Source organism: Mobula hypostoma, chromosome 5 (genome assembly GCF_963921235.1).
Source record: "Mobula hypostoma chromosome 5, sMobHyp1.1, whole genome shotgun sequence".
Lineage (NCBI taxonomy): Eukaryota > Metazoa > Chordata > Chondrichthyes > Myliobatiformes > Myliobatidae > Mobula > Mobula hypostoma.
This window is the reverse complement of record NC_086101.1, coordinates 153,260,234-153,332,322: the sequence shown is the minus strand read 5'-3', so window position 1 is coordinate 153,332,322 and position 72,089 is coordinate 153,260,234.

Below are 72,089 nucleotides of genomic sequence, written 5' to 3'. Positions count from 1 at the left end.
TGCTTAATTAGTTTAGGTGAGATCAAGAGACTTTATGAAGAAGTTCATGAGCTTAGGGCCAAGAGAGCTTATCTGCCAAACGTAGAATGATTAAAAATGGAGACTTTTAGGGGGTTACCACTGGATGAATGCAAAAACCTTGGAGGGTTTCAGGGCATGATACAGAGATACAGAGGGGTGAGACCAAGCAGAGAGAGATGAGTAAGGAAATGGATCTTAAAGTAGAGAACACATTTAACAAGTGCCACTGTATGTTTATGAGAATAGTGGTACTATGTGCAGGGTTCTCAGTATGTTAGGACACAGGTTTTGTTATTAGTCAAGCTAACTGAGGTTAGAGGCAATGAAAGCAGCATGAATTGCACTAGAGTAGTCAACTCTGGAGGCAACAAAGACATCGATAACGGATGGTCAGACAATAAGCTTTTTCAGTGATTTTATATATACTTGGGAGAGTCTAATCTCAGGATTACATACACCACTGTCTCGTTTGGTTTCAGACAGCTACCAAGCAGAGAGATGGAGACAATATCTGGGAAATGGATATTAGCATATAGGCTGAAACCAATGGCTTTGGTCTTCCCAATATTTAGTTAAAGGCTATGTCTGCTCAAATAGTACTGGTTGTCAGCCAAGCATTCTGACAGATAGCTTGAGAATGCTCGATATAAAGCAGTGCTGGGGGTTTTCGGAGTATATATGTATATTTGTGATATGTTTTCACATGATGTCACTAAGAGACAACACAGAGATAAAAAATAGGAAGGACAGGAATAGATTCTTGAGAAATAGATTCAAGAGTTAATTTTGCAGGTGAAAGAAGAGAGGGTCAACGGCTGATTTAAGGTTGAGTCCATTACCATATTGGCCTATGTCCACCTTATGGAGGAAGATGAGGGATGTGGTAGTCATAGGGGATTCCATAGTGAGGGGAACATTCAGGAAGTTCTGTCAGCCTGATAGAGATACCCGCATGGTGTGTTGCCTCCTAGGTGCCAGGGTACGGAATGTCTCAGACTGGGTGCAGAGTATTCTGAAGGGAGAGGGTGAACAGCCAGAACTCTTGGTACACGTTGGTACCAATGACATAGGTAGAAAAAGGGAGGAGGTTCTGAAGGGAGAATTCAGGGAGTCGGGTAGGAAACTGTAAAGCAGGACCTCCAGGGTAGTAATCTCAGGATTGCAGCATGTGCCACTTGCTGACTAGCGCAAGAATAGCATGATCAGGCATATTAATGCATAGCTGAGAGACTGGTGTAGGGGGCAGGGCTTCGGGTTCCTGGATCATTGCGGCCTCTTCTGGGAGAGGTACGACCTGTACAAAAAGGACGGGTGACACCTGAACCCAAAGGGGTCCAATATCCTAGAAACATAAAAACCCTACAGCACAATACAGGCCTTTCGGTCCACAAAGCTGTACCGAACATGTTCTCACCTTAGAAATTACCTAGGGTTACCCATAGTCCTCTATTTTTCTAAACTCCATATACTTGTCCAGGAGTCTCTTAAAAGACCCTATCATACGTGCCATCTCCACCATCACTGGCAGCCTATTCCACGCACTCAGCCCTCTTTGCGTAAAAAACTTATCCCTGACATCTCCTCTGTACCTACTTCCAAGCACCTTAAAACTATGCCCTCTCATGTTAGCCATCTCAGCCCTGGGAAAAGGCCTCTGACTATCCGCACGATCGATGCCTCTCATCATCTTATATACTTCTATCAGGTCACCTCTCATCCTCCTTCGCTCCAAGGAAAAAAGGCCACGTTCACTCAACCTATTCTCATAAGGCATGCTCTCCATTCCAGGCAACATCCTTGTAAATCTCCTCTGCACCCTTTCTACAGTTTCCACATCCTTCCTATAGTGAGGCGACCAGAACTGAGCACAGTACTCCAAGTGGGTTCTGACCAGGATCCTATATAGCCTGTAACATTACGTCTTGGCTCTTAAACTCAATCCCACGGTTGATGAAGGCCAATGCACCGAATGCTTTGTCAACCACAGAGTCAACCTGTGCAGCAGCTTTGAGTGTCCTATGGACTCGGACCCCAAGATGCCTTTAATCCTCCACACTACCAAGAGTCTTACCATTAATACTATATTCTGTGATCATATTTGACCTATCAAAATGAACCACCTGACACTTATCAGGGTTAAGCTCCATCTGCCACTTCGCAGCCCAGTTTTGCAACCTATCAATGTCCCGCTGTAACCTCTGACAGCCCTCCACACTATCCACAACACGTCCAACCTCTGTCATCAGCAAACTTACTAACCCATCCCTCACTTCTTCATCCAGGTAATTTATAAAAATCATGAAGCGTAGGTGTCCCAGAACAGATCTCTGAGGCACACCACTGGTGAATGACCTCCATGCAGAATATGACCCATCTACAACCACTCTTTGCCTTCTGTGGGCAAGCCAGTTTTGGATCCACAAAGCAATGTTTCCTTGGAATACATGGCTCCTTACTTTCTCAATAAGCCTTACATAGGGTACTTTGTCAAAGGCCTTGCTGGAATCCATATACACTACATCTACTGCTCTACCTTCATCAATGTGTTTAGTCACATGCTCAAAAAATTCAATCAGGCTCGTAAGACACGACTTATCTTTGACGAAGCCATGCTGACTATTGCTAATCATATTATGCCTCTCCAAATGTTCATAAATCCTGTCTCGCAGGATCTTCTCCATCAACCTGCCAACCAGTGAAGTAAGACTCACTGGTCTATAAGTTCCTGGGCTATTCTACTCCCTCTCTTGAATAAGGGAACAACATCTACAACCCTCCAATCCTCTGGAACCTCTCCTGTCCCCATTGATAATGGAAAGATCTGTCATAAGGTGGTGTTGGTGTCAGACCCGAATGCAAGACAAAGACACTGAAGTACTAGGAACTGGACTATGTTTATTAAGAATGCCAGGGAAGCCAAGGAGCGAGGATAACATGAACATAGACGTAGAGTGACAAACCGGAAAACCTGGACTTGGACTTGGCACTTGAACTTGACAGGGAACTCAGGTCATGACCTGGAACTCAGGTCTTGGCAGGGACTTGGTACCTGGGTCTAGACTTGGCTTTTGTCTAGAACTCGGACATGACTTGGCTTGGACATGGACTTGATTGGGAACTCAGGTCATGACTCGGAACTTGGGTCTTATCAGGGATTGGTACCTGGTTTTTGACTTGGCTCTTGACTAGAGACTTGGACCGGGCTTGGACTTGGAACTCGGGACTCAGGACCCAGACTGGGAACTTGGAACTCGGAACTCGGAGCCTGGACTCTTCTTGGATACAAGACACAGAGCTGGGACTCTTCTTGGACACAGGATATGGAAGACAGAGCCGAGACTCTTCTTGGACACAAGGCACAGAGCCAGAACTCTTCCTGGACACAGGTCACAGGGCCAGAAACCTTCTTGGACACAGGGCCGGGACACTTCCTCAACACAGGGCCGGGACCCTTCTTCGACACAGGGCCGGGACACTTCCTCAACACAGGGCCGGGACCCTTCTTCGACACAGGTCCGGGACCCTTCTTGGACACAGTGCCGGGATCCTTCTTGGACTCAGGGCCAGGATTAATTCTGGAAGGGATTGGAGAGTATGGCCAAGTGCAATAGGAATCGATGTGAAAGGTGAGGAGAGTAAAAGTATTACTTTAAAGGGATTAAAAGTATTATATATGAATGCATGGAGTATAAGAGATAAAGTGGATGAGCTTGAGGCTCAGTTGGAAATTGGCAAGTATGATGTTGTGGGAATAACAGAGACATGGCTGCAAGAGGACCAGGGCTGGGAAATGAATATTCAGGGATATACATCCTATCGAAAGGACAGACAGGTTGGCAGAGGGGGTGGGGTGGCTCTGTTGGTGAGGAGTGAAATTCAGTCACTTGCGAGGGGGGACATAGAATCAGGAGAGGTCGAGTCGGTATGGATAGAAGTGAGAAACTGTAAGGGCAAAAAGACCCTGATGGGAGTTATCTACAGGCCCCCAAGCAGTAGCCTGGATATAGGGTGCAAGTTAAATCAAGAGTTAAAATTGGCATGTCGCAAAGATAATTCTATGGTTGTTATGGGGGATTTTAACATGCAGGTAGACTGGGAAAATCAGGTTGGTACTGGACCCCAAGAAAGGGAGCTTGTGGAATGCCTCAGGGATGGATTCTTAGAGCAGCTTGCATTAGAGACTACCAGGGAGAAGGCAATTCTGGATTTAGTGTTGTGTAATGAGCCAGATTTGATAAGGGAACTCGAAGTAAAGGAGCCATTAGGAGGTAGTGACCATAATATGATAAGTTTTAATCTACAATTTGAGAGGGAGAACGGAAGATCGGAAGTGTCAGCATTACAGTTGAACAAAGGGGACTATGGACCCATGAGGGAGGAGCTGGCCGAAGTTGACTGGAAAGATACCCTAGCAGGGATGACAGTGGAACAACAATGGCAGGTATTTCTGGGAATAATACAGAAGGTGCAGGATCAGTTCATTCCAAAGAGGAAGAAAGATTCTAAGGGGAGTAAGGGGCAACCGTGGATGACAAGGGAAGTCAAGGACAGTATAAAAATAAAAGAGAGGAAGTATAACATAGCAAGGATGAGCGGGAAGCCAGAGGATTGGGAAATTTTTAAGGAGCAACAGAAGATAACTAAAAAGGCAATACGGGGGGAAAAGATGAGGTATGAAGGTAAGCTAGCCAAGAATATAAAGGAGGATAGTAAAAGCTTCTTTAGGTATGTGAAGAGGAAAATATTAGTTGAGACCAAAGTTGGGCCCTTGAAGACAGAAACAGGTGAAATTATTATGGGAAACAAGGAAATGGCAGATGAGCTGAACAGGTACTTTGGATCTGTCTTCACTAGGGAAGACACAAACAATCTCCCAGTTGTAATAGTGGCCAGAGGACCTAGGATAACAGAGGAAGTGAAGGAAATTTACATCAGGCAGAAAATGGTGTTGGGTAAACTGATGGGACTGAAGGCTGTTAAATCCCCAGGGCCTGATGGTCTGCATCCCAGGGTTCTTAGGGAGGTGGCTCTAGAAAACATGGACGCATTGGTAATCATTTTCCAATGTTCTATAGATTCAGGATCAGTTCCTGCGGATTGGAGGGCAGCTAATGTTATCCCATTTTTTAAGAAAGGACGGAGAGAGAAAACAGGAAATTATAGACCAGTTAGTCTGACATCAGTGGTGGGGAAGATGCTGGAATCAATTATAAAAGATGAATTAGCAATAGCAGGATAGGTCCGAGTCAGCATGGATTTACGAAGGGGAAATCATGCTTGACTAATCTTCTGGAATTTTTTGAGAATGTAACTATGAAAATGGACAAGGGAAAGCCAGTGGATGTAGTGTACCTGGACTTTCAGAAAGCCTTTGATAAGGTCCCACATAGGAGGTCAGTGGGCAAAATTAGAGCAAATGGTATTGAGGGTAGGGTACTGACATGGATAGAAAATTGGTTGACAGACAGAAAACAAAGTGTCGGGATTAATGGGTTCCTTTCAGAACGGCAGGCAGTGACTACTGGGGTACCGCAAGGCTTGGTGCTGGGACCGCAGCTATTTACAATATACATTAATGATTTAGATGAAGGGATTAAAAGTAACGTTAGCAAATTTGCAGATGATACAAAGCTGGGTGGCAGTGTGAAATGTGAGGAGGGTGTTATGAGAATGCAGAGTGACTTGGTCAGGTTGGGTGAGTGGGCAGATGCATGGCAGATGCAGTTTAATGTGGATAAATGTGAGGTTATCCACTTTGGTGGCAGGAACAGGAAGGCAAATTACTATCTGAATGATGTCAAGTTAGGAAAAGGGGAAGTACAATGAGATCTTGGTGTCCTTGTTCATCAGTCACTGAAAGTAAGCATGCAGGTACAGCAGGCAGTGAAGAAAGCTAATGACATGTTGGCCTTCATAACAAGGAGAGTTGAGTATAGGAGCAAAGAGGTCCTTCTGCAGTTGTACAGGGCCCTGGTGAGACTACACCTGGAGTATTGTGTACAGTTATGGTCTCCAAATTTGAGGAAGGACATTCTAGCTATTGAGGTAGTGCAGCATAGGTTCACATGGTTAATTCCCGGGATAGTGGGACTATCACATATTGAAAGATTGGAGTGACTAGGCTTGTATACACTGGAATTTAGAAGGATGAGAGGGGATCTGATTGAAACATAAGATTATTAAGGGATTGGACATGCTAGAGGCAGGAAACATGTTCCCGATGTTGGGGGGGTCCAGAACCAGAGGCCACAGTTTAAGAATAAGGGGTAGACCATTTAGAACAGAGTTGAGGAAAAACTTTTTCACACAGGGGGCTGTGGTTCTGCGGAATGCTCTGCCTCAGAAGGCAGTGGAGGCCAATTCTCTGGATTCTTTCAAGAAAGAGTTAAGTAGAGCTTTTAAAGATAGTGGAGTTGAAGGATATGGGGAGAAGGCAGGAAAAGGGTACTGATTGTGGATGATCAGCCATGATCACAATGAATGGTGGTGCTGGCTCGAAGGGCTGAATGGCCTACTCCTGCACCTATTGTCTATTGTCTATTGTCTATTGACCCTTCTTGGACACGGCTGGTAATAAGCTTCTTGATGTAGGTCTCTGATGCCGAGACTCTAGGTATGGGTTCCTGCCGGTGATTCTGATGGGGTTACTGATGAGGACAGGCTAGCAAGGAATCACTGGACCCCAGAGCTATTTATAATGCCAGCCTGAAACGAGGATCAGGTGCCTCAGTAAAGGTGCCCAACGGAACAAGGGAAAAAAGCAATAGCCGGAATACGGAATCCACAGACCGGACCATGAACCTGAATGCAGACTTCACGGACCGGACTGTGACAAGATCATCTCCAGAGGCTCAGCAATCTCCACCCTTGCACCCGACAGTAGCCTGGGGTACATCTCGTCCAGTCCTGGTGACTTATCCAGCTTGATGCTTTCCAAAAACCCTCGCACGTCCTCTTTCTAAATATCTACTTGCTCAAGCTTCTCAATCTGCTGTAAGTCATCTCTAAAATTGCCAAGATTGCCAAGTGAATACTGGAGCAAAGTACTCATTAAGTATCTCTGCCCCCTCCTCCGGTTCCATGCACACTTTTCCACTGCCACACTTGATTGATCATATTCTCTCACGTCTTATCCTCTTGCTCTTCACATGCTTGTAGAATGCCTTAGGGTTTTCCCTAATCCTGTCTGCCAACCCCTTCCAGCTCTCTTAATTGCTCTCTTAAGCTCCCTCCTGCTAGCCTTATAATCTTCTAGATCTCTATCATTACCTAGTTTCTTGAACCTTTCTTAAGCTCTTCTTTTCTTCCTGACTAGATTTACAACAGACTTTGTACACCATGGTTCCTGTACCCTACCATCCTTCCCCTGTCTCATTGGAATGTACCTGTGCAGAACTCCATGCAAATATCCCCAGAACATTTGCCACAGTTCTTCCGTACATTTCTCTTGTGGTGATATCACATGTCATGTGTAAGAATATGATTGGACAGAGTCGGGAGCATGCACAGAAATGACAGAATGATCTAGAGAACATGGCTGTAAGAAACATTCTTGCTGTTTGCTGTTGTAAATAAAAGTTCTAGTTTTAATTCATAGTAACCTATGGTACGTGTAAAGAACAAAACATGGTGCAGAAGTCGGTCTGGAAGAATAATTTGTTTTGCTAACACGGGATAAGTGAGAATAATAGAAAAAAGAGCGCAAACTTTTTCGTTGTTTGCTAACAGCTTTAAAAATGAAAGTTTTGCAACCCTCATCAACGCATCAGCTGACTGGAAACGTAGCTGAAAACTGGAAAAGATTTAAGCAGTGTTTCAAAATTTATTTATCGACGATTGGAGGAGAAAATAAAATGGAAAAAATGAAAGCAGCGATCCTACTCCATGTAATAAGGGATGACACAATTGAGGTACATAATAATTTTACTTTTGAAAATGGAGATAATTTGAACCTAAAAGAGATAATCGACAAATTTGAAGCATTTTGCATACCGAAGTGTAATGTGACATATGAACGCTACAAGTTTTTCAAATGTTGTCAGAGACCTGGTCAAACGATTGATCAATTTGTTACGGAGTTGAGAAACCACAGTAAAAGATGGGAGTTTTCAGAGCTTACAGACTCTCTCATTAAAGACAGAATTATTTGAGGCATTCTGGATAATGGTCTGAGAGGAAGACTATTAAAACAAGATTTGAATTTGAAAAAAAAACTGTGGCACTCTGCAAAGCTTCTGAGACTGTGACATCACAGGCTTAAGAGCTTATTATTGAGAACTGGAACGTACACACTGTGCGCGAACGTATTAGAAAACATAATAAAATGGCAATGGAACTGACAGAGAACAAGACATCCTCTGAAAGAAAAAAACTTTGTGATTGCTGTGGGCGGGAGCATCAACCTAAAAAGTGTCCAGCGCATCGGAAAATGTGCAACAACTGTGGTAAGAGCAATCATTTTTCATGCTGTTGCAGAAGTAGAAAGGAAATAGAACACGTAAATGCAGTGCTTGAAAATGAATGCGAGGAGTTTTATATAGATGTGCTTTGTGAAAACAAACAAAGTAAGAATGACTGGACTATGCCATTGCAAGTGAAGCAAAACATTATTCAGTGTAAATTGGATACTGGAGCACAAGTAAATGTTCTCGCAGAATCTGAGTTGAATGCATTAAAGCGAAGACTAAAGTTACATCAGACAAATATAAAAGTGACTGGGTATTCAGGTACAGACATTCCAGTTAAAGGAACATGTGTGGCAAAAGTATCACACAAAAATATTGTGCACACGCTTTCATTTATGGCGGTGCCGATGAATGTACAGTCAATACTGGGTCTATCTGCCTGTGAGAGACTGAATTTGGTGAAAAGAGTTTTAATCTTGGATAGTGACACAAGGTCAGAATACGTGACTTGATGGAAGAGTATGAAGATTTGTTCAAAGGGCCTGGTTGTCTTCCAGGAGAGCGCATGATTAAAATTGACAACACAGTGCAACCTGTAGTACATCCATGTAGAAAAGTACCTTTTGCACTACATGATCAACTGTAAACAGAGCTTGACAGAATGGAACGGTTAGGGGTCATACAAAAACTTGATGAACCGACTGAATGGGTCAATTCGCTTGTTACTGTTGATAAGAAAAATGGAAAACTGAGGATTTGCTTAGATCCAAGAGTCTTGAATCGAAGCATTAAAAGACAGCATTTCAAATTGCCTACTCATGAAGAAATTATATCACATTTTCCTATGCAAAGTATTTTAGTAAATTAGATGTATCCTCTGGATTCTGGCAACTTAAACTAGATGAACCGAGTTCGAAGTTGTGTACCTTTAACACTCCTTTTGCCAGATACCGTTTTCTTAGGCTTCCATTTGGAATTGCATCAGCTCCTGAGGTGTATCATAAAACTATTCACATGCCATATGAGCACATTGAGGGCATAGATACTTCCATGGATGATATTATCCATGGATCATCTAAACAAGAGCATGACGCCAGACTTAGACAAGTCTTAGAGGCAACACGCAAGGCAAACCTGAAGTTGAATAAAGACAAATGTCAGCTCGGAGTGACTGAACTTACCTTTGCGGGTGATATCATCAGCAAAGACGGTGTGCACTCTGATCCATTGAAGGGTTCTGCTATTCAGAACATGCCAAGACCGCAATGTAAAAAGGATGTTCAAAAGTTTATGGGAATGGTCAACTATATGGGAAAATTCATACCCAATCTTTCGGAACAGCTTGCTCCATTGAGGCAGCTAGCAGAAAAGAAAAATAAATGGAGCTGGAATCAGGAAAAGGAGAAGGCATGGCAAAACCTCAAGAAAGAGCTCACCAAAGAACCTGTGTTGAAATTCTGTGATGCTGAGAGACCCACCAAAATCTCATGTGATGCATCTCAAGCAGGCTTAGGGACAGTATTACTCCAGAAACATCATCAGGAATGGCTACCAGTGGCGTATGCATCTCGTGCATTATCCGATCCAGAAACAAGGTATGCCCAAATTGAAAAAGAATTGCTCAGCATTATGTTTGTTTGTGAGAGATTTTATCAGTTTGTGTCAGGGCAATCCATTGATGTTGAAGCCTTTGATTGCATTGTTTAACAAACCATTAAGTGACCGCCCTTTGCGAATTCAGCAAATGATGATCAAATTGCAAAGATATGCATTGAATGTGTCATACACACCTGGAAAATTCATGTACCCGGTTGACACACTTTCCAGAGCTGTGGATCGAACAACAAAAGACAGTCACAGGAACATTATTGATGTTCAGGTATTTATTGATATGGTCATAGAAACTGTACCTGTTTCTCCCAAAAAGTTGGAACTGCTGCGTCTTGAGACAGAGAAGGACAAAATTCTCAGTCAGGTTATGCAAGTGGTGATGGATGGATGGCCAGATAATAGGCATAACTGTACCTCAGAAGTACAAGAATATTGGACCCACAGATCAGAACTTTCTGTTGTGGATGGGATATTGTACAAAGGTAGCAGAATTGTGATTCCTGAAAGTCTCCGAAAAGAAATGCTTGGGAAAATTCATGAAGGCCACCTAGGTATTGAAAACTGTAAGGGAAGGGCGCAGGAAGTGATGTTTTGGCCCAGGGTGAATCAGGAAATTGCAGAATTGGTGACTTCTTGTCAAATATGCTTTAATTACCAAGCTAGCAACCCTAAGGAGCCACTGCGTCCACATCCTAGTCCTCAGAGACCTTATCAGAAGGTAGGCATTGATCTTTTTGTAACTGATAACAAAGATTATCTATTAATAACAGATTACTACTCATTGTATCCTGAAGTGTGTGGGTTGAACAGAACAACAGCAGAGAACATAATTACATGCATGAAGTCAATTTTTTCCAGACATCGTGTACCTGATGAAGTTTTCACAGACAATGGTCCACAATTTAATGGTGAATGTATGAGACATTTTGCTCATAAATGGGGCTTTGTTCATACAACAGTTAGTCCATTTTTCCCTCAGACCAATGGATTGGTTGAGAAGTCGGTAGGAATTATCAAGAAACTGATGCACAAAGCAAAAGGTAGTGGAGGTGATTTTTATAAAGCTTTGTTAGCCTACTGTAGTACTCCACTTGAATGTGGATTTTCACCTGCTCAGCTCTTGATGGGACGCCGTTTGAGATCCAATCTGCAAAGCAAAACAGAAAACATACTTTGACAGATGTTCTCATCCATTTCCTGAACTGCACCAAGGAGATGAAGTGAGGATACAAGACAAAATGAACACCTGGACACAGAAGGCTTCAGTACTTGAAGAAGTCCAACCCAGATCATACAAGGTCCAAACAGAAGAAGGAGCAGTGTTAAGAAGAAATCTCAAAGACCTCAAGAAAGAGCCAACTTCAGAGTTTCAGTTAACTGATGCAGACCAGACGAAACATAAAAATAACAATGAAACACAAGAACTGTCTGAACCACTTAGAAGGTCTACTCGTGTTCGTAAACCCCCAGAGAGACTGATAGGGACATGTTAAATCATGTATTTGTTCTGATCAATGTTGCTAATTGTTTTACTTTTTAAGGAAAGGAAGATGTGATATCATGTGTCACGTGTAAGAACGTGATTGGACAGAGTCAGGAGTGTGCGCAGAAATGACAGAATGATCTAGAAAGCATGGCTATAAGAAATGTGCTTGCTGTTTCCTGTTGTAAATAAAAGTTCTAGTTTTAATTCTTCCAGAATGTAGTTTGTTCTTCATAACCCACAGTACATGTAAAGAACACAACATCTCTGAGAACATCTGCTCCCAATTTATGCTTCCAAGTTCCTGCCTGATAGCCTCATAGTTCCCCTTACTCCAATTAAACGCTTTCCTAACTTGTCTGTTCATATCCCTCTCCAACGCTATGGTAAAGGAGATAGAATTGTGATCACTATCTCCAAAATGCTCACCCATTGAGAGATCTGACACCTGACCAGGTTCTTTTCCTAATACCAGATCAAGTACAGCCTCTTCTCTTATAGGTTTATCTACATATTGTGTCAAGAAACCTTCCTGAACACACCTAACAAACTCCACCCCATCTAAACTCCTCACTCTAGGGACATGACAATCGATATTTGGGAAATTAATATCTCCTACCAGGACAACCCTGTTATTATTACAGATTTCCAGAATCTGTCTCCCTATCTGCTCCTCAATGTCCCTGTTACTATTGGATGGTCTATAAAAACTCCCAGTAGAGTTATTGACCTCTTCCTGTTCCTAACTTCCACCCAGAGAGACTTTGTAGACAATCCCTGCGTGTCTTCCTCCTTTTCTGCAGCCATGACACTATCTCTGATCAGCAGTGCCATGCCCCCACCTCTTATGCCTCCCTCTCTGTCCTTTCTGAAACATCTAAAGCCTGGCACACTAAGTAACCATTCCTGCGCCTGAGCCATCCAAGTCTCTGTAATGGCCATGACATCATAGCTCCGTATACTGATCCACGCTCGAAGCTCATCCACTTTGTTCATAATACTCCTTGCATTAAAATAGACACATCTCAAACTATCAGTCTGAGTGCATCCTTTCTCTGTCATCCGCCTATCCTCCCTCTCGCACTGTCTCTAAGCTTTCTCCATTTGTGAGCCAACCGCCTCTTCCTCCATCTCTTCAGTTTGGTTCCCACCCCCCCCAGCAATTCTAGTTTAAACTCTCCCCAATAGCCTTAGCAAACCTCCCCACCAGGATATTGGTCCCCCTGGGATTCAAGTGCAACCTGTCCTTTTTGTATAGGTCACACCTGCCCCAGAAGAGGTCCCAATGATCCAGAAATCTTTATCCCTGTCCCCTGCTCCAATCCCTCAGCCATGCATTCATCCTCCACCTCACTCTATTCCTATACTCACCGTCACGTAGCACATGCAGTAACCCAGAGATGACTACCTTTGTGGTCCTGCTTCTCAACTTCCTTCCTAACTCCCTGTAGTCTGCTTTCAGGACCTCCTCCATTTCCTGCCTATGTTGTTGGTACCAATATGCACCATGACCTCTGGCTGTTCTCATTTCCACTTCAGGATATCGTGGATGCGAACTGAAACATCCCGGACCCTGGCACCTGGGAGGCAAATTACCATCCGTGCTTCTTTCCTGCATCCACAGAATCACCTATCTGACCCTTAACTATAGAGTCCTCTATCACTGCTGCCGTCCTCTTCCTTTCCCTACACTTCTGAGCCACAGGGCCAGACTCTGTGCCATAGGCGCAGCCACTGTTGCTTCCCCCAGGTAGGTTGTCTCCACCAATAGTACTCAAGCAGGAGTACTTACTGTCAAGGGGAACAGCCTAGTGGGCACATTTAATAGAGCTGTTAGGGAGGGTTTAAACTAATTTGGCAGGGGGATGGGAACCGGAGTGATAGAGTTGAGGAAGGGGAAAACAGAAATAAATCAAAGATAGCGCGCAACAGAGTTTAAAGAAAGAACAGGCAGGAGATGAAGCTTAATCACAGCCAGTGGCATGAGTTACAGGGCAACAGGTGGATGGTTCAGTTAAAACATAAAGCAATAAATACTGGACTGAAATTTTATATTTGAATGCATGAAGCATTAGGAATAAAAATGGACGATCTTGAAATTCAGCTACAGATTGGTAAGTATGACGTTGTGGCCATCTCTGAAACTTGGCTGCCATTGGGAGCTGAATGTCCAAGGATATATGGTGTATTGGAAAGATGGGTTAGTAGGCGGGGGGGGGGGGTGTGACTCTGTATATAAGAAAATAATATTAAATCATTAGAAAGAGATGACATAGGATTGCAAGGTGTAGTGTCTCTATGGGTTCAGTTAAGAAATGGCAAGGGTAAAAGGAACCTAATGGCAGTTGTATACAGGCCTCCAAACAATAGCTGGGATGTGGATTACAAATTACAGCAAAAGATAAAAACAGTGTGTCAGAAAGACAATGTCATGATAATCGTTGGGGATTTTAACATGAAAGTGGATTGGGAGAACTAGGTCCGGACTGGACCCCAAGAGAGCGAATTTGTAGGATGTCTAAGGGATGGCTTTTTAGAACAGCTTACTGTTGAGCCCACTAGGGGCTGTGCTAGATGGGGTGTTGTGCAATGATCCAGAGGTGATAAGAGAGTTTAAGTTTAAGGAACCCTTAGGGAACAGTGATCACAATATGATCGATTTCACATTGAAACTTGAGAGGGAATAAATAAAATGCAATGTGTTGGTATTTTAGTAGAATAAAGGAAATTACAATGGCATGAGAGGGAAAGTGGCCGAAGTTACCTGGAAAGGGACACTTGCTGGAAGGACCGCAGAGCAGCAATGACTGGAGTTCCTGTGAAAAATGAGGGAAGCACAAGACAGATATATTCTTTCTTTTTCAATCTTTTTATTAATTTCAAAATATAGAAACAAAACATAGCAATAATACAAATAGTAGGAGATATATTGTTACACTTAAGAAAAGAAATTGTAAAATCAAATAGTGTGAGTTAACAAAGCTCCCAATCATGTAGAACTGACAACGGATAATACAAATCAAAAAAAAAACTGAAAAAAAGTCATGAAAAATAAAAAAAAACAAACCCAAAAAAAAAACAAACCCCATTCCCAAAGAAAAACAAAATTAATCAACTAAACTAAAAGACTTGGGCAAAACTAACAACTTAAAAATGGAAAAGAAGAAAGCCTTAGTGTCGACAACTCCATTCCCCTCCAACAACAGTACAAAGAGATAAAGCAAGTTTGGAAATGATCAAATTACATCAAATGAAAATGCTGAATGAATGACCTTGTTTAGACAGATATATTCTAAACAAGAAGAAATTTTTAAGGGGAAGAAGGGCACTACTGTGGCTGACAAGTGAAGTCAGAATGAATCTTGTTTAGACAGATATATTCTAAACAAGAAGAAATTTTTAAGGGAAAGAAGGGCACTACTGTGGCTGACAAGTGAAGTCAGAGCCAAGGTAAAAGCAAAAGAGGGAGCATACAAGAAAGCCAAAGCTAGTGAGAAGATTGAGGATTGGGAAGATTTAAAAACTTGCAGAAGGAAACTAAGAAGGACATTAGGAAGGAAAAGATGAATTATGAAAGGAAGCTGGTGACTAATACCAAAGAAGATACTAAAAGCATTTTTAAGTATATAAAGGGTAAAAGAGAGTGGAGGGTAGATATAGGACCAATACAAATGACACTGGAGATATTTTGTAATGAGGGATGCAGAGATGCAGAGATGGTAGAGGAAGTGAATGCATATTTTGCATCAGTCTTCACAGTGGAAGACGTCGGCAATATATTGGACATTCAAGAGAGCTAGGGAAGTGAAGTTTGTGCACTGAGAAGTACGACTGAGAAGGTGATCAGGAAGCTTAATGGTGGATAAATCTCTTGTACCTGATGGAATGCACCCTTGGGTTCTGAGGGAAGTACCTGGAGAGATTGCAGAGGCATCTTTCAAGAATTGATAAATTCTGGCATTGTAGTGGATGACTGGAAAATTGCAAATGTTACTCTGCTATTTAAGAAAGGTGGGAGGCAGCAGAAAGGAAACTATAGACCTATTAGCCTGACATCAGTGGTTGGGAAGTAATTGGAATTGATTGTTAGGGATGATATTACAGAGTACCTGGAGGCACATGACAAGATAGGCCAAAGCCAGCATGGTTTCCTGAAAGGAAAATCCTGCCTAACAAATCTACTGCAATTCTTTGAGGAAATTACAAGCAGGATAGACAAAGGAGATGCAATAGACGTGGTGCACTTGGATTTTCAGAAGGCCTTTGACAAAGTGATGCACATGAGGCTGCTTAGCAAGATGAGAGCCCATGGAATTACAGGGAAGTTATTAGCATGGGTGAAGCATTGACTGGTTGGCAGAGAACAGAGAGTTGGAATAAAGGGATCCTATTCTGGCTGGTTACCAGTGGAGTTCCACAGGGTTCGGTGTTGGACTGCTACTTTTTACGATGTATGTCAATGACTTAGACTATGGTATTAATGGATTTGTGGCTAAATTTGCTGATGATACAAAGATGGGTGGAAGAGCATGTAGTGTTGAGGAAACAGGGAGCCTGCAGAGAGACTTAGATAGTTTAGAGGAATGGGCAAAGAAGTGGCAAATGAAATACAATGTTGGAAAGTGTATGGTAATGCACTTTGGTGGAAGAATTAAATGAGCAGACTATTATTCAGATGGGGAGAGAATTCAAAATGTAGAGGTGCAAAGGGACTTGGGAGTCCTTGTGCAAGATACCCTAAAGGTTAACCTCCAGGTTGTGTCAGTTGTGAAGAAGGCAATGCAATGTTGGCATTCATTTATTGAGGTATAGAATATAAGAGCTGGGGTACAATGTTGAGGCTCTATAAGGCACTCGTGAGACCACACTTGGAGTATTGTGTGCAGTTTCAGGCTCATTATTTTAGAAAGGATATACTGACATTGGAAAGGGTTCAGAGAAGATTCACGAGAATGATTCCAGGAATGAAGGGGTTACCATATGAGGAACATCTGGTAGCTCTTGGGCTGTATTCCCTGGATTTCAGGAGAATGGTGGGGGGGGGGGGGAGGGTCTCATAGAAACATTCCAAATGTTAAAAGGCCTGAACAGATTAGATATGGCAAAGTTATTTCCCACGGTAGGGGATTCTAGGAGAAGAGGGCACGACTTTGGGATTGAAGGACGTCCATTTAGAACTGAGATGCAGAGAAATTACTTTAGTCAGATGGTGGTAAATGTGTGAAATTTTTTGCCACGAGCAGCTGTGGAGGCCAAGTCATTGGGTGTATCTAAGGCAGAGAAGGATAGGTTCTTGATTAGCCAGGGCATCAAAGGGTATGTGGTGAAGGCAGGAGAGTGGGGATGACTGGAAAAATTGGATCTGTCCATGATTGAATGTTGGAGCAGACTTGATGGGCTGAATGACCTACTGCTTCCATATCTTATGATCTTATGGTATTAAGTCATGAAAAAAATTGAATTTGCACAGCTAGTAATTATATGTAGATCATATTCACTTTACCTTTCAACTTCGTGACTTATAAATCTCCACAGTGAAAGTAACAAAATCACAATTTTAGATATTTCTCCAGCTACTACCAGTTCTATTTATAATACCTGATTATTTTCAATTAAAATGAATTTAATTAAAACTTTAGATTTTTGTAGTGCAAAAATAATTTAAGGCCTTGATGCACTATAATTATTGTGTCAGCCTCATAGAAATACCATTTTACTTTCATTGGCACTTGTGATGAAAATTTCCTCTTTGCACTGCGTTTGACTGTAATTTTTTAAGTAACCACAATTTGCATTTTTGGAACTCGGCTGCTTGCAGATACTTTCTCTATTACCTGACAGAGAAACAAGTGATGTTGCAACTACTGTATACCCTGAATGGAAATGCAAGAAATTTCTGAAAGTGATGGTCACTTAACATCAAACCGCTTGGCAGCAACAAGAAGAAATACAAAATTATATTGATGGATTGGTTGAATTCACATCAGAAGGTAACAGAACATAGAACAGGAAAAGGCTCTTTAGCCCATGATGTTGTGCCAAACTAATTAAACTAGATAAATGTGGAAATAAACAAAAATGCTTCCTGGAAAGAAAAGATGTAATTGAATTTAGACCAAATTTTGGAGTTGACTGCATCTTGTGCGTCTTGCACAGTTTTCCAATTTGGTGGAAGTTTTGACAACAGAAGTATGGAATGGCCATGGGATCATCTCTATTTCCTGTACTATCATTTTTTATTTCTTGGGCAGCCTTGAAATAAAAGCCTTGGCTGCAACAACTAAAAGAAAAACAGATTTGTGGCTATGTTATGTAGAAACATGGTCAGAGAGTATGATAGACATTTTTAAACACATTTAAACAATCAGAACAGGGCAAAACAGTTTACCATGGAGGATGAAAGTGAGGATACTTTGCCATTTTTAGATGTCAGATTAAATGTCAGAATCAAGCTTATTATCACCGGCCTGTGAGGTGAAATTTTTTAACTTAGCAGCAGCAGTTCAATGCAATACATAATATAGCAGAGAGAAAAAAAAATAATAAATAAACAAGTAAATCAATTACGCATTTTGAATAGATTTTTAAAAACGTGCAAAAGCAGAAATACTGTACATTAAAAAAAAGTGAGGTCGTGCCCAAAGCTTCAATGTCCATTTAGGAATCAGATGGCAGAGGGGAAGGAGCGGTTCCTGCATCACTGAGTGTGTGCCTTCCGGCTTCTGTACCTCCTACCCGATGGTAATAGTGAGAAAAGGGCATGCCCTGAGTGCTGGAGGTCCTTATTAATGGACTCTGCCTTTCTGAGATGCCACTCCCTAAATATGTCCTGGGTACTTTGTAGGCTAGTGCCCAAGATGGAGCTGACTAGATTTACAACCTTCTGAAGCTTCTTTCGGTCCTGTGCTGTAGCCCCTCCATACCAGACAGTGATGCAGCCTGTCAGAATGCTCTCCACGGAAGAACTATAGAAGTTTTTGTGTGTATTTGTTGACATGCCAAATCTCATCAAACTCCTGATTAAAGTATAGCCGCTGTCTTGCCTTCTTTATAACTGAATCGATATGTTGGGACCAGGTTAGATCCTCAGAGATCTTGACACCCAGAAACTTGAAGCTGCTCACTCTCTACACTTCTGATCCCTCTATGAGGATTGGTATGTGTTCCTTCATCTTACCCTTCCTGAAGTCCACAATCAGCTCTTTCATCTTACTGATGTTGAGTGCCAGGTTGTTGCTGCGGCACCACTCCACTGGTTGGCATATCTCACTCCCGTACGCCCTCTCGTCACCACCTGAGACTCTACCAACAATGGTTGTACCGTCAGCAAATTTATAGATGGTATTTGAGCAATGCCTAGAGAATAGAGCAGTGGGCTAAGCACACACCCCTGAGGTGCGCCAGTGTTGATCGTAAGAGAGGAGGATATGTTATCACCAATCCACACAGACTGTGGTCTTCCGGTTAGGAAGACGAGGATCCAATTGCAGAGGGAGGTGCAGAGGCCTGAGTTCGGCAAGTTCTCAATCAGGATTGTGGGAATGATGGTGTTAAATTCTGAGCTATAGTCGATGAACAGATGAATAGTCAATGATGTTATTGTAAAATGGAAGGTAGACAAGCTGGAGCTGAGTGTTTACAGGAAGAAGGCTCATTCAGACCAGTACCTGAATTTCCAGCCAAGTTACCCAAAGTAGACAATGCTCGGTATTGCTCGAGGTATGGCGCTAAAAGCAAATACCTTGTGCACAGCTGGAGCTGCAAAGGAGGAAGGGTGCAAGATCAGAGAAGCATTCAAGAAAAATGGCTACCCTATGCACATAATTGAGAAAGGAATGGAGTGCAATGCAACAGCACAACAAAGAATAGTTATTGCACCATACAGTTGCAGCTTCACTGAAAAGCTAAGATGAATTTGGCAAAAATATGGTGTCCAGTTAATAGCAAAAAGTGAGGAAAAAATTAAAAGAAGGCTAAGCAAAGTGGCACCCAGAAGACCTAAAGAACTGTGTCGGGGAACTGTGTCCTCTATCACCATGCCAAAAGGTATGTACTTGTGAAACCAGAAGGCCACTGAAGACCAGGATAGCAGAACATAAGAGTGTCTTAAAATACTTGAGAGCAGAACAAAGTGGGATTGCTGAGCACTGCCCATCACACTCATGTAGACAACAGGAATTCTGCGGATGCTGGAAATTCAAGCAACACACATAAAAGTTGCTGGTGAACGCAGCAGGCCAGGCAGTATCTCTAGGAAGAGGTGCTGCCTGGCCTGCTGTGTTCACCAGCAACTTTTATACACTCATGTAGATATAGGTTTGATGAGGGCAACAGCCTTGGCAAGGAAGGGAATGCCTACAAGAGAAAGATCAGCGAATCACTGGAGGTGGAGCATGTGGGGGACCTAAATGTAGGTTCTAAGAGTGTAGGAATAGGTCCAGTTTGTCACCACACATTCCTAAAGAGGGTTCGGCCTAAAAATTGGCCAATCAAAACAAGACCAATTCAAGCTAACTAATCTGAAATAGGCAATTCAGATCCAGCCAATCAGGATTGAGCATTAAGCCTCACGTATGCCCTGCTCACTCAAGAGGGCATATAAGGAGGTGTTTCTAGGGGGACTGGCATTAGACTAACTTGTGTCTGAGGAAGATAGTTTAGTTTACCATTGATCAGTATTTGTTAGCTTGTGACTGTTAAGGCCAAAGGATAGGATGAATAGAATTAATGAAAGATCGCACTCAGCAGAGTTGACAAATAACCAATCAACAAAAGAAAACAAACTGTGCAAATACAAAAGAGAAAATAATAGTAATAATAAAAATAGAATAAATAAGTAAGCAATAACTATCGAGAACATGAGATGAAGTGTCCTTGAAAGTGAGCCCATAGGTTGTGGAAACAGTTCACTGATGGGGCAAGTAAAGTTATCATGTTTCGTTCTAGAGCCTGATGGTTGAGGTGTAATGACTGTTCCTGAACCTGGTGGTGTGATTCCTGAGGCTTTTGTACCTTCTTCCTAATGGCAGTAGCAAGGAGAGACCATGATTTGAGTGGTGGATGTCCTTTATGATGGATGCTGCTTTTCTGCTACAGTGATCTATGCAAATGCACTCAATGGAGGGGAGGGCTTTATCCATGATGGACTGTGCTGTATCTACTACATTTTGTAGGAGTTTCCATTTAAGGGCATTGGTGTTTCTATACCAGGCTGTGATACAACCAGTCAATATACTCTCCACCAGACACCTATAGAGGTTTGTCAAATTATTAGATGTTTTGCCGAAACTTCACAAACTTCTAAGGAAGTAGATGCGCTTCATAATTGCCCTTGCGTGCAGAGCCAAGGACAGGTCCTCTGAAATGATAACACTGAGGAATTTAAAGTTACTGCCCTTTCTATCTTTGAACACCACCCCCCACCCACCCCACATGAGTGAACTGGCTCATGGACATCTGGTTTCTTCCTTGTGAAGTAAATAATCAGCTCCTTAGCCTTGCCGATATTAAGTGAGAGGTTGTTGTTGTGCCACCACTCAATCACCCTTCCTATATGGTGATTCATCATCACCTTTGATTCAACCAATGACAATGGTGTCATCAGCAAATTTAAATATGACATCCGAGCTGTGCGTAGCCACACATTCATAAGTGTCAAGTGAATAGAACAGGATGCTGAGCATACAGTCTCCAGAGAAAACAACTCAGATTTGTACAGGTTTGTTTCTCTTCAAAAAGGTCAACATTTAGAATAATTTTCCATCGTATCTTTTGGAAACTTTAGATCTATTCAGCAATAACTTAAATATTTTCTGTTTTTAATGAATGAGCCTTTTCAAATTAATTCTATGTTTCTATCTATTTATGCAGTGAGTATAAACACCCAGTTTTTTTTTACATCTAAATCCCTACAAACATATGCAACACACATCAAAGTTGCTGACGAACGCAGCAGGCCAGGCAGCATCTCTAGGAAGAGGTACAGTCGCTGTTTCAGGCCGAGACCCTTCGTCAGGACTAACTGAGGGAGGAGTTAGTAAGAGATTTGAAAGTGGGAGGGGGAGGGGGAGATCCAAAATGATAGGAGAAGACAGGAGGGGGAGGGATGGAGCCAAGAGCTGGACAGATGATTGGCAAAGGGGATATGAGAGGATCATGGGACAGGGGGCCCAGGGAGAAAGACAAGCGGGGGGGGAACCCTGAGGATGGGCAAGGGGTATAGTAGGAGGGACAGAGGAAGAAAAAGGAGAGAGAGAGAAAGAATGTGTGTATATAAATAAATAATGGATGGGGTACGAGGGGGAGGTGGGGCATTAGCGGAAGTTAGAGAAGTCAATGTTCATGCATATACTGCATTCTTCCATTCTCTTTCCCCAGTCTCATGACAAAGGAAAGATTAATGTCATAATATGTTGAGGAAGATATCCTCCCTCTATCCCCAAGCATTTGGTCATCTTTCTTCATGTGATTCTAAAAGTCACTGATATCATGGATTAATTGTTTCACTCTCTGTTGATGCTGCCTCACTTCTGAGTATTTCTTATTTTATTTCAGATTTCCAGCATCTGCATAATTTTAATTTTAATGTTGCCTAGTTTGAACAGAACTAGGCAGTGGCAGAAGGTCAGTGGTGTGCTTCCCATTGCACAGACTTAGAAGCTAAAATCTGAGGGAATGCAATATTTCAGGATCCATTAAACTTCCAATGCGATGTTATAGCAGACTGACCAGCTTCTCAGGAGAAAGTAAAATATGGCAATAGTTATCCCTCAATTAACCTCACAATTTCATTACCATTTCACTGTCTTGCACACAAAATAATCACCTTTATCACCTTCATTACATTGAAATTAATATTTCATTGGTTGTAATGCTAAAATGCAGCTGAATGTGCAAGTCTTTTTTCTCTTGCTAATCTAATCGCCATCAAATATCGTGGTGATGTCGCTTGGGATTTTTCACTTTGTCTACTTGCTTAGCACAACTACAGCTAAACGTTGGAAATGCTTACTGAATACATTAGTTGGATTGCAAAATCCTCAAGCACAAACTGACATCCCCCGTATATCAAAGTCAAAGTCAAATTTATTGTCAAAGTACATGCATGCTACTATATACTGCCTTGAGATTCATTTTCTTGCAGACATTTACAGGAAAATAAAAAAAAAATCGATGGAATTTACGAAAATAAGCAATATACAAACAAAGGCAGCAAGCAATTAATGTGCAAAAGAAGTCAATTTTTCCAAAACAGTAATACTGAGAACATGAGTGAAAAGGAATTATTGAAAGTGAGTCTACAGGTTGTAGGAACCAGAGTTGCTGGTTCACGAGCCTGGTGGTTGTTGGGTAATAACTGTGTCTAAGCCAGGCGGTGTGGGCAGAATGGCAGCATAACACTTTGCAGTACCGCTGTCTGTAAGGAGCTTGTACATTCTCCCTGCGGCCACATGGGTTTCCTCCACGTCCTCTGGTTTTCTCCCACTTTCCAAAAAAAGACATCCAGGTTAGGGTTAGTAAGTTGTAGGTGCTGGAAGCATGGCAACAGTTCAGGCTGCCCCCAGCACACCCTCGGACTGTGTTGGTCAATGATGCATTTCACAGTATGTTTTGATGTAAATGCAAAAAATAAAGCTAATCTTTAAGGCTTTGTACATTCTGTCCAATGGTACTGATGAGAAGGGAGCATGGCCTGGATGGTGGGGCTCCCTAATGATGGCTGCTTCTTTCCTGTGGCAGCTCTCCATAAAAATGTGCTCAATGATGGGGAGAGCTTTGCGGATAATGCACTTGTCTGTATCCAACTCTCTCTTTGTAATGGCACCTATGTGCTAGTCTCAGGACAGACCCTCCAACAAGATAACACCATGGAATTTAAAGCTACAAACCCCTCTCCACCTCTGATCATCTTATGAGGACTGGTTAATGGACCTTTGGATTTGTCCTCCTGTGGTCAGCTGTTTGGTTCTTCTGACATTGAGTGAGAGGTTCCTGTTGGGGCACCATTCAGCCAAGTTTTCAATCTCTCTCCTATATGGGGATTCGTCACCACCTCTGATTTGTCTTTTGTCCGTCAACAGTGGTGTTACCAGTAAATTTAAAAATAGCATCTTCATTGTCCAGGTGTGCCAGAGTTGAACAAAGGGCCAATGAAATGCAATGTATACTTCCAATGTTTCATACTTTCTTGTTCCATTCAACCCATCTATGGTGAAGCTCAGGGTGTTCTATCCATCCCATTCCCTCACTTTCCTATTTAGACATACTGTCTCACACAGCCATCAAATCTCCACTGAATCTGCTACCACTCACGTGTACAAAGGGACAATTTACCATGATCAATTAACTTACCTGGAGGAAACATTCACAGTCACAGGGAGAATGTGTAAACACCACAGGCAGTGCCCCAGGTGAGGATTGAACCCGATTCTCTGGACAGGTGTAGCAGCAGCACGACCTGCAATTCCCCTCTCTTCATACTTCGATTCTGCAGGCAAATGGAACCTTATTTTAATATTTCATCCATATTCACAGCTGGTTTTCTATCCAAGAACAGAGCAAGCCTGAGTCTTATCAATTGGTTCCTTGCAGGATCTGTGACAAGAATATTGACCCATTTATCCCTTTCACTCTGTTATAGTTACTATTAATGCAGGTTATTGTAGCTATAGCTGATTTTCCATTTTGCATGACAGCGCCTTCTCACCATCATGTTTATTTCTATTTTTAAATCCTCCTATAGTACAATGGCTGCACTAGACTTCAAGTAAGAAAGTCTGATATTGATCATAATCCTAAATTATATTGGAAAGAATAATCAGAGTTGCTATTCAGGCAGAAATTTCCTTCCACGTGTCATCAGTCCAAATAAAAATGGTCATATATTTAATATAGAACAATTGAATCATAAAGTCACATGTAAAATCCATTACCTTGACCTTTATCAACACAATTAAATCAAAAATATCGGTCCGTGCAACTGTAGTTGCATATATTAAAAGAATAGCACTTCAAGCTGGAAAACACATTCTAGCCAATGAAAGTCTATTTTTTTGAAGCATTATCATTCTGAATAAGTCAGCAGCCAAGGCAGCTAATCTGTTATCAGTGAGCTTCCAGGAACCAATAACTGATCATTCTGTTCCTCTCTGAGGCTGGTTGAATAATGTGGATGGCAATATTATCTTGCATGTCAGTGAATAATGCCATGGAATCTTAACACTCACCAAGCAGGTTCAGATTCAGATGTATTTATTACATGTACATTGAAATATACAGTGAAATACATCATTTGCATTAGCAACTAGCACACCCAAGGATGTGCTGGGGGCAGCCAACAAATGACGCTACATATTCTGGCACCAACATAACATGCCCACAATGCTTGGCAGAACAACACAGAAAATAACAAAATAAAATAAAATATGCAACAAAACAACAACAAAACAAGCCCCTTTCCTCTCTCCACACATACAGATCTCTAGGCTTTGGACTTCTAATGACCTTTGGACTTTGCAAGCAGGGGCCCAGTTAAATAGTTCACCTGAAATGGGATTGTGTACAGAATTATTTATACTAGTTACTACTATTCAAAACATCATGTTTTCTGACACTGAACAATTTTTATAGGTGCAGTTTCGAAAGCATCCTATCCATATGTATAACAGCTCGATATGACAGCTGCTCTGCCCAACACAGCAAGAAATTTCTCATAGTGAATGCAGCCAGTCCATCATGCAAACCAGCTTCCCCTCCACTGACTCCCTCCATACTTACCACTACCTTGGGAAAGCAGCCAACATAATCAAGAATCCCCTTCACCACAGATGTACTTTCTTCACTCCCCTCCTGTTGGGCAGAAGATACAAAAGCTTGATAGCACATACTTCCAGGCTCAAAGGCAGCTTCTATTACTGTCACCTACCTCTTGTATGTTAAAAGATGAAATCTGGATCTTCTAATCTACCTCGCCCCGACACTTGCACGTTAATTGTTTATCTGCACTGCACTTTCTCTGTAGCAGGACTATTATATTCTGCATTCTGGTTTCCTCTTTACTACCTCAGTGGAGTAATCTGTCTGGAAGGCACACAAACTGAAGCTTTCCTTTGATTCTCAGTATATGTGACAATGATAAACCATTTCTAATTCACTGAAGACACACACACAAAATGCTGGAGGAACCCACCAGGCCAGAAAGCATCTACGGAAGGGAGTAAACCGTTCACCTATCACCTACTACCTTGTACTTCTTCCACTCCTCCCCCCACCTTTTTACTCTGACCTCATCTCTTTTTTTCCAGTCCTGATGAAGGGTGTTGGCCTGAATCATCGACTGTTTATTCTTTTCCACAGATGCTGCCTAGCCTGCTGTGTTCCCCCAGTGTTTTGTGTGTATCACTTTGATTTACAGCATCTGCAGATTTTCTCTTGTTTCTAATTTATTGAGTTGTATTTCAGTATAATGAGGCACCTTTCTCTTCTATCTTTCTCTCTCGAAAACAAATGTACAGTTCCTTCAATCCACCCTTTCTCACATGCAATTACATGTGTCTGCTTTATTCTCCTCTCTTTGAATAGAGGAATTTCAAATCCATGATTATCCAAGTGCTTCCTTTGTTTATTCATTCCGTAGATCTGAGGGATCACACCAGGGCTGATGAACCTTATTCCATTTAAAGCACCAAAATCTTTGCTTTTACTCACAAAACCCTAACTTGGACAAAGACAAAGAAAATGGGTTATTAAATAAATTTAAATATTGGTTTGATCTTTTTCATGAAAAACATAAATTGACAATTAGTGATTATCTGCTGAGGGAGTGAGGGACTAGGCAGTGCTGGGACGAGCTCCAATATTTTCTTTTCAATCATTGTTATTATTACTTATATAAAAAAGTAATCCATGCAGGATTTGGGTCAGATACAACATATCAAGGCAAGTTAGCAAGGAATTAACTGGGTTTCAGCACATTATGAATTGATCCCTTACGTGGATCTTACCTCATTTATTACTTGGTCCCAGTGTATCTAAGAAAGATGGTCCAATTTATTGTTTAGAACATCGTCATTGTCCCTGCAGAGGTTCCAGCACCAGAAGTAATAGTAAGAATTACTAACAATCAGAAGTTAAATTGATATGTTATTATTTGATTTGTTATAACATCTTAGAAACATTGACCTTGAAAAATTTAATTATGCCTGAATTACGTCCACTGTGTCTTCAGATAAAGTCTCCTCATAAGGTATCTTTGGCAATTACTGCTCCATATTTTGATCAAACACATATACAGCTTAGAGACATTGAATTTCAAGTCCATAGCTCTTTTGGCTGCCCAAGTCAACAGAATGTTAAAGGTATGCTGGCCTTTACTATTTGAGGCATTCAGCTCAAGAATCAGGAAGCTAAGTTGTGGCATTATAAAACTCTGTTCAGACCATGTCTGGACTACTGCATTCAATTCTGATTGCCCCATTACAGGACGGATGTGAAGGCTTTGAGAGGGTGCAGAAGTGGTTTACAGGATGCTGCCTGGATGAGAGGATGAGTGCTAGGAGTATAGGATGGACAAACTAGTGGAGGAGCAACACCTTATGTTCCACCTAGGTAGCCTCCAACCTAAAGCCATGAGCATAAATTTCTCCTTCCAGTTAAAAAAATTCCTCCCCCTTCTCTCTTCTTCTATTCCGTACTCTTGGCCTCTTACCTCTTCTCCTCACCTGCCTATCACCTCCCCCTGGTGACTCTCCTTCTTCCCTTTCTTCCACGATCCACTCTCCTCTCCTATGAAATTCCTTCTTCTCCAGCCCTTTACCTTTCCTACCCACCTGGCTTCACCTATCACCTTCTAGCTGGTCTTCCTTCCCCTCCCCACACCTTTTTTATTCTAGTACCTTCTCCCTGCATTTCTGAAGCAGTGTTTCAGCTTGAACTGATGATGGTTTATTCATTTCCTTAGATGCTGCCCGACCTGCTGAGTTCCTCAGCATTTTGTGTGTGTTTCTTGGTTCTATTTGGTGTGATGGAGGCTGAAGGAGACCAGATGGAAGTTTATAACATTATGAATTACTGTTCAAATGTCTAACACCAGAGAGCAAGCGTTTAAGGAAAACTAGGGACAGTTTAAAGGAGATGGGTGGGTCAACAATTATTTAGACAGTTGGTATGCAGAAAGGGCTGCCAGGAGTGGTGGTGGAGGAAAAGATAATAGAGACTTTTAAGAGTGCTTTAGATAGGAAGATGAATATGCAAACAATGGAGGGATATGGACCATGTCTAGGCAGAGTGGACTGTGTATCTTTGGCTTAGTTATTTCAGCACATCATGGTGAGCCGAAGGGTCTTTTCCTATGTTGACTGTTCTATGCTCTAATCTAATTCCTATAGCTCACACCATTTAAACTATCAATCAAACATGATAGGCACATCCTCTACATGCCTCAAATGAATGCTACTAACCCATACATGAGGAAATCTGCAGATGCTGGAAATTCAAGCAACACACACAGAAGTTGCTGGTGAATGCAGCAGGCCAGGCAGCATCTCTAGAAAGAGGATGGGGGGGGAGAGACCCAGACGATGGACAAGGGGTATAGTGAGAGGGACAGAGGGATAAAAAGGAGAGAGAGAAAAAGAGTGTGTGTATATAAATAAATAACGGATGGGGTGCGAGGGGGAGGTGGGGCATTAGCGGAAGTTTGAGAAATCAATGTTCATGCCATCACCCCTTGCCCATCCTCTCGGCTCCCCCCCCCCCCACTTTTCTTTCTCCCTAGGCCTCCTGTCCCATGATCCTCTCATATCCCTTTTGCCAATCAACTTTCCAGCTCTTGGCTCCATCCCTCCCCCTCCTGTCTTCTCCTATCATTTTGGATCTCCCCTCCCCCTCCCACTTTCAAATCTCTTACTAGCTCTTCCTTCAGTTAGTCCTGACGAAGGGTCTTGGCCCGAAACGTTGACTGTACCTCTTCCTAGAGATGCTGCCTGGCCTGCTGCGTACACCAGCAACTTTTATGTGTGTTACTAACCCATACCTCCTTCTTGGAGGAGGGACCCCTCACACAAGGAGTCTGCACCTAGCTGTGTGGAAATTACTTCACTGATCTTCAGACCCATGGTGAGGGGCATTGCAGGAGGATGTGGAGATATGGTTTCTGCACCCGTTCATTTTCCCTGTCCCCTCCAGCTCCCACTGCAGCTAAATTCATCAGCCACTCCTTTATTTGCTTTTGCACTCATAACAACACCTCATTCCTGCCTCTCGTTCCAGATTCTCTCGCTATTGGACTAGAAACTTGACTGCACCAATGAAACCTGGAGAAATGAAAATCTCCCTCCAAGTTACTCTTGTGTAACCCACCGATAAACTTCCAGAGTTTGTCACAGATCAACTCACAGATACACCTCATCATAGGGATTTTCAGGTACAGACAATAAAATTAGTACTGCTATACTTTGAGAGAATTTTTACTTTCAGTGCATCGTGAGACCTTGCAGGCCAAAGGTTGTATATCCACCAACACCATCAATAACTTCTTGTACAGGATTCTGTACTGCTTTATGCAAATTTAAGAGTTCCCAGGAATTCCAAATATGAGCAATATCTTTGAGGTGGCCTTATTCAAACCTGTACTATAAAAATCTAAGGGTGGGGGGTTGACAAGGTAGGTGTTGAGATACTTTCATTAGTAGGAGAGTCTCGAACAGGGGAGCAGTCATTTAAAGCAGGGTTGCAGAGAAAATTCTTGTCTCTAAGGGTAGTGAATCGCTGGAATTCTTTATTTCCAAGTGTACTGGAGGTTTGATTGTTGGATATATTTAAATGGAAATAGGTAAATATTGGTTGGGCCAGTTTGAGGGATTGGTAACCAACTCTTGCTCTTACTGTCATGAGTTCTTGTATTCTATAACAGGGCTTCCAAAAATGGACAACTTACAGATGTTTGGGTTCTATCACATCCTCTCAGACGAGACTCATAACGGTCTGGCGATTCACAGCATCACAATTAACGTTATACATTCAAAATTAAACCATCAGAATAAGGCAATAGATAAGTGAATTAACAAAATCAACCTCTATTGCAGTAAGGCAATCTGCATCTGGAGAACATCCGTCACCAATTGATGTCAACAGCAGAACTGACTATGAGCTGGTTGATTAGAATTTGGAGACCTTCCCAGTTAAGGCATTATAGGGAATACAGCAATGGCACCAGCTGGTAGATCACTCAGATAGCTGTCAGCTGACCTGAGTTGGAGGCTTGATTTATTTGTGGATGGTGTAGAATGTGGGCATAATGGTAATGGTGGGATGAAGCCAGGGATATGTGCATTCAGAAGGAGCGTACGCGATGATCTCAGCAGGTCAGGTAGCATTTATGGAGGGAAATAAATAGCTGATATTTTGGGCTAAGACCCTTCATCAGTCCTGATGAAGAACCTTGGCCTGAAATGATGATTGTTTATTTCCTTCCAGAGACGCTGCCTAATTCGCTGAGTTCCTTGAGAATTTTGCGTGTGTTGCTCAAGAGTTTCAGCATCTGCAGAATCTCTTGTGTTCAGTGCAACATCTAGCATAAAGAGGGATGAAGTTGTTGAGAGTGTTTCCAAAATTAGATTAAAGATGTGTGTGGTGAACATCCATGGAAAGTTTATAATCAATGATAATTTGATCCATGGAGAAATAAAAGCTCAGCTCCAGTGGAACTGTGGCTAACCAGTTAAGGATAATATAACAGCATTGCAAGAAAGGATTAAGTTGAAACCGTCACTAAAAAAAACACTTAAGCCTTAGCTTTGGAAGAGCTTTATAAATCAGCAGGTTTTTCTAAAAACTGGTAAAAATTCAACGGTGAATTAGCAAGAAATATGAGAACGGAATACCTTTCAAAAGCATAGAAATGAAAGCAGATATATGTCCTTTCGAGCAGAGACAAGGGAAATTATAATTGGAAGTAAGGAAATGACGGTGATGTTAAACAAATATTTTGTGTCTGCCTTCAGAATAGCAGACACAAAGTACACAATGGAAATTGAGTGGAATCTAAGGTCTACAGTGCATGGGGCTCTTAAAGTAATTAATATTAGTGAAAAAATAACCAGGGAAATGAATGAGCCTCCAAGCTGACGAGCTGAGTGGCTGGTGTTGGTTCAGTTTCAGTAAGAGCACGGAGCTGTGCAGCAGATTGGTACTAGACTCTTCCGTGCTCCTGATATTTCACACTTGATTTCAGGCAGGAATTCTGTGTGCCCATCAGCCCTTAAAAATCTAATTTGTCCCAGTGATTCTTGCCGTGGGGCACAGGAAAATAAGGGGAGATCTCATTGAGGTATACAAAATTATGAGGGGTATAGTTAGAGTGAAAGTATGCAGACTTTTTCCCCTCATGTTGGATGAGACTAGAACAAATAGTCATAGGTTCAGGGTAAAACCAGTTAAGGAGAACCTGAGGGGAACTTCTTCACTGTGTGGAATGAGCTGCTAGTGGAAGTGATAGATAGAGGTTCAGTTGTAACATTTAAGAGAAGTTTGGATAGGTGTATGGATGAGAGAGGCATGGAGTGCAGGCAGATGAGATTAGGAAGAAAGCCAGGCTATCATGGACTAGATGGGCTGAAGGTCCTTTTGTTGTACTGTAGTGCTCTATGGCTCCATGACTCTTTGTCCCCATCTGACGAACTGGCATGCAGAAATGTTTTCCTTCATGCTAGGGTATGGAATCTGAATCAGTTCCATTGTCACTGGCGAACAGTATATAATGTGAAATCTGCTGTTTTGTAGCGGCAGTACAGCACAAGGAAATAAAATTAACACAATTTAAAAAAATAATTTATAAAGTACAAAAAAAGAGATGATAATGAGCTAGTGTTCATGGACTATTCAGAAATCTGATAGTAGAAGGGAAGAAGCTGTTCTTAAGTCACAGTGAGGGTCTTCAAGCTCTTTGTACTTCCTCCCCAGGGTAATATCAAGAAGAAGGCATGTTGTAGACGTGAGGGTCTTTAGAAATGGATGCTGCCTCAAGGTTACTTGAAGGACTGATGTTGTTGGGGAACAACAGTCTTACTTTTAGGGCAACAGGAGCAACAGAACTCTTGCTACAACCTCCACCAAGGCAATAAACAGTATGTTCAGTCAAATCCTGTTAATAAGGTAATATCAGACTGGCTATGCAATCTCAAGCTGATCTCCTGCCACCCTACCATGGATAGGGTTCTTCTTGTCCTCACCTACCACCACACTAGCCTCCACGTCCAGCACATAATTCGCTGTAACCTCCACCATCTCCAATGGGATCTCACCACCAAGCACATCTTCCCCCCACCAACTTTCTGCTTTCCACAGGGATTGCTCCCTATACGACTCCCTTTTCCATTCATCCTTCCCCACTGATCTCCCTCCTAACACTTATCCTTGCAAACAGAACCTCCTCCCTCACTACCATTCAGGGCCCTAAACTATCCTTCCAGGTGAGGCAACACTTGACTTATGACTCTGTTGGGGGTCATTTACTGTGTTCGGTACTCCCTGTGTGGCCTCCTGTGTATCGGTGAGACTTGACATAGATTGGGAGACTGCTTCTCCAAGCACCTATGGTCCATCCGCTAGCAAAACCGGGATCTCCCAGTGACCATCCACTTCCTATTCCCATTCTGACATGTCAATCCATGGCCTGCTCTACTGTCACGATAAGGCCATAGCCAGGTTGGAGGAGCAACACCTTATATTCCGTCTGGGTAGTCTCCAACCTGATGACATGAACATTGATTTTTCGAACTTCCAATAATGGCCACCCCTCCCTGCCTTCACCCTTACCCACCTCCTTTTCCTTCCCTTACCTTATCTCCTTGCCTACCCCCTCTGGTGCTCTTCCACCTTTTTTTTCTTCCATGGCCTTCTGTCCTCTCCTATTAGATCCCCCCCTTACTCCAGCCCTGTATCGCTTTCACTAATCAACTTCCCAGCTCTTTACTTCACCCCTCCCCCATCCTGGTTTCACCTCTCACCTTGTGTTTCTTCCTCCCCTCCCCCCACCTTCTAAATCTGACTTCTCATTTTTTTCCCCAAGTCCTGATGAAAGGTCTTGGCCTGAACTGTCGACTGTACTCCTTTCCATATTTGCTGCCTGGCCTGCTGAGTTCCTACAGCATTTTGTGTGAGTTTCATGGAGATGTGAGGACATAAGTCGTTGCTGGCCTAAAACTTTTTAATTCTCATTATTCAGTTTACCACTTTCAGAGTCCGATTTTATGCATGAAAATTGCAGATCTGGCAACATACCCACATTTCACTTGAACTGCGTCATTTCTGAAAGCTAAGTAAGAGAAACTGGATACATTTGCACCTCATCTTTTAAAAGGATAACTTTGCATGACACGGAGAGCACCTATCGATCAGCTCCAGGGAGGAGATTAGCTTGGCCACTCTCATGCACAATCCACCTTGGTCCAGCTGATGCTCAGCTACCATCAGTTCTACATCCAATGATGTCATAACATATCCAGGAAACGTACCCATGAAAAATTGGTGCCTAACTATGTAACCTGCAACATTTGCTTATCCAGGAGAAAAGAACAAGAGCTGAACTCCACATTGTATGGCCTCCACCGGCAGACACCTCCCAGTCTCCACCCAGCCAACAGGAATCACCTACCACTTATCTCCAACTCAACACCTGCAGCCTATTTAACCCTAGCTCTCATCCACAGCCTTTCTTAACTCATTGAACCAGCTATCCTCGAACCAGTTGCTCCTAGCCTGCTTGCGTGTGTTTAGTACCTGTTCTGTTTTGCTTTGTGGCTTGTTATTTTGTAGGATATTATTAAAGTTATCACTTTAATTGTCTCCACTGCTATGAGTTTGGTTCAAATCTCCTCTAAAGTTCCTAACAGGATGAGTAAACCAATGATTGCTGGCCTAAAGGAACTCATCTGTCAACAAGAGCACACAACCCTGAAGCCGTAGAAAATATTTGACCATCTGCTCTCCTCTCTCAAGCAGCTCTCCATCTTGATACAATAAACCTGCACCATTCAATCTCCTCCCTCAGAGGCCCAGATTCTGGTGCCCAGATGCTTCGATGTACCCCCCCCCACCCCAACTTCTTGTCCCAGTGCATCTTGCAATTCGAGCTCCAGGCATCTTGGTATCTTATGGACCAAGCCAAAATTGCCTTCATCATCTCCCAGGGCAGCTGGCCTATTACCATCATGGCCTCTCGGAGTGCTTGAAATATCAGCTGTGTACCCAGGAGATGCCCACCGATCCCAAAAGCCTTCTGGCCCTCCATATTGATAAGCGTCACATGAAACAATCCTCCAATTCATCAGCCAGACCCCCAGTTCCATTCCCAGAAACATTTCTAGCTGAAGGATCCTCCTCAGCAATGCCTCCAGAATTCAGACAGCTGTGGAGAGCTCCCTTAATGCCCTGAGAATGTGAGCATTGGTGGAGAAACGAATTGTGTGCCTGCTGTAGAGCAGCTGACAACTAACATATCAAATGCCCACTGCATCCAGGAAACAGCACCAACCAGAAAGGGACGAGGGGTCTTTGATCTGGTAAACTTCCCACAGCCCCTCATTCCAGCTGCATAGCATTACTCATTTTCCCTGTCCTCCTCCACACCCTGGCAGCTCTAGGCACATAGGAAACCCTGTTGGAGTCTGGCGCAGCAGTCAACTTTCTAGACATGACACTGTGTGTGCAGCTTGGACTTCCTACTGAGTCTATCTCACCCATTCTGCATCACGGCCATAGATGGACATCCCTTGGGGACTGCCATGGTCAGAGGGTGCACACGGCCTGTGCACAGGAGTATCAGAGAACACCATATGATCATCCAATTCCTCCTCATCGACTCACCCAACACTCCTCTCATTCTGGGTTATCCCTAGCTCTCTAACTCATGACCTTCACTTTCCCTGGTCATTCGATGGACCACTGAATTAGGGACCCACCTGTCTGTAACCTCAGTTGACTTCACCCCATAAGTCCGTGGAGACGGTGGAAACCTGGACCTCACCAGTCTCCCATAGGAATATCACTATCTAGCCATTGCCTTGAGTAAAATGGGAGCCTGCACCCTGCCACCTCACAGACCACACAACTGTGTTTTGTCCTCCTCCCAGGCAACACCTTTCTCTAAAGTCATCTGTTCTTCCTCTCCCCTCCTGAGACTCAAGCCGTGAATAACTGCAGCACCAAAAAGATACAGCGCTACTTTGTCTGAACATCTCGGTCCCCAGCCGGTGTATGATTCTCCTTTGTCAAAAAGAAAGATGAGGGTCTCCATCCCTGCATCGACTAATTTGGATTCAATAAAATCACCATTAAGAATTGCTACCCTCTCCCCTTGATGGATAGTGCATTCAAAACACTCTGCCTGACCCAGATTTTCGCCAAACTGGATCTAGGAAGCATGTGCAACCTAGTCTGTATCTTCCAGCAGATGTGGAAGACAGTGTTCATAGCACTCACTGGCTACTATGAATACTTGGTGATGTATTTTAGACTTTCTAACAGTCCAGCCATTTTCCAAGCCTTCATTAAGGAAGTTATCTGACAACATCCTTATTTTCTCCAAGGATCCTCACAGCCATGCCTGTCATGTCCATTTACTCCTTCTGCATCTCCTCAAAAACCAACCGTACTGCAAGTTAGAAAAATGCCATTTCCACATGCCAGTCATTTCATTCCTGGGTTACATCTTTTCACCCAAGGCGTAACCATGTACCCAGAGAAAGAGTGCATCATTGTGGAGTGGCCCCGGTTGTGCTCCCTCAAACAGCTACAATGCTCCTTGGACTTCTCCAACTTCTACCACAGCCAAATCACCTACCTCACCAAGTCAACATCACGGATAAACTGGTCTGCTGCCACTACAAGCTTTCAAGGAACTCAAGAGATGCTTCACCACCAATACCATTCTCTGCCATCCAAAACCCTCACAAACATTTTGTGGTAGAGGTGGATGTATATAACCTGGGCACTGAGGCCAACCTCTCCTAATGAGGACCAGGCAGGAAGACACACCCCTGTGCCTTCTTTTTGTGCAAGTTCAACTCTGCACAGTGCCGTTATGGAGTAGGAGACTGGAGTTACTGGCTATTGAATGGGTCTTGGAAGAATGGAGACATTGCCTGTTGGAGAAACACAGAGCTCTTCAATGGTTCAATAGTTCAGTTCAATATCTGGAAATGTATACAAACTAAAATTCTTACTCTTTGCAGATATCCACGAAACAGGAAGAAACTCAAAGAACCCCCTCCCCCCCACATACAAAGTAACAAAAGCATACAACTTCCCCTACTTGCTCCAGCAAAAGCATCAATCTCTCACCACCCACCATGCAAACAATAGCAAAGCCCCCAAAGTAACCATGATCTAGAGTCCATCAAAAACTACTCTCCATCCCAACACTTTGACATCTCTGAAAGGCTCTCTCTCTCGCCAGAGACATCGCTCCTGCAACAATGAGAGGTGAGACCAGCAGCTCGTTGTTTCGCTGTAACACTCTGTCGCATTGCTTGTTCGAGTTCCCCGAATGGAGGACCAACAGACTCTCACTCACCATTGAGAGGGAGAGAGAGAGAGAGAGAGAGAGAGAGAGAGAGAGAGAGAGAGAGAGATAAATAGATTGCTCAAGTGCAGGGGCCTTCTTTCAACAGCAGCGTAAATTGCCCGCTGTCTAGGTGTTTCAGTCTCCTGTGACACTTCAGTCAACATCAGCAAGGAATCGGATCGTCCATGGGACCACACTCCGAAGGCACACATCTTCCAGACCACACCTGGAGATCGAAAGCCCAGGCCACACGGCAAGACTGAAGCTAGAACCCACCACCTGTGAAGAACCATATTTTGAGCTGCAGCTGTAGATCACAGATTCTGACAGGAACCCAGCCACCTTGAAAAGAAAAAACAGACATGAGAAGAGAAGAGTAAGCTGTTCTGAACTGACCACTAGAACTTAATATCCACACAACTGATCCATCAACTCAACACACGTCAGGCTTACTTGGTCCTCTTTTTCAAGCAATTCATCTTCATCATCTCCTACCAATCTGGGTCCAAGAATATTAAGACAGATGCCCTGTCACAACAATTCGACACAGCTGACCCTCAGCTCATCAATCCAGCCTTGCAGATCCTCACCATGGTCAGTTGGGAGCTTGAGAGCCAGATCTGCCAGGCCCTACAGCACAGCCAACACCCCTGACAACCGTGTATAAGTACCGGCAGCTGTGCACTTTGAAGTGTTCCAGTGGGCCCATTTCTCACCCCTCTCCAGCCATTCAGGCACATAGCAGACTCTGGAATTGCTGCAACATCAGTTCTGGTGGCCCACCATGATTGCAGATGTACGTTAGTTTGTTGCTGCCTGCCCTCAATATGTCCAGTCCAATTCCTCCCACCAGCAGCCCTCTGAGCTCCTGAGGCCCCTACCAGTCCCTCAATGCCCATGGTCCCACACCGCCATGGATTTCATGATAGGTTTGCCACCATCTAAAGTGTCCGCTGTGATCATGACAGTGGTAGACCAGTTCTCCAAGGTGGCCCACTTCATTGCCCTCCCCAACTTTCCATCAGCCGCTAAGAAAATGAAACAAGTTCTCCAACATGCAGTTCACCTCCAAGGCTTCCATCAGGATATCATCTCGGACCAGGGCCCACAATTCATCTTCAGCTTCTGGCGAGCCTTCTGTTCCCTCCTTGGCACCTCACTAAATTTGTCCTCTGGCTATCACTTGCAGAGTTAAGGGCAGTCAGAAAAAGCCAATCAGCAAGTAGAGAAGCTTCTGCGATGCTTCGCTGCCTCTAACCCTTCCACATGGAAGAAGTATCTACTCTGGACTGAGCTGACCCACAATTTACACACCACCTCTGTCAGGGGTATGCCACCCGTTCAAGTCCTTCATGGCTACCAACCCCTACTACTCCCCATGGAGGAGACAACAGTGGAGGTCCCTTCTGCCAGGTCCCTTTTTTGCTGCTGCCAAAATGCTTGGAAGAGGGCATGAGGGGCCATCCTAGCTGCCAACTGCGCCTGCAGTGCCCAGCCAGACTACTCTGCCCTGGGGACCATGTCTGGCTGTCCACCCGAGATCTGCCCTTGCCCACCAACAACCTCAAACTCCCGCCTCTGTTCATTGGTCCCTTCAAGATTGCCCATCGTATCATCCAGTCACATACAGTCTCCAGCTGCAAACATTTTCAGGGTCACATTTACCTTCCAGGTATCCTGCCCCAAGCCCATTGTCCATGGACCACTCAACCCACCTGAGCCTGTGCCTCTGGAACTTAGGATGGTGGAAGGTGGTCCAGTGTAGATGGTTCCCTGGTTGATGGATTCACATAGTTGTAGATGGGGTGTGCTGTACCTGGTTGACAGGAAAGGGACTGGGAGGGGAGGTGAGGTCTTGGGTGCCATCTAGTTTCATCTTGGATCCATCGCCCATCGAGGAGTTCCACTGGAGAGCCCTGGGATGTCGCATGCCAGCCATAGGAGTGGGGTTCCTGTCAGGCCTGCAAAGGCAGGGCCACCCAGCTAACCGGAATCACCTGCCACTCATTTTCAATTCATCACCTGCAGCCTATTTGAACCTAGCTTTCATCTACAGCTCTTGTTCACTCAGAAAACCAGCCATCCTCAACCAGTTGCTTCTAGACTTCAGTTACCTTGTTGCTTGTGGTGTTTAGCACCTACCCTCTCATGTTTTGTAGCCCCTTGTGGCTTGTTATTTTGCAATTTATTATAAATCGTCTCTGCTCCTCTGCGTTTCGGTCAAGCCTCCTCTACATTTCCTGACACACATGAAATTGACAAAGACCTGATAGGTCCCTGACATGACACCAGTTCAGGAGCAGCTACTTTCCTACAACCATTAGGTTCTTCAGCTGACCTGCACAACCCTAATCCTACCTCAGCAAAGTTATCCTCTGGACCACCTTTTGTCTCTGATTGTGATTTTTTTTTAACACTGAGGTTTTGTTTTTGCTGGTTTTTTTCTCTATCATTTCTCTCTTGTATAATTTAGGTGCAACTTAAATTCCGTGTTGTTGTTGGTGGTGCTGGCATGTCAGTGATGCTGCTGCAAGTAGATTTTTATTGTTCCTGAATTTCACTGTAATTGAGTACATGATAGTAAATTTGACTTCATTTCACTTTTCTTGACAATTGCAACACCTGTATGTTAGCTGCCTCATTGTAAGTTTCTGCAATGTCTGCCGAACTGATCAGCCTTTACATTGCAGTGCTGTGGGACCACTCAAGGCACGTGGCTCACTTTATCCTTGTTGAAGGCTTTCCTTATTTTTGGAATGAATTTAGTGTGGTTTACTTTTAAGGGCTATCAATGTTTCAAGTAGCTAACAACATTGATAAATATTCTAATAGTTCAGTTTGTCCATCAGAGAAGTTTGCTCAGTACTGATAGAGGCAAGAAGTTCAAATGTACTGCAGCATATCTCTTATTATTTTACCCACTATCAGATAAAAGAAAATCATTTCAGGGGAGATAAGGCACTGTTTACGTGATATTTCTTTATCCCAAACTCTCAAGTGCGATTTACTTTTGAAATACAATTTCCATTACTTCTCTGAGTGATATTTCCCATCTAGCGTCATACTGAAGGTATTTTTCCAACGTGAATGAAAAATCTGTGTAATACTCATTGCCCAGTGGGAATGCAATCTATGCACTCAAGATAATGCACCGGATAAAAGGCCCACTCAATGCGTCACCTTCACTTCCCTGTTATTTTCACTCTTTTGGGAATGCACAACACAAAAGTTCATGTTTGAATTGAAAGATGGTGAAAAGTTACTAGAATCTCAGGTTAACCTGAGGCTTCTAGTTTGCACAGTCTTGTGTTCCATCAGATACTGACTTTTAACTACTAGGTTAGCTGGGGGGCTGCAGTTACTTATTTCAGTAGAAATACCTGCTCTGCTGCCATTACTGCCCTCATTGCTGCTCAGTACAGGAACGAAGTAACAATGAACAGTCACCGGTACTGATTGATATTCAACAGGGAATCCTGCTCAAAGATCAGACGTGAATCTTGGTACAGCGGGCTGAACTGCTGCGTCACAGTGCCAAAAACCCAAGTTCGATCATGACCTTAGGTGTTGTTTGTCTGGAGTTTATTCATACCCTGTGTGACCACGAGTTGCTTCCAAAGCTTGGGCTTCTCCCCAGATCCCAAAGATCTGTATGTTGATAGATTAATCAGTCGTTATAAATTTCCCCAAGTGTGCAGGTGAGTGACAGAATCTGGGGAGAGTTACTGAGAATGCTTTTGTTTATTCATTCAAGAAATGTGAGATTTACAGGCTCAGCCAGCATTTTATCCCCCATCATGCAGCCCTTGAGTTGCAGATGTACCCACATGCACTTAGGGAGGATGTTCCAGGATTCTGACCCATGTCTCTGACCGGGTGCGAGAGGGAAAACAACCAGAAGTCGTGGTACATGTTGGTACCAACAACATAGGCAGGAAGAGGGATGAGCTCTTGAAGTGTGAGATTTGGCAACTAGGCAGAAGGCTGAAGAACAGGACCTCAAGAGTGGCGTTCTCAGGATTGCTGCCAGTGCTATGTGACAGAGATGGTAAGAATTGGAGGAGATGGCAGTTGAATGCGTGGCTGAGGAGTTGGTGCAGGGAGCAGGATTTTAGATTTTTGGATCATTAGGACCTCTTCTGGGGAAGGTGGGACCTGTACAGATTGGATGGGTTGCACCTGAACCCGAGGGGGAGCAATATCCTTACAGGTAGGCTCTCTAGTATGGTTTGGGAGGGTTTAAATTAATTTACAAGGGGGATGGGACCCGGAGCGATAGAGCAGTGAAAGAAGTGCATGGAGTAAAGCCAGATCTAACATATAGAGAGGCTTTGAGGAAAGAGAAGCGGAATAAATGGTGTAAAGGTAGTAAGGTAGAACAGCTGAAGTGCGTGTACCTCAATGCAAGAAGCATCAGGAACAAAGATGATGAACTGAGAGCTTGGATATATATACTTTGTGCATGGAATTATGATGTAGTGGCTATTACAGAGACTTGGCTGACACCAGGGCAGGAATGGATTCTCAATATTCCTGGATTTCAGTGCTTTAAAAGGGATAGAGAGGGGGGTAAAGGGGGAGGAGGGGTGGCATTACTGGTCAGGGATATTATTACAGCTACAGAAAGGGTGGGTAATGTAGCAGGATCCTCTTTTGAGTCAGTATGGGTGCAAGTCAGGAACAGGAAGGGAGCAGTTACTCTATTGGAGGTATTCTATAGGCCCCCTGGTAGCAGCAGAGATACAGAGGAGCAGATTGGGAGGCAGATTTTGGAAAGGTGCAAAAATAACAGGGTTGTTATCATGGGTGACTCTAACTTCCCTAATATTGATTGGCACCTGATTAGTTCCAAGGGATTAGATGGGGCAGAGTTTGTTAAGTGTGTCCAGGACGGATTCCTGTAACATTATGTGGACAGGCCGATGAGGGGGAATGCCATACTAGATCTAGTACTAGGTAATGAACCGGGTCAGGTCACAGATCTCTCAGTGGGTGAGCATCTGGGGGACAGTGACCACCGCTCCCTGGCCTTTGGCATTATCATGGAGAAGGATAGAATCAGAGAGGACAGGAAAAATTTGAACTGTGGAAGGGCAAATTATGAGGCTATAAGGCTAGAACTTGGGGGTGTGAATTGGGATGATGTTTTTGCAGGGAAATGTACTATGGTCATGTGGTCGATGTTTAGAGATCTCTTGCAGGGTGTTAGGGATAAATTTGTCCCGGTGAGGAAGATAAAGAATGGTAGGGCGAAGGAACCATGGGTGACAAGTGAGGTGGAAAATCTAGTCAGGTGGAAGAAGGCAGCATACATGAGGTTCTGGAAGCAAGGATCAGATGGGTCTATTGAGGAATATAGGGAAGCAAGAAAGGAGCTTAGGAAGGGGCTGAGAAGAGCAAGAAGAGGGCATGAAAAGGTCTTGGCGAGTAGGGTAAAGGAAAACCCCAAGGCATTCTTCAATTATGTGAAGAACAAAAGGATGACAGGAGCGAAGGTAGGACCGATTAGAGATAAAGGTGGGAAGATGTGCCTGGAGGCTGTGGAAGTGAGCGAGGTCCTCAATGAATACTTCTCTTCGGTATTCACCAATGAGAGGGAACTTGATGATGGTGAGGACAATATGAGTGAGGTTGATGTCCTGGAGCATGTTAATATTAAGGGAGAGGGGGTGTTGGAGTTGTTAAAATACATTAGGACGGATAAGTCCCTGGGACCTGACGGAATATTCCCCAAGCTGCTCCATGAGGCGAGGGAAGAGATTGCTGAGCCTCTGGCTAGGATCTTTATGTCCTCGTTGTCCACGGGAATGGTACTGAAGGATTGGAGGGAGGTGAATGTTGTCCCCTTGTTCAAAAAAGGTAGTAGGGATAGTCCAGGTAATTATAGACCAGTGAGCCTTATGTCTGTGGTGGGAAAGCTGTTGGAAAAGATTCTTAGAGATAGGATCTATGGGCATTTAGAGAATCGTGGTCTGATCAGGGACAGTCAGCATGGCTTTGTGAAGGGCAGATCGTGTCTACCAAGCTTGATAGAGTTCTTTGAGGAGGCGACCAGGCATATAGATGAGAGTAGTGCAGTGGATGTGATCTATATGGATTTTAGTAAGGCATTTGACGAGATTCCACATGGTAGGCTTATTCAAAAAGTCAGAAGGCATGGGATCCAGGGAAGTTTGGCCAGGTGGATTCAGAATTGGCCTGCCTGCAGAAGGCAGAGGGTCGTGGTGAGGGAGTACATTCAGATTGGAGGATTGTGACTAGCGGTGTCCCACAAGGATCTGTTCTGGGGCCTCTACTTTTCGTGATTTTTATTTACAACCTGGATGTTGGGGTAGAAGGGTGGGTTGGCAAGTTTGCAGATGACACAAAGGTTGGTGGTGTTGTAGATAGTGTAGAGGATTGTCGAAGATTGCAGAGAGACATCGATAGGATGCAGAAATGGGCTGAGAAGTGGCAGATGGAGTTCAACCCGGAGAAGTGTGAGGTGGTATACTTTGGAAAGACAAACTCCAAGGCAGAGTACAAAGTAAATGGCAGGATACTTGATAGTGTGGAGGAGCAGAGGGATCTGGGGGTACATGTCCGCAGATCCCTGAAAGTTGCCTCACAGGTAGATAGGGTAGTTAAGAAAGCTTATGAGGTGTTAGCTTTCATAAGTCGAGGGATAGAGTTTAAGAGTCGTGATGTAATGATGCAGCTCTATAAAACTCTGGTTAGGCCACACTTGGAGTACTGTGTCCATTTCTGGTCGCTTCACTATAGGAAGGATGTGGAAGCATTGGAAAGGGTACAGAGGAGATTTACCAGGATGCCACCTGGTTTAGAGAGTATGCATTATGATCAGAGATTAAGGGAGTTCGGGCTTTACTCTTTGGAGAGGAGGAGGATGAGAGGAGACATGATAGAGGTGTACAAGATAATAAGAGGAATAGATAGAGTGGATAGCCAGTGCCTCTTCCCCAGGGCACCTTTGCTCAATACAAGAGGACATGGCTTTAAGGTAAAGGGTGGGAAGTTCAAGGGGGATATTAGAGGAATATTTTTCACTCAGAGAGTGGTTAGTGCATGGAATGCACTGCCTGAGTCAGTGGTGGAGGCAGATACACTTGTGAAGTTTACGAGACTACTAGACAGGTATATGGAGGAATTTAAGTTGGGGGGTTATATGGGAGGCAGGGTCTGAGGGTCAGCACAACATTGTGGGCTGAAGGGCCTGTAATGTGTTGTACTATTCTATATTCTATGTTCTGTGACAGTGAAGGAATGTCAATATATTCACAAGTCAGAATGGTATGTAACTTGAGGACAACTTCCAGGTCATGCTGTTCCCTGTACTTTTGCGACTCTTGTCCTAACTGGTAGAAGTGATAGGTTTGGAAGGTGCTGTCTATGCAGTCTGGGTGAGTTGCTGCAGTACATCCTAGAGATGGTAGAAACTGTTTGTGGTGGAGTGAATAAGTGGTGGTGAACAGGGTGCCTATGTCCTGTTTGGTGTCAATGTCCTAGAGTGCTGCTGAGAATGCGCCATGCACTTATCCATTCAAGTGACAGCAGGATAATAGAGAGGCTTTAGGAAGTTGGCAGGTGAGTTACTCACCACAGGACCTTGAGCCTCTGACCTGCTCTGTAGCCACATTGTGTATATAGTTACTACAGTTCAGTTTCAACATTGGTGGAACAAAACATCAAATTAATGTAGAACAAATGTAACTGGGTGTTGTTGTTGGCCTACACCCATTAGACTGAAGGGCCTTTTCTCACATCGTATCTTTCTATGACTGTCTGGTGAGGAATCATGTAATGATTGTTACATTTGCTAAACTAACTGATACTAGGCAGGGCAATTAAAGCTTCACATCAATTGGCAACTAACTCATATTGTGTGAAAAACTTGCACTCACAGAGCAGTTATGTGCCCTGTACAATGGAAAATCTTCCCTGGACCCACATAACAGGGGATTGTGTTAAAGCTTATTTCTTTCCCTTGCATTAAAATATTCTAGAGTATCTTCAAGGCGGCTGACCAGCGCAGTTTTAGGAATGATTATTAAAATATATTCTCCTATTTCTGAGTAAGAATCTAATCCACCACAAATTTACATAACTGAAAATGACTTTGTAATTATAGAATTACAGGGCCATAGACCATAGAAACAGGCTCTTTAACCCACTGGGTCCATGCTGAGTATCAACCTCCCATTTGTACTTATCCTACTGTAACGCTCAGTTATATTGGCTCATATATGTCTAGGGGAAATCCCACCCAGCACCTGCCTCAACACTTCCCACGGAGTCAGTTGCCATCCGATTCACTCCCAAACATCAATCATCAGCCAGCACACCCAGTACGTTTTACCAAGTACACTTTATAGATATTACTAAGTCTATGACATTAATATAAATTCGATACAGAAAAGGAAGTAATGAAAAAAGGCGCCAAGACTTATCAAAGTCCAAGTTCTTCGTGCGCAACCGTTGGAGCTCAATCGATTCCTGACGACCACCCGGATCCTGTCGACTCACGGCTCGGGAGCACCCAAAGTGATTGACCGGAGCCTTTCTGCACATCCGCTGTCCTCCTCGTCTCTCCTCCGACTCCCGCCAAAACACCGTCCCCAGTCATATGATACAGCATTATCATCCGAAAACAAAAGGATACATGAACACCCACTGGTTAATAGCACCCTGCTGTCTGTATTAACTCAAGCACCTGTCTAGCTAGAGACTTTCTCAGCATTTAACATAACAAAGAAGCATTCCCTAGTATAACATAACAGAGAAACCATTTTAAATTTAACATACAAAAAAAGAAAGACCCCGTACACTCTCCCCCCACCAATAAAAGTCATGCCCTCATGATGTTAACAGGGTTCACCAGTGCTCCTTGTAAAACACAAAACCCAACCCAGGTGCATAAAGCAGTGACCTAACTTCCCAGGGCAGTAGAAATCACACCCTGTTCTCCCGGTGCTGTATAAGGCAACCTCTCCGGGGGGTGCCTACTCCTCTGGGACTTCTGTACTTCCTCTGCTGACGCTTCCTGTTCAGACACCCCAGGTGACATCCGAGCCTACCTGTCAGACCTTCACCCTAATGGTGACCCCTCGGCACCTGTGAGCCCTCTACCTCAGGTTCTGGCTCCACCCTCTCCTCCCCCAACCTCTCTAATCAGCTGCCCGAATGATGGAAGGGGCTCCTCTTATATGACTGCCGGATACTCCAAGCCACCCTGTCATCCTCCCGGGAACCTCTGCATATCTGGCTCATCCTCAACTTCGCCACTTCATCCACCTTCACTACCCCTCAGCGCCGCAGCCCCGTAAGATTCCCTTCCAGCCAGGAAATGTATTCTGAGAGCTTTTCCCTTCTTCCCTGCCCCATTTGTTGAAACTCTGCTAAAAGTTGCCAGGGATCTCTTGACAGTCCAAACACTTCCTCCAAAGCGTCCAAACACTCCGACAGGGAAGCCGAAGGGCGTTCCGCTCTCAACTTGCAGACTACACTGGCCGCCTCGCCCATTAAACTTTCCACCAATCGCTGTCTCTTTTCCTCATCCGAAACTGACCACGCCTCTAACAACTGGGACATATTCTCAATCCAGGCCTCATAGTCATCCTCCCCTTCCGGGGTGGGCCTGGCTCCTGAGAAAATTCTCAGCTTCGGGCGGGGCCTCTCAACCCTTCTCATCTGGGAGGTAATGGCAGCCGCTAACTCGGAGGTCTCACCCCTAACTGGGGGAGGGGGCCTGGCCAAGCCTTCCCACTCCACACCTCCACCCCTGGATACTGGAACCTCCCCTGGGGCCTCATCTAGCTCCTCCTCCGGCACGTCCTCACTTTCGTCCTCGGGGAGGGTGTGGAGACCCCATGGCCCTGCCTCTCCCTGGGCGTGGACTGTCGCTGGTAGTTCCAACGTCATGATGTTGGCACTCATCCGAACCAACATCCAGCTGGACTCCAGTTCTTTCCGACACCTTCTAGCTATAAGTTCTACCTGCCCGATACCTTTAATCAAACTCGACCCTCGCACTAGTATATCTGCTGAAATGCGGAAATTGACCCCACTTAGCACACACACATGATTCACCGGTACCTCCACTAATTCATACCAACTTACAATCTTATCTCGATCCATCTCCGCACTACTTAACGTGACGACTATACAGCCTTACCGAAAATCCAAATCCGGGACGGTAGCCCCCACTTGTAATGCTCAGTTATATTGGCTCGTATATGTCTATGGGAAATCCCACCCAGCACCTGCCTCAACACTTCCCACGGAGACGGTTGCCCCCTGAATCAATCCCAAACATCAATCTTCAGCCAGCACACCCAGGACGTTTTACCAAGTACACTTTATAGATATTACTAAGTCTATGACATTAATATAAGTTCGATACAGAAAAGGAAGTAATGAAAAAAAGGTGCCAAGACTTATCAAAGTCCAAGTTCTTCGCGCGCTACCGTTGGAGCTCAATCGATTCCTGACGACCACACAGATCCTGTCGACTCACGGCTCGGGACTACCCGAAGTGATCGACCGGAGCCTTTCCGCACGTCTGCCATCCTCCCTGTCTCTCCTCCGACTCCCCGTCAAAATCCCGTCCCCAGTCATATGATACAGCATTATCATCCGAAATAAAAACGATACATGAACACCCATTGGCTAATAGCACCCTGCTGTCTGTATTAACCCGAGCAACTGTCTAGCTAGAGACTTTCTCAGCACTTAACATAACAAAGAAGCATTCCCCAGTACAACATAACAAAGAAGCCATTTTAAATTTAACATACAAAAAAAGAAAGACCCCGTACACTACCTTTACTAAGTTCTTCCCACGTTCTCCTCAGCTCCTACAGATTCTACCACTCATGACACAATAGATGCAATTTACAGTCACCAACTAACATACCAATTTGTATGTCTTTGGGATGTGGGAGGAAACACGTGCATTCACAGAGAGAAACTCCATATAGACAGCATCCCAGGTTGGGATTGAACCTAGGCCTCTGACTCTGCAAGGCAGCAGCTCCTCTAGCTGCACCACTGTCTGTCAGATCAGTGAACAAATACTGCATATTGATGTATACTGTATGGTGCAGTTAAAAGTAGTTAGCAAGTTGAATTGGCGGTATTAGTAGAGCTGTGGCTGCAATTAATAACTCTGCCAAGAACCAGACCCTAGACAGTGTGAACAGTAATTCCTTTCTCATGATCACAAAACTGGAAATGAAAGGCAAGAATAAATGGCTGAGAGATAATTCTAGAAGACTGACACATAGTTAACTCAGAATTAAAATAGCTTGACAGGTATTTTCAGTGTGTGTATTCGTAGCCCACTTCTGGGGCCAGCCTGACAGGAATAATATGTGCATGGCTGGGTGGTCGAAAGTGACATGAAAGCAAACATACCAAAAAGAATTTACAGGAATGACTGGAGTCCAGACTATTTAAACTGCTATTAGCATTACTATTGTATGCAAGTTTTTCTTTGGGCATATTAAGTCTGAATACTTCCACTAAGTAAACAAGAGAAGCTTTATCATTTCCCATCCATGTTAATGATGTTCCATTGGATTTATTTTATTGTCACAAGTGTGGGGATAAGGAAATCTCATTCTGTAATTACTACACCACACGTAGTAGATTTAAGACCGTCAATACTTAAAAGATACGAGAGATAACTAATCAAGTGATTCAGATACAGCAAAATGCAAAACTACAAGTATTAAGTTGAAATTTAACTCTGAGTACACAGTGGATTTAGTCCCACTCCTCCCGAGTTTCATTTGAAGTCAAGGACCTCTGCCAAATCTATTATGCTCTGATAATCTGCTACTCAGAAAAACTGATGGATCAGCACCCGGCTCACCAGGTGAAGTGTCTCCTGCTCTCCTAAGGCTCACTAGAGCCCTGGTTCCCATGCTCTCTGAGTCCAGATGCAAGTGTCTCTATCAGAAATGTCAACTATCCATTTTCCTCCACAGCTCCTCCAGTATTTTGTCTGCTGGTTCCCCAGGGCTGCCTGGACCATGGTTTCCACACTGCTCTGAGATCTACTGAAAGTATTATAATCCCATTAAAAGAACTAAATATGGATTTTGAAGAATTAATATAATTCATATTCAATCGTCTAGAGCACCCTTTCTCAACCCTTTTGCCCTGGAAGGAGCCTTGAAATAATTTTCAGGTCTCAGGGAACCCCTGTATAAAATTATTATATCTACAGCTCATGGTACGTTAGTGTGATCAGTAAATTGTAGATATAATAATCCAAAAATAATTATCAAATGCTCTTTTGAGTAGAGTATGAATATTTAGCCAACCTTTTTGAAAAAAAACAGGTAGTTAAGCTTAGCTTACCTTTCTTGAAATTAATCTCTTTCTTTCCCTTTCATAAATTTTTAAAATTCATAAGAAAAACATAATAAATTTCTGTTAAATAACTGGTTTAAGCCAGGTAGGCTGGGTAGATTTAATTTAAATGAAGGTTATAAATTGATTTTAATTAATGCTATTTCCAATGCAAAAATTTATTAACAATGTTGAATAATCTCTGTCCAATGAAGCAGTGGAGGTTACCTCAGTAAACATATTTAAGACAAGGTTGGATAGATTTTTGTATAGTAGGGGAATTAAGGGTTATGGGGAAAAGGCAGATCGGTGGAGATGAGTCCATGGTCAGATCAGCCATGATCTTATTGAATGGCGGAGAAGGCGCAACAGCCATATGGCTCCTATTTCTTGTGTTCTTATGTTCTAATAAAGTTACTAAAAACCATAAGCCAAAGGAATATGAATAAAAATATAGCCTGAGATATAATTTTATACAAGATTTTGAAAAAACATTTTCTTACTAAGTGACATGATCAGGCTCAAATATAAGCCTAGTATGTGAAACCTGTGCTTGTTTTTTGCTACTCAAATACTCATTTCTGGATTGAAAAACTTAGAAAACCTACAGCACAATACAGGCCCTTCAGCCCACAAAGTTGTGCCGAACATGTCCCTACCTTAGAAATTACTAGGGTTACCCATAGCCCTTTATTTTTCTAAGCTCCATGTACCTATCCAAAAGTCTCTTAAAAGACCTTATGCTATCTGCCTCCACCACCCTTGCCAGCAGCCCATTCATGCACTCATCACTCTCTGCGTAAAAAACTTACCCCAGACATCTCCTCTGTACCTACTCCCAAGCACCTTAAACCTGTGCCCTCTTATGGCAGCCATTTCAGCCCTGGGGAAAAAGCCTCTGACTATCCACATGATCAATGCCTCACATCATCTTACACACCTCTATCAAGTCACCTCTCATCTTCCATCGCTCCAAGGAGAAAAGGCCGAGTTCGCTCAACCTGTTTTCATAAGGCATGCACCCCAATCCAGGCAACATCCTTGTAATTCTCCTCTGCACCCTTTCTATGGTTTCCACATCCTTCCTGTAGTGAGGCGACCAGAACTGAGCACAGTACTCCAAGTGGGGTCTGACCAGTGTCCTATATAGCTGCAACATTACCTCTCGGCTCCTAAATTCAATTCCATGATTGATGAAGGCCAGTACACCATATGCCCTCTTAACTACAGAGTCAACCTGCACAGCTGTTTTGAGCGTCCTATGGACTCGGACCCCAAGATCCCTCTGATCCTCCACACTGCCAAGAGTCTTACCATTAATACTATATTCTGCCATCATATTTGACCTACCAAAATGAACCACTTCACACTTATCTGGGTTGAACTCCATCTGCCACTTCTCAGCCCAGATTTGCATCCTATCAATGTCACACTGTAACCTCTGACAGTCCTCCACACTATCCACAACACCCCCAACCTTTGTGTCATTAACCTTGTGAACTTGAGATAAGCACACACGGATTTCGGTTTCAACTGAAATGCGATAATTTCTCTCCTTGCTCTTGACACTCGTTAAGTAAGAAAAAGCTTGCTCAAACATGTAAGAAGTTGAAAACTGCTGCAAAATGTTCTTTGCTTTCTGATGAATGGCAGGATACTCTTACTTCATAGAAATCTAGTACCTGTCTAAGGGCAGGTCAGTAAATCTCATTTTGAATGCATAATCAGACTGCAGCTCACAAAGTTCGTCCTCTTCTCTCAAGGTCAAGTTCTCAGGCTGAGCAGAAGATTCAGTGAAAAGGTCCCTCACCTAGTCATACACTGGGAGGAAAAATACTGTTCAATTTTATTCAGCAGTTCTTTGAGGTGGGTTTCAATAAGACTCGAGACTAAGCAGCTGAGTAGAGGTGTGTAAAAATTCCTCCTTTAGAATGAAAATTTCCCTCCAGTTTTCTACTACTCCAGTAGAGTTTGTTTGCTCCCATAAGTCAGTCGGTGGCACATAATGGGAAGCTGGGGCAATAATTCAGGAGGGAGAGGCTGACATCACAGCTCAAGTTAGAAACATAGAAAACCTACAGCACAATACAGGCCCTTTGGCCCACAAAGCTGAGCCCAACATGTGCCAAAGTTGGACAAATCCATTCAATGCTCAGAAAACGCACTTCACACTCCTCAACAGCCTACTGTCCTCCCCTCCATGTATACAGCACTTACCAATTATCCGCCTACTGTTCTCCCCTCTGTGCAATACAACCCTCATTGATTATCAATGGCCTCCCCATCTCACGTCAGAAACTGAGAATGGACTCAACCAAATAAACACAGTCCTACAGCACACTGCCATACTAGGCTGACAGACCTCTGATGAGATGCTAGTGGGGCTGCTCCCTCACTGCCCACCACTGCCAGCACTAGCATCGTACATTGCACTAAGCTCAAAAATGATTTTTTTTATTGTGATCTCTCACAGAACCCCTAGAGACCTCTTGCAGAACCCTAGGGTTCTGAGGAAACCTGGTTGAGCCACCATGGTCGAGAGAATCTGCCTGTCCTGCACCAAGGTCTTGAGAATGCCAGATTATTGGAATTTTACCCCTATTTGATCATCTGCAAGATGACAACAGTGGACAAAAGTATTGATGAGTTGAACTATCCATGAAATTATTTGCTTTGTTTTTTTTTATTTCTTCACTAACTTTCGAATCTGTCAGTCTTAGAGTCTCTTTCTTACTTAAATCATGGGATCAACTTACAATCTGTTCTCTCCACCATCACAAAATGGACATAATTGTTCTATACCCTGAGTTGAGGGAAAAAACAGAGCAAGCAAGTGGATGTCTGTAAAACAATAAGTCTCTCCTGCTAATTAATAAATCTCCTGTGACCTCTACATTATCTACAGAGATGTGCCTAATGTTCGTTACAGCATTTTCAATTTTTGTTTTGGTTTTCCAGCACCTGAATTTTTACTGCTTTTCATACACTTGCTTGACTTCCCCATAAATGCTTCTGTGCTGTCTCAATTTCTCTGTCCATTTCACAATATTACCGGTTGCTACTAAATTCCCTACTGGAATCATCTGCAATTATCTGTGATGGATTCTTTGTCTGAATTTGCCCACAAATAAAAGCATATTCTCTGCCTCTTGTCTGTGAAACATTTCATAGGTCCACCTCATTTTTTTCTAGTGAAACTAGAGCCAACTCACACCTTTGCTGAGAGGTGTATCAATTAATTCTTACAATTTTCTCTGCACTCCCTCTATATTATTTTACATCATGGAATGCAGAACTGCTTAAAGTGCTACCAGTTTAAGCTTACCGGTCTCTCATACAAGTTTAACATAACACCTTTTCAATTCCTTCCCTTTGAAATGAACTCCCAGAGTTAGCTTCCTTGTGGCTTCATTAACTTCCATCACTAGTTTCAGTGAATTATTCACAGTAATTGCTTTGCCCTCCTACATATTTAACCCCGTATGATCTAAGCCATATGTGGCCTACATACCCTTCTTACCCAAGTGCACAATCTCACTCTTACCCAAAGGGGAAATAAATCACCATGTGCATGCAGCTTTGGCAAGTTCACATCCATCATTGCTGTATTTTGGCAAGTATCTCTGCTACAACTACAATTTACTGTCAAATTCAAGGTTCGAAATTGCACTTTCAATTCCCGAATTAGTTGATGTAAACAGTGAACAACAGTGATGTTGACACTGGTCCCTGTGGATTGGTTTTATGTTTTCCAATCTGAATAGTAACCATTAATCCCAATCATTGGCTTCCCTTTTGAAAATAGCCTGTTATTCATTCTGCTTCTTGTTCCCTGACTCAACACCTTAATAATTTTCAACTCCTCTGTTTGGCACATCAATTATTTTGGAAACTTAAGTATGTTATATCTACCATACCATTGTCTAATGTTTATAGTAGTTCTTCAGAAAATTCAATGATAATTAAGTGTAAAGTTCCTCAGTAACGACTAAGCTCTGAAACTCAATTTTCCAAACATTTATTACTTTATCTCACTAAAGTTATTATATGAATAAGTTGCATGGAATTTTGAATTGGATAAAGTTTCTGGATTTAAGGCTGACTGCAGCACAATGAGACACAAACTGTCTGTTGCAAACTGAAGAATTCTACTAATGAGGTAAAACACAAAAGTTAAATGGGTGATTTAAAAGAAAGATTTAATATGATATAGAAACATACTTATCTCTGAAAGGGTGATGAAGTCTGCTTGTCAAAAGCAACCCAGCCACTGTGTGGCTAAGCAGATCTGTAATAGAACATTCATTTGCCAATCACACTATTAGAAAATATAGAAAATGAGTCCCGGTGAGGTGTCTTAGCATGAAGCATTGACTATTCATTGGTAAGACTGCACTTGGAGAATTGTGAGCAATTTTGGACTTCCTATCTAAGAAAAAATGTGCTGGAATTTGAAAGGATCAAGAGGAGGTTCATGAGAATGATTCTGGGTAACATATGAAGATCGTTTGATGGCTCTGAGGCTGTACTATTTGTAATTCAAAAGAATGAGGGGGATCCCATTGAAACCTATTGAATATTGAAAGCGGATATAGAGTGGATATGGAGAGGATGTTTCCTATAGTGGGTGAGTCTAAGTCCAGAAAGCATAGCCTCAGAATAGAGGGACATCCATTTAGAACAGGTGAGGAGCAATTTCTTGAGCCAAAGAGTAGTGAATCTGTAGAATTCATTGCCACAGAAGGATGTGGGGGCCAAGTTATTGAGTATATTTAAAGTGGAGTTTGATAGGTTCTTGATTAGACAGGGCGTCAAAGGAGCAGGTAGAGAATGGGGTTGAGAGGGATAATAAATAACCCATGATTCAATGGCAGAGCAGACTCGATAGGCCAAATGGCCTCATTCAGCGCCTATCTCTCATAGTCCAATAAGGGATAACTTATCCAACTTCTCCATATACCTTCGTCCTTCTAGTCATGACAGCATCCTTCTAAATATTTTTTCAGTCTTTCCTGTTTTATAATATCTTTCCTATGGCAGGCCAACCTGAACTAAAAAGAACATTGATATTGGGTGATAAGGAAATGGCTGAGGCATTGAACGACTATTTTGTGTTAATCTTCATGGTGGAAGACACATCTAGTATGCCAAAGAAGGATGTTATGGACGAAATGGGAGGTGAGGACCTTGATAAAATCACTGTTATGAAAGAGATAGTGATGAGCAAACTGGAGGGCCTGAGGTAGATAAGTCTCCTGGCCCTGATGGGATGCATCCTAGGGTGTTGAAGGAATTGGTGGATGTTATAGTAGATGCATTGGTAATCATTTATCAAAACTCTCTAGACTCTGGGCAGGTTCTGGCAGATTGGAAGACAGCAAATGTCACGTCACTTTTTAAAAAAGGATGTAGGCAAAAGACGGGCAACGATAGGCCAGTTATCTTAACATCTGTAGTCGGGAAAATGCTTGAAGCTGTCATTAAGGAAGAAATAATGAAACATTTAGAAAGGAGTGGTTCTACTAGACAGACGCAGCATGGATTCAGAAAGAACAGGTCCTGTTTGACAATCTTACTGGAGATCTTTGAGGACATAATGAGTGCAGTGGATAGAGGGGAACAGGTGAATGTCATATACTTGGATTTCCAGAAGGCGTTCAATAAGGTGCTCAATTAGTCTCATAACTAAGATATGGATGCATGGAGTCACAGGAAGTGTATTGGCATGGATAGTGGATTGGTTAACTAATAGAAGGCAGAGAGTTGGTATAAATGGGCATTTCTCGGGTTGGCAGTCAGTGGCGAGTGGGGTGCCGCAGGGGTCGGTGCTGGGCCCGCAGCTGATTACCATCTACACTGATGATTTGGAAGAGGAGACTGAGTGTAGAGTAGCAAAATTTGCTGATAACACTAAACTGAGTGGAAAAGCAAATTGTACAGAGGATGTGGAGAGTCTGCAGAGGGATGTAGATAGGTTAAGTGAGTGGGCCAAGGTCCGGCAGATGGAATACAACATTGGTAAATGCGAGATCATCCACTTTGGAAGGAGTAATAGAAGAGCAGATTATTATTTAAATGGTGAAAGATTGCAGCATGCTGTTGTGCAGAGGGACTTGGGAGTGCTTGGTCATGAATTGCAAAAAGTTGGCTTGCAGGTACAACAGGTTATTAAGAAGGCAAAGGGAATGTTGGCCTTCATTACTAGAGGGATTGAATTCAAGAGCAGGGAGGTCATGCTGCAACTATACAGGGTACTGGTGAGGCTACACCTGGAGGACTGTGTGCAGTTCTGGTCTCCATACTTGAGGAAGGATATACTGGCTTTGGAAGCAGTGCAGAGATAGATTCACCAAGTTGATTTCAGGGATGAAGGGGATAACCTATGAGGACAGACTGAGTTGCCTGGGACTATACTCTCTGGAATTTAGAAGAACGAGAGGAGATCTTATAGAAATGTATAAAATTTTGAAAGGGATAGATAAGATAGAAATAGGAAAGTTGTTTCCATTGACAAGTGAGACTAGAACTAGGGGACATTGTCTCAAGATTCATGGGAGAAGATTTAGGACAGAGATGAGGAGAAACTGCTTTTCCCAGAGAGTGGTGAATCTGTGGATTTCTCTGCCCAGGGAAGCAGTTGAGGCTTCTTCACTAAATATATTTAAGATACAGTTAGATAGAGTTTTTACATAGTAAGGGAATTAAGGGTTATGGAGAAAAGGCAGGTTAGATGGAGCAGAGTTTACGGACAGATCAGCCATGATCTTATTAAATGGTGGGGCAGGTTCGATAGGCCGGATGGCCTACTCCTGCTCCTATTTCTTATGTTCTTATGTTAACATTCCAACTAGGCCTCAGCAGCATCATGCAGAACTGTACCATAAATTTGCAACTTTAATGCTCATTGCCCTGACTTATGAAAGCCAGCATGCCAGAAGCCTTCTTCACCAACCTGTATATCTCTGACTCCACTTTTGATGAAAAAGTATCCTTGTGCTCCAAGGTTCTCCTGTTCTGCAGTACTTCCTGTCATTCACGGTGAAAATCCTATCTGGATTTTACTTTCCAAAATGCAACACCTCATGCTTATCCAAATTAAACTCCATTTGCTATTTCTTAGCTCACTTGCTCGACTGATCAAGATCATCCTGTAATTTTGATAACCTTCTTTATTGCCCTTGTTTCAACTCTTCATTGTCACCTGCAAACTTAAAAACAATGTATTATGTATTCTTGTCCAAATAATTGATACAGGTGACAAATAATGGGCCTGGTACTGACCCCTGAGGCACAACACTTGTCACAGGTCTCCAGTCTGAGAAACAATATTCCACCACCACCCTTTGCTTTCTCCCTTCAAACCAACTGTGTATTCATTTTGCCAGCTCTCCCTGGATTCCATGTGATATAACCTTCCAGAGTAGCTTACCATGTGCAACCTTATCAAAGACCTTACTGAAGTCCATGTAAACCACTTCAAAAACCCTGCCCTCATCAACTATCTTGGTCACCTCCTCAAAAAATTCCGATCAGGTAGATTGGGTGACCAAAGAGTGCTTTAATTTTAATGGTACCACTCGGCTGGAGATGTGGGAAGCTCTGGAGTGCTGGTCTGCAGTACTACAACTGAAAGATTGTTGGGACCACTGGACTTTACAGTACACAATATTTTCTGCTGCTGTTTGGTGGGAATCTCAGAAGTAAGTCAAAGTGAATTATCCATTTAGCAGTTCAGGCTGGATGTGTCCAAGAAAGCTTCAGACTTGGCTCCAGTACTCATTCATTGGGAAATGTGTGAGGCAGGTTTTTCTTTAACGTGGGGAGCAGTGAGGGCCAGGAATGCACTATCAGAAATGGAGGCAGAGGCAAATTTAAGAGATCCTTAGGTAGGCACATTAATATGTGGAAAAGGGAGGGATATGGTCAATATGAGGGCAAGAGGGATAAGATCAACTAGTAGTCTTCGGTTTAATTTGGTCAGCATATCATGGGCTAAAGGGCCTGTCTCTGCTGTACTGTTCCATATCAGGACTGCTGAGCCTTTGTAAGAGAAAGGAATAACTGTTGTAGGCAAAGAGAGATACAGCACGGAAACAGGCCTTGTGGCCCATTGAGTCTGCACCAACCATTTACACTAATTCTATTCCAACCCTCTTCATTCTCCCCAGATTCTATCACTCACCAACAACAGTGGGGGATTTACAGTGGCAATGAAACTACCAACCTGCACAGTTTTGGAACGTGGCAGAAAACCCGAGTACTCAAAGGAACCCATGTGGTCACTAGGAGAATATGCCAATTCCACGCAGACAGCAGAGGACTTCAGGATTGAATCTTTGTCTTTAGTGACGTGAGGCAGCAGCTCTGCCAGCTGTCCTGAAATCTTATTTTGCCAGCCTGTTTATGGATCGTTCTGTGGTTGTTTGGCAGCTGAAAGTTCTTGTGGTCAATGTATCATCCCGGGAGATCTGGGGATGTTTTGACTGCCATATGAATGCAATCAGAAACATGGTGCAATGTTTGCTCATTCCCACCTAAAAATGTGCAGAAATGCTGATCCTGGCAACTAAATCATCCAGTCATCTTCCTTATACATTGCATAAACTGCAAGATCCTGCAATTGTTGCTAGTCAAACCCTGGAAGGATACTGTTTTCTATTTAATAGTTGAGTAAAATTGTAAACATGTTGATTAAGCACTTTTTATTTGTTTAAATAATTAATTACGGTCTTATGTATAAATACATGAATTGCATACATTATCATGTTACCAAGTGATACATGCGCACCTCACTGAAAGTATACTCAAAGTTCGACCTACCTTTCGGACTGCTGTGTCTTCCTTTAATTGGATTAATGTTAACATGTTGAAGTTGCAAAGCATAACAGATACCAAGACACAGAAGGTATGTTTAGTGAAAGTTATTACACCATTCACATTCAACAGGCAGGTGACACTGTGCTCCCCAAGACACTGCTGTTACAATATGCTTACAATATACCCTTTATCTGCACAATCAGTGTAATGAGAAGTTTCTGCCAGCTATTGATCCCCTTCCTCTGAATGAGCAGTAGGTCTGAGAGGAACGGGGATGTTACAGTTCCTGTCAGTTCTGATACAGCACTTCCTTGGCACTTTTCCTCATGTGGCATTCTAAGTAAAATATCATTACTGATATTCACACAGATGTGATACTTCAGCACCTCAAAGAGTCAATTATACACGGTAACATTCAAAACTTACACAGTAAAAATAAAATTTTACCCTACAAACTTTTCAACATGTACATTTTCTATTGACAGACTCACCTGTCAATTTTGACCAAAACTCCTCATTAATAAGTGTGGATGCATTCCTACCTGGATGTTCTGAGTGAGCTGTGTAAAACCAGGAAATCAATGAATATGGTTTAATGTACAAAGGCATGATAACTACACTCTCTTTGAGTGGTTAACATATGGAAAATGGCAGAGTGCTATTCCTGAGGGCATTGCTCATACTCAGACTGATGGGGTAAGGTTAAGTGCAGGGTGCAGCAAATTTCTGACAGGTTTAGATTCATTGGAGTCACTGTCTCAAGAAGGTGTCGTCTATTATCAAGGTTCCCCGCCATCCAAATCATGCTTAGAACATAAGAACATAAGAAATAGGAGCAGGAGTAGGCCATCTGATCTATCGAGCCTGCTCCATCATTCAATAAGATCATGGCTGATCTGTTCATGGACTCATCTCCACCTATCTGCCTTTTCCCCATAACCCTTAATTTCCCTACTATGCAAAAATCTATCACACCATGTCTTAAATATATTTACTGAGGTAGCCGCTACTGTTTCATTGGGCAGAGAATTCCACAGATTCACCACTCTCTGGGAAAAGCAGTTCCTCCTCATCTCCATCCTAAATCTACTCCACCGAATATTGAATCTATGTCCCCTAGTTCTAGTCTCGCCGACCAGAGGAAACAACTTTCCTACCTCTACCTTATCTATCCCTTTCATAATTTTATATATTTCTATAAGATCTGCTCTCATTCTTCTGAATTCAAGTGAGTACTGTCCCAGGCGACTGAATCTCTCCTCATAGTCTAACCCCCTCATCCCTGGAATCAACCTGGTGAACCTCCTCTGCACTGCCTCCAAAGCCAGTATATCCTTTCTCAAGTAAGGAGACCAGATCTGCATGCAGAACTCCAGATGCAGCCTCATCAGTACCCTATACAGTTGCAGTATAACCCCCTGCTCTTAAATTCAATCCCTCCAACGTTTCATTTGCCGCCTTGATAGCCTGCTGCACCTGCAAACCAGCCTTCTGTGATTCATGTACAAGCACTCCCAAGTCCCTTTGCACAGCAGCTTGCTGCAATTTTTTACCATTTAAATAATAATCTGTTCTTTCATTTTTCCTTCCAAAGTGGATGACCTTGCACTTACCAACATTATACTCCATCTGTCAGACCTTTGCCCACTCACTTAACCTATCTATGTCTCTCTGCAGACTCTCTGTATCTTCTGCACGATTTGCTTTTCCACTCAATTTATTATCATCTGCAAACTTGAATAAGTTACACTCGGTCCCCTCTTCCAGATTGTTAATGTATATCGTAAACATCTTGGCTGACCTCACCTGGACTGCCCATATCTCTTATCAGGTGGGGAAGGCCCAACAGAGGCTCTACTTCCTAAGGAAGCTAAAGCACACTCTCCTCCCTCATCACCTGCTGATCAACTTCTATTGGACAACTATAGAGAGCCTCCTAACATATTGCTGTGCAGTGTGGTTTGCCAGCTGCACAGAACAGAACAGGAAGGACTTGCAGCGGGTGGAGAGGGTAGCAGAGCGGGTTATTGGCACAACATTACCCTCCCTCAGAGACATTTATACTGGCAGACTTCAAAAGAAGGCTACTTGTATTTCAAAGGATCCCACTCATCCTGGACATCACCTGTTTTCCCCTCTACCTTCTGGGAAGAGATACAGAGTATTAAGGACAAAAACAAAGAGACTCCTTAACAGCTTCTACCCACAAACAGTGAAATGTATAACACCCCCTTCCCTTCTCCTGCCCCCCTCCTAAGACGGCGGCAGCTAAATGCATCACACTTCCAGAAACGGCAGGTGTGCAATAGTCCTACCACCCCCCCCCCCCACCATCCAAATATTATTAATTTTGGACTGCATTCCTGAGGTTTTAGAGTTTATTTTATGTATATATTCGTTCTCATGCTGCAAAACGTTGAGCTGCTAAACTGTGTTTCATTGCTCCACAACAATGACAATAAAGATATTTTATTCTATTCTATTCTAAACAGTTGCAGGCCCAGCATCGACCTCTGCGGCACACTGCTCACCACTGATTTGCAAACCGTGTAACATCCATGTACAAGCTCTCTGCTTTTTATTAGTTAACCAATCTTCTATCCATGCTATTTCACTACTATTGTCAGGGAGGAGGTATAGAAACCTGAAGTCCCACACCACCAGGTTCAGAAACAGCTACTTTCCTACAATCAACTTTTATTGAACTGACTTGCATAACTTTAACCCAACCTTAGCAATGGAACACTACAGACCTCCTCTTGCACTATCACAGATTTATTGCAACTCGTGCTTTTTTGCACTAATGTCTTGCTTTTGTACAGTTACTTCCCCCTCCCCTTCAATGTCTTGTATAATTTATGTATAATTTATATTCTGTGTGTTGTCTGTACCTAGGTGCCTGTGATACTGATACTAGCAGATTTTTCATTGAATACTTGTGCAGATGACAAAACTCAGCTTGACTTGAATGCTGCATCCACTCTAGCCCACTCCCCAAAAGGGCACATTTGGATGACTCAGAGCTCATCCCGTGCTGTCTGAATAATGGACACATCAAGGTCTGGTCTCTCAGCAGCAGTAGCAGCAGCAGAGGTTGGGGCAGATCTCATGAGCAAGCAATGAGTTCTGTAAATATTAAATCTGATGCTTTACAAATAGATCCTGAATACATCTTTGTGTCATGCTTGAAGCTATAAGAAAAAGTAAATACTCAAAACCCTAAGCACTACAAACTCAGGTGATAATTAGAAAATGAAACCCATTCGACTCATTTTTCTTTTATTTGCAAAATTGAATTAAATGTGTGTCTCTTTATGCCTAACAGCTGTTAGAAACTGTAAATATAATTCTTAACAGCTCATATAACACAGACATTAATAAACTAAGTCTTTGGAGCCTCCTTGTTAAGAAATTCAATTGTATTTTCTTGAAAAATGATCCTGGTAATGTCTTACTCCACCTCTGCACATAATGCACTTTCTGATCTTTAAAATACAAGTATGTCAATAAAAAGGATCTGCATCGTTCTTTAGTTTTTCCCTCAGACCCAAGCATCAACTTTCAAACAAAGAAAATCAGAGAGAGATCACAGCACAAGAATAATCTTCTTGGACCATGATATCTCTACTGACCACAATGCCCATCCAAACTAATCCCAACTGCCTGCACATGGGCTATAGTACAGTGCAAAAATCTTAGGCACATATATGTGTGTGTATGTATATATATATATACATATATATAGAGAGAGAGAGAGCTAGGGTGCCTAAGATTTTTGCACAGTATTATGGTATTTTGTGTATTGCACTGTGCTGCTGCCACAAGAAAAATCAAAATTCAAGACATACTTGAGTGATGATAACCCTGATTCTGATATGGGTCTCTATTGATACGGGTCTCTATTGTGGACTGGGAGTGGGAAGGGGACAGAGAGAGGGTAATCATGGATGGGAAAAGGGGAAGTAAGAGAGGAGTGAGTGGGAAACACCAGAAAGATATTCTGTAATAATAAATAAACCAATTGTTTGGAATTTAATGACCTTGCCTGGTATCTCAGAGTGGTGTATCTCTGCACATGTGCCACTCCCCCCACCCGTTGCCCCTGCCAACTGTCCCACACCCCTGCCGTGGCAATCCATCCTTGCCGTTCCCAATATCCTTTGCTTCCACCAGATTTAGAAACTCATTCTCCCACTCCACATTGACAAGTACAGTACAATGCAAATGTCTTAGGCACTGTGCCTGATCTTGCGCCTGAATAAAGTCCTCTTAAGCATTGCTATCGTATCTCCTTCCACCACTTCCCCTGCAGTGCAATCCTTCCAGCTGCAGTACCATCCCCGTAAAACTCTTCTGCACCCCATTCAAAGCCTCACATCCTTCTGATCATGTGAGGGCCAGAACTGCACACACATTCCAAATGCAATCAAACCTAATTATTATAGAGTTGGAACCTTTTACTCTACAACCAGACCAAAGGCAAGCAAGCCAAGTATGCTCTATGCTTTCTTTACCACTCTACCTACTTGTGTTGATGATAAGGAGATCAGTTCGGAGTGTATTGATATGATAGGACATTTTGAGTTAAAGGAGGAGGTAGTGTTGGGTCTATTAAAGTGGTTAAGTCCTCACGGCCTGATGAGATATGCCCCTGATTATTGAGACTGGCAAGAGAAGATATTGCTAGGACCTTGACCAATACTTTCATAATCTGTCTCGCCACAGGCGAGGTCCCAGAGTTCTAGTGAGTAGTTAATGCTGCTCCATTATTCAAGAAGGAAACCAGGGATAATCCTGAAAACAATAGATCGGTGAGTCTCACATCAGTTGTAGGGGAATTGCTGGAGAAAATTCTTACCACAGGATTTATGAGCATTTGGAGAACCGTGACCTAATTAGGGAGATCCAACATGGCTTTGTGAGGGCAAGTTGTGTCTTACTAACTTGATTGAGTTTTTTGAGGAGTTGATGCACGTGATTAATGAAGGCAGGGCTGTGAAATTGAATTGAATTGACTTTATTTCTTACATCCTTCACATACATGAGGAGTAAAAATCTTTTTACGTTACATCTCCGTCTGAATGTGCAAAGTGCAACTTATAGTAATTTATAATAAATAGTATGTACAACAGGTCAGTCAACATAGCATAGAAATACAATTGCATCAGTGTGAATTCATCAGTCTGATGTCCTGGTAGAAGATGATGTCCTGGAGCCTGTTGGTCCTGGCTTTACTGTTGCAGTACTGTTTCCTGGATGGTGGCAGCTGGAACAGTTTGTGGTTGGGGTGACTTGGGTCCCCAATGATCCTTCAGGTCCTTTTTATGCACCTTTCTCTGTATATATCCTGAATAGTGGGAAGTTCACATCTACAGATGCGCTGGGCTGTCTGCACCACTCTCTGCAGGGTCCTGTGATTGAGAGAAGTACAGTTCCCATACCAGGCAATGATGCAGCCAGTCAGGATGCTCTCAATTGTACCCCTGTAGAAAGTCCTCAGTATTTGGGGACTCGTGCTGAACTTCTTCAACCGTCTGAGGTGAAAGAGGGGCTTTGGTGCTTTTTTTTCCACCACATAGCCAGTATGTACAGACCACGTGAGATCTTCGGTGATATTTATGCTGAGGAACTGACAGCTGTTCACCCTCTCATCTCCAGATCCATTGATGTCTATAGGGGTTAGCCTGTTTCCATTCCTCCTGTAGTCCACAACCAGCTCCTTTGTTTTTGCGACATTGAGGGAGAGGTTGTTTTCTTCACACCACTGTGTCAGGGTGATGACTTCTTCTCTGTAGGCTTTGAGATAAAGCCAATCAATGTAGTATCATGAGCTGTGGGTGGTGACACGGTTATGGGTATACAGAGAGTAAAGGAGGGGGCTTAGAACACAGCCATGAGGGGCTCCTGTGTTGAGGGTCAGAGGGGCAGAGGTAAGGGAGCCCACTCTTACCACCTGTCGGCAATCTGACAGGAAGACCAGGATCCAGCCACACAAGGCAGGGTCAAGGCCAAGGTCTCTGAGCTTTTTGTCAAGCCTGGAGGGATTATGGTGTTGAATGCTGAACTGTGGTCCACTAACAGCATTCTCACATAAGCATCCCTCTTTTCCAGGTGTGTAAGGACGGTATGTAGAGCTAAAGCTATTGCATTATCTGTCGATTGTTTGTGTCGGTAGGTGAATTGTCGGGGATCCAGTGTGGATGGTAGCAAGCTGCAGATGTAGTCCTTGACCAGGCTCTCTAAGCATTTGCTTATTGTTGAGCTGAGAGTGACAGGATGCCAGTCATTCAGACATGTTACCTTGGACTTTTTACGTACAGGAACAATAGTGGATGTCTTGAAGCAGGAGGGGACTCTACACTGGGGGAGAGCGAGAGAGAGAGATTATCTACATGGGTTTTAGTAAAGTGTTTGAGAAGGCCCCTCATGGGAGGCTCATCCTGAAGATTAAGATACATGGGATCCATGGTGAATTGGCCTTTTTGATTCAGAACTGGCTTGCCCATGGAAGACAGAGTGTAGAGGTTGAAGGGACTTATTCTAGCAGGAGATCTGTCATTGGTTCCACAGGGATCTGAACTAGGACCTTTGCTGTTTATGGTGTATATTGAAGACCTGAATGAAAATGTACATGGATGGGTTAGTAACCTTGTGGATGATACAAAGATTGGCAGTGTTTTGGATAGTGTAGATGACTGGCAATGAATACAATGGGATATAGATTATTTGCAGATCTAGGTGGAGAAATGGCATATGAAGTATTACATGGACAGATGTGAAGTGTTGTAGCTTGGTAGGTCAAATGCAAAGAGACAGTACACAGTTAAGGTCAAGGTCCTTAACAGCGCTAATGAGCTGAGGGATCTTAGGTCAAACATCATAGCTCACTGAAAGTGCGGACACGGGTTGATTGGGTGATTGAGAAGGCATATGGCATGCTTTCATTTATTGGTAAAGGCAATGAGTCCAAAAGCCAGGAGTTATGCTGCTGCTTTATAAAACTCTAGTTAGGCTGCATCTGGAGTATTGTATATAATTCTGGTCACCCCATTATAGGAAAGATGTCAAAGATTTGGCGAGGGTGCAGAAGAGGTGTACCATGATATTCTGGAAGCGCATCTGAATGTTGCCTGGATTGGAGGGCATGCGCTATAATGAGAGACTGGGAAAACTTGGGTTGCGAGAGTGAGGGGAGATCTGACAGAGGTTTATAAGATTGAGAGACATAGCTAAAGTGGATAGAAAATGTGTTGACATTCCAAGTGTTGAAATGTCTAATACCAGAGGGCATGCATTTAAGGTGAGAGGGGATCATTTCAAAGGAGATGCAAGGGGCATTTTTTAATACAGGGTGGTGGTAGATGCAGAAACAATAGAGACATTTAAGAGACCTTCAGATAAGTGCATGAATGTGAGGAAAATGGAAGCATATGGATATTGTGTAGACAAAAGAGATTAGTTTAGTTAGTCATTTGACTGCTAGTTTAATTGGTTCACTACAACACTGAGGGTACTATCTTGGTGAAGATGTCTCTGGATGCTTTAGGCTTTTTCTCCCTTTGTTAATGTGTTAGTAATAATGGAGTTTGACTGACACAGGCCATCCTATCTATAGAACACATGAAAGAGATTCAGCCCTGCTGTTCGGATTGGGATGAAAGTTGAATGGTTAGGATGATTTTGATCTCTACCAAGTGGAACAGGCACAGTGGCTGCACTTAACCACCCACTGCGTCAGTAAACGCTGCCTCAGAAACTACTTAACTTGCTCAAGTTCTTGGGATGTTCTTTAGTTCCAGTTTATACAACTCATCCAACAGAACTACAACAGATGGACCAGGGATGATGTAAAGTCTGGAGAAATGACAGTGCTGACCTCACCCAATGTTGTGCAGAAACATAAGGAGATGAAGGGAGTAATGGACTCAGTCCAATACATCATAGACACAACTCCCCTCCTGTTTGCACAGGAGCTGCTGCCTCAGGAAGGTGACATCCATTGTCAGATATCTTGGACCTCATTAGTATGTCTGTATGATAATAACTATGATACGTTACAGAAAGTCACAGCGTAAGCCTAGGAGCAAAGAAATCCACAACAATTCTTTATCATCTTTACTACCACCAATGGCATTTTATAACAATGCAGAGAGAGCTATTTGACTTACTGCATCCATGCTAGCTCCGAGCAAAGCAGTTTCATCAGTCCCATTCCTGCTCTCCTTATTTCCTTGCAGAATGTCTGAGAGAGAAACAGCACAGAAACACGGGTCCTTCAGACCACAATTTTCACACCGAGCATCAGCTTCATATTTGAACTAATTCTACATTAATTCCATTTTTCATTCCCCTCACACCCAGATTCTGTTACTCATCTATATTTACAGCAGCCAATGAACCCAGCACCCACAAGTCTGGGAGGTGGGGGAAACCAGGAACATTCAGGGGAGTTTGCTCAGTCAAAGGAAGAACACGTTAAATTCACACAAACAGCATCCAAGCTCAAGACTAAGCCAGGATCACCATTGCTATGAGTTGGAGGCTCTATTAACTGTACCTTCATCTCTCTCACACATTCACATCAACTCCAACCAGATTCTGCCACACATTTACATGCTCAGAGCAGTTCACAACAGTCCATGAATCCAGCAACCCACAGGTCTTAGGGAGGTGGGAGAAAACTGGAGCATCGGGAACTCACTCAGTCATCCTGTGGGGGGCAGGGCTTATTCTGCTTGTCAAAGGCTTCTTCCGTTATGATCGGTTAGCTTAGAAACAGCAACTGCTCTTCCCACTGTTTGGCTCTCTCGTGTCCAGTTTCAAATATCCTGGATATAAAGAGTAGCACATGTGGGAGTTTCTCCCTCTCCCCCCTTTGTCTAAGGCATGCTGCACAAAACCAGTGGAAAGGTATGCTCCGCACATGCTCTTAACTAAGTGCCTGTTTGTGGAATATTAAGTTCTGTAGTTTGTGCAACTTGGGGAGAACAAATGTTTGGTCGAATTTTTACTGTTTCAAAATTATTGATCGATATACTTATTCACAGTCAGTGGTTTCTGTCTCATTCACCAAACCCATGAACCTGATTCAACATTATATCACTCAAAAGGAGGACGTACAAACTCCACATAGACAGCACCCAAGAACAAGACCAAACCTGGATCACTAGTGCTATAAGTTAATGACTTAGCTCACTGCACCACCTTCTTTCTGCCTTTAATTTAAAATTAGGGTAATTGATAATTTCCAGTTAACATAACAACATGTCTTTGTGACTTGAATGAAATTGGGAGCACCTAGATGAAGCTCACAGATAGAGCATACATACTCGGCACCCAAGGTTAAGATCGAACCTGGGTCCCCGGTGTTGTGAGGCAGGCCCAATAAGTGCTTCAGCACAGTATTGTGCTACTGAGTGACTGCATCATAACCCAGTAATATCTTTGAGAGGCCATATTTTCTTATGCATTGTCTTTCAGTGAGTGAGTGGAACTGCTCACAAAACAGTTCTGGTATCCAGATGTAGGGTTTCAACTCTTAGCATTGACAGTTCTTTTCCCCCCACCAAATACGACTTAAACCACAGGGATCCTCTAGCACGTTATGTGTTTCTTCAGATTCCAGCATCTGCAGTTTATTGTGTCTGCTGTGCTCCAGAAATATGCTTTGTGGATATGGCCTTTCATTTCTCCCCTCCCCTTTGCTGACTCTTCCTACCTCTTCCAGACAGCTCAGTTCATCAGGTTCTCTCCTGATTATAAAATATTCAGTAAATGAGGCAAAATTAACCCTGCAGATATTAGAAATCTAAAACAAGAAGAAAAATACTACAAGGTGTCACAGGTCTGACAGCCTCCATGGTGAAAGAGGCACAGTGAAGAATTCTAGTTCGCCTTTGGTCAGAAATACTCAGGAGGCCAGTCAGCATCTGTGGAAAGAGAACTAAATACTGGCTGACTTGCATAGCCAAGATTAAACTAGAAAGTGTGTGATCAGATTTACCAGGATGTTACTTGGACTTGGGAGCCTGAGTTACTAGGAGAAGTTGTGTGGACTATGACTTTGTTCCTTGGATTGGAGGAAATTGAGGAGTGAACTGATAGAGATATAAGGTATAAGAGCATGAGTAGTAAATATGGAAAAGGTTAGGTCAGGTCCACGGGTTGAGATTCAAAATTGGTGAAAGGCCAATTTTGATGCTATCAAAAAAGATCTGGGAAATGTGGATTGGGACAGCCTGTTTTCTGGCAAAGGTGTACTTGGTAAGTGTGAGGGCTTGAAAAGTGAATTTCTGAGTGTAGAAAGCTTGTATTTGCCTATCAGAATAAAAGGTAAAGATATCAGGTTTAGGGAACCTTGGTTTTTAAGAGATATTGAGGTGCTGGTTAAGAAAAACAAAAGGAGATGCATAGCAGGAATAGGCATGTGGGAACAAATGAGGTACTAATGGAATATAAAAGTGCAAGGGAACACTTAAGAAAGTGTTAAAAGAAGGGGGGGGTGCTTTAAGAGGGCTAAAAGAAGGCATGAGGCAGCCCTAGCAGACAAGGTGAAGGACATCCTAAGAGTTTCTTCAGATATGTTAAGAGCAAAACAATTGCAATGGAAAATTTGATCTCCTGGAAGATCAGAACGGCAATCTGGAGCCAAAAGAGTTGGGAATTTTTTTTTTGCATCTGTATCTGTACTTGGGAAATGGATGCAGAATCTATATGTAATGCCCTGGTTAATATTTCTACTGCTATTCTGAGAGGTATTTCACTTTGGCAGTTTTCTGTAAAAGCATTGCGTTCTGCTGGTCGAACGTTTCAGCTAAAAGTAAGGAGCCACGTTGTTCAATTTAGGAATATTGTGTCAGCCAATCAGGATGATGGGATTGGAAGAACTTTCTAGAGAGAGCTGGGCAGAGAGAGATTTGTGATGGACATTTTGTGGTCTTTTGGCAGGTGATGCAGAAGGAGAGGGTCCAAGAGGATACCTGGAGAATCCTAATGGAAGGAGCATTTGCGAGGCAAAGGAGTCCATGAAGGGAAGTTGTACCAGTGATTGGTGATGAGAATTCAACACTGTGAGTAAAGCTGCACACCCAACCATTACAGACATGACATGAGCTCCAACATTGTAAGTACATTTAGACTGGTTCAATTATACTAGGCCCTTTGATTTTATTGCTTTTCTTTTTCCTTTTAACTGTTTGATAAAGCTGAAGTTGTACTTGAAATGTACTTTCTTTACAATTTTATACGTTGTATGATCTGTTATTTCTTGACGATCAATAATTGTGTATGGGCAATATTTACACAGTATTCCCTCAAATTGAGGTTCCTTTAATCAGAATTCCCAATGTCCCTGTTTGCTTGTGTGACGAGAATACACATAAAATTAAGATGTTTGCTGGCCTGGGTTAGCATCAGTGACATCAGCAAGTGGTCTGCCACCTGCACTCAGGGGAAGGAGAGATAAGGAACAATGGAGCAGCGTCTGGAGATGTGTAATGAAGGGACGTGGGAGAGAGAGCTGTCTGGAGCGGCTCCCCCTTTGAACCCTGAACTGTTTGAAGTGGTGGACAGGCGATGCCCCAGCAGGGGGATAAAAAGGGACAGGTTCGCTAAGGCAGGAACACACGCCACCCGAGGTAATGAGACCCTGGAAGCGGTATGCCTCTCACGAGTCGGTGAGAAGTACCAGACAACGGCCAGGGTGGAAAGGTACGATCAGCGGGAACCCGGTGTGTGTCCGCCCTTGCCTGGGTGCCGGGTTCACTGCAGAGGATCGACCGCATCTGGAGGAGGGGTCACAGTCGGTGACCTCAGGTGACATCACCAAGGACCCGCCCAAGAGTTGCTTGTGAGCCATCTCGCCGGTCTGTGAGTGAAGCCGTGCTGAATGATCGGTTGTTCCTGTTCTATCTCTCTCTTCCCCCACGTTGTCCATCGCCATGGCAACGATTACTGCGAACTGAACTACTAAACTGGACTGAACTTTGAGTCACTTTGAAATTTGGTCATTTACCCCTAGACAACGATAGAGCTTGATTGATGCTGTTATCTTAATTCTGTGCACATGTGTGGTTATCATTGCTGAACTGTTGCATTTATTATCCTTTCGATTACTGTGTTGCTTGTTTCTTTAATAAAACTTTCTTAGTTCCAGTAATCCAGACTCCAACTGAGTGATCCATTTCTGCTGGTTTGGCAACCCAGTTACGGGGTACGTAACACTTGAAACCCAAATCACACGATCCTAGACGTATATTGTTTATGAAAGGGGATCTTTTCACCGCTGAGTCACGTGGGTGTTAGCAGAATTGGCTAATGAGCCGAGTTTGTACATGATCCCTTGAGAGGGATATATATATGTAACCCGATGACCATTGAATATAATTTTTTAATTTTAAAGTGCACTTGTGTATTCACCCTGGTAATGCTAAATTAGCTGCCTGTGCCTTTAAGAGAAAACAGTGATGTCATTATGCACGTGTGGAGTAGAAAGAAGAGTTGCAAGGTTCTAGAAGCATGTTGAATGCTAGTTGTATGGTGAGGAAAGGTGAATAATATTTGATAATATCCATATAAATTCATTCACACATGTTTGTAAATCTAGACTATCAGTAATTTGACATGTTTTACATGTGGATGCTTTAGATTTTTATGAGTAAGGTGTAGGCGCTGGATAGTGTGGTGGTGTGAAGTTCTTTATTGGCCTAGTAGGTTAGCCTTTTTACCCATTTAAACTCCAAGGCAACATATTGTAAAAATTTATTTTTGTCTTTCTTTATTGTTTCATAACCATATGTGAATGTAATGGAGTAATGTGTATGTGTTAATCTCTGTTTTTTACAGCATGAGCGAGGAGAACTCATTTCAGTGTCTAGCCTATATGTGTTTGGAAGTTAAGCTTGTGTGTGCCAAAGTGAGTATATCTCTTAATTAAAATGAGATTATTTATTTGTATTTTTGGTGCTGTGTATAAGGTACAGGGTTGGTGGGATTCTAATGTTCGTATTGTTTTAGTTTAGAATTGCCACTACCATATTGGTTTTGTATATTTTGTTTCTTTTATTTTCATACTAACAAGGGTGTGGTCTGAAAATAAACTGAGATTGTAACAGCAAGCACTGTGTTTTTTTAATCCATTTTTGTCATTTTTATTTTGATACCCTTTTTCTGCATTAAAACATCTAAAACAGGTAAAAGGAATTAAAGACCCGAAAAAGTGTTTGTTGTCCTACGTGCATATTTTTCTCAAGCAACAAAATATAGAAGTGTGGCAAAGCAGCCATGAGGTCATGGACCCTATACAGATTACAAAGGAAGAGGTGTTTACTGTCTTGAGGCAAATTAGGGTGGAGAATTCCCCAGGGCCTGACAAAGTGTTCCCTCAGAACCCGTGTGAGGGAAGTGCAGAAATTGCAGGGGCCCTACTGGAGATATTTAAATCAACTTTAGCAACAGCTGAGGTATTGGAGGATTGGAGGAAAGCTAATGTTGTTCCGCTGTTTAAGAAAGGATCAAAAAATAAACCAGGAAATCAGAGGCTGGTGAGCCTAACATCTGTAGTGGGAATGTTATTGGAAGCGATTCTGAGGGACTGGATATATGAATATTTGTATAGTCAGGGACTGATTAGGATAGTCAGTATGGCTTCATGCATGGTAGGTTGTGACAAACCAATCTTATAGAGTGCTTTGTGGAAGTTAGCAGGAAAATTGATGAAGGCAAGGTAGTGGATGTTGTCTATATGGACTTTAGCAAGGCATTTGACAGGGTCCCACATGGGAGGTTGGGTAAGAGGGTTCAGTCACTTGGCATTCAAGATGAGGTAGTAAATAGGATTAGACATTGACTTTAAGGAAGAAGAAGGTTGCCTCTCTGACTGGAGGCCTGTGACTAGTGGTGTACCGCAGGGATCGCTGCTGGGATTGTTGTTTGCCATCTATGTCAATGACCTGGATGATAATGTGGTTAACTGGATCAGCAAATTTGCGGATGACATCAGGATTGGGGGTGTAGTGGACAGCGAGGAAGACTACCAGTGCTTGTAGCAGGATCTGGACCAGATGTAAAAATGGGCTGTTACTCATTTTTATGCACACATTCTTTCTCTCACTCTCCTTTTTCTCCCTCTGTCCCTCTGAATATACCTCTTGCCCATCCTCTGGGTCACCTCCCCCCCCCGTCTTTCTCCCTAGGCCTCCTGTCCCATGATCCTCTCATATCCCCTTCTGCCTATCACCTGTCCAGCTCTCGGCTCTATCCCTCCCCCTCCTGTCTTCTCCTATCATTTTGCATCTCCCCCTCCCCCTCCAGCTTTCAAATCCCTTACTCACTCTTCCTTCAGTTAGTCCTGACGAAGGGTCTCGGCCTGAAACGTCGACTGCGCCTCTTCCTATAGATGCTGCTTGGCCTGCTGCGTTCACCAGCAACTTTGATGTATGTTGCTTGAATTTCCAGCATCTGCAGAATTCCTGTTGAGATGGAATTTAATGCAGACAAATGTGAGGTGTTGTATTTCAGTAGGACCAACCAGGGTAGGTGTTACACAGTAAATGGTAGGGTACAAAGGAGTGCAATAGACCAAAGAGATCTGGGAATACAGGTCCATAATTCATTGAAAGTGGTGGCACAGTTAGACAGGAACGTAAAGAAAGCTTTTGTCACATTAGCCTTCATAAATCAATACATTGGGTACAGGAGATGGAATATTATTTTGAAGACATTGGTGAAGCATAACTTAGAATATTGTGTGCAATTTTGGTCACCTACCTACAGGAAAGATGTAAATAAAGTTGAAAGAGTACTGAGAAAATTCACCAGGATGTTGCCAAGACTAGAG